The sequence below is a fragment of the Lactuca saligna genome, chromosome 6 (genome assembly GCF_052625555.1).
Source record: "Lactuca saligna cultivar CGN05327 chromosome 6, ASM5262555v1, whole genome shotgun sequence".
In the NCBI taxonomy this organism is placed as follows: Eukaryota; Viridiplantae; Streptophyta; class Magnoliopsida; order Asterales; family Asteraceae; genus Lactuca; species Lactuca saligna.
In genome coordinates this window covers 34,356,219-34,428,307 of record NC_136422.1, presented here as the reverse complement: position 1 = coordinate 34,428,307, position 72,089 = coordinate 34,356,219, and the positions used below count along the sequence as shown (strand labels likewise).

Here is a 72,089-nt window from a genome sequence, read left to right as displayed (position 1 = left end):
GACTTTGTTCACCTTGATCTATCTTCTAGAGGTAAAAATTTTGAATCTTGATGATACATTTGTTAGATCTAACTAGTTTTGGATGTTACGAGCTTTTGGTCATTTTAGTGCATAAAGTTTAGATCTTGAAATTTTGTGACCTTGTTATGGATAACGTTGGAAACTTTATCTATTTAAACATCATTTTGATTCAGATATGAAAGTTGGAGACTTATACTTAATGGATTAAGTTGAAAAAGATAAACTTTTGGGTCCCTTTGAGACTTAAAGACTAGATTTTGTTTGTTGGGACCATTATAATGGATAAAGTTGGAAACTTTATCGATTATAAAGCTATTATGAACTATAAAATGTGATCTTGGCCCTTCTATCCCTTCCATGCAAGAGTTGTGATGTTTTCTTGGGTTAAGAACTTAGGGTTTTGGACATTAAGAACTTTATAGCCATGCAAAGTCATAAAGTTGGAAACTTTATGACTTAGGAGATCATTTTGGGTTCGGATCTGAGTTTTGGATGTAAGAACTTAATGGAGTTTTGGGACTGGGCTGGGTACGCTGGTCGTACGCGGTCAACGCCCCTTTATTGATCAACGTCAGAGTAAGATGGGCGTACTGTCTTGGTACGCAGGATGTACTCCGCTTGGAAGAAATATTGACTTTTGGACCTTGACCATTGACTTTGACTTTGACCATGGTTGACCAAGTTTGACCTAAGGGTATTTTGGGTTATCAGGTTAATTATTGATTAAGATTGTATTTATTGTTAGTTGGTACAAGATTATCTGATTTGGCGGTCTGAAAAGTTATTTGATTATCAACGGATTGAGGTAAGTCTTCCTTACTGTACTTACTTTATCAGAAACCCTATTTTTGTGGTTTGAGCCCCATTTAAGCTCCTTAACTCCCCCAAACCCACTCCATTCTCATCCTCTACCCCTCTAACACCCCTTCCATGAAACCATAACCCTAGTTAACCCCTTTGTGATAAAAGAAGGTGTTTTTGAGTGCTTTGAAGTATTCATGGTGTACCTTGGAGAAGAAGGAAATTCTTGGAGAAGTGTTGGTTGCATTGGAGCTTGTAGATCTAGACTTTGTTCACCTTGATCTATCTTCTAGCGGTAAAAATTTTGAATCTTGATGATACATTTGTTAGATCTAACTAGTTTTGGATGTTACGAGATTTTGGTCATTTTAGTGCATAAAGTTTAGATCTTGAAATTTTGTGACCTTGTTATGGATAACGTTGGAAGCTTTATCTATTTAAACATCATTTTGATTCAGATATGAAAGTTGGAGACTTATACTTAATGGATTAAGTTGAAAAAGATAAATTTTTGGGTCCCTTTGAGACTTAAAGACTAGATTTTGTTTGTTGGGACCATTATAATGGATAAAGTTGGAAACTTTATCCATTATAAAGCTATTATGAACTATAAAATATGATCTTGGCCCTTCTATCCCTTCCATGCAAGAGTTGTGATGTTTTCTTGGGTTAAGAACTTAGGGTTTTGGACATTAAGAACTTTATAGCCATGCAAAGTCATAAAGTTGGAAACTTTATGACTTAGGAGATCATTTTGGGTTCGGATCTGAGTTTTGGATGTAAGAACTTAATGGAGTTTTGGGACTGGGCTGGGTACGCTGGTCGTACGCGGTCAACGCCCCATTATTGATCAACGTCAGAGTAAGATGGGCGTACTGTCTTGGTACGCAGGATGTACTCCACTTGGAAGAAATATTGACTTTTGGACCTTGACCATTGACTTTGACTTTGACCATGGTTGACCAAGTTTGACCTAAGGGTATTTTGGGTTATCAGGTTAATTATTGATTAAGATTGTATTTATTGTTAGTTGGTGCAAGATTATCTGATTTGGCGGTCTGAAAAGTTATTTGACTATCAGCGGATTGAGGTAAGTCTTCCTTACTGTACTTACGGGTCGAAGGCACTAAGGCCAACCCATTGGATTAGATATCCTGATATGTGATAGTATGATTCTATGCTTAGTGATATGTAGATCTACTTGATTGTCTGTTGATTGATTGTATGCTTATCTATATATGTGCACATATTTGGTTGGTGGTTGATGCTTTACTTCTTTGTACATGAGCCAACAAACCGAGGGTATTCCAACCTGATGGTTGATTGGACCCAAGTTATATATATTCGCATTCCAATCCAGGTTATTCCATCCCGAGGATGACTGGAACCTATGATTAACTGGGCTAGGGGTATTCCAACCCGATGGTTGATTATACCCGACATGATTATTATGGTATATGGTGAGACTGGACTGCTCTATGCATCAGCCAATAGGCTGGGGGTATACCAACCCGATGGTTGATTGGACCCGACACGTATGGTATTCCAACCCGATTAGGGTCTGGAAAACCCTAATTTCGTGATTGATTGGGGCCCGCATTGGGATTATTTATTAAACTTAAATTATTAATTAATAATCGTTGGCAAATTAATCTAAAGCAATATTGGACTTAATGGATTAAGTCCTTAATGAAATAAGTCCTTAATGGGTTAAGTAGGAACACTTAACCCTAATCATCATTTTATGTGAAACCCTAATGTCTCTTGGGCCTTGAGTTGAGCCTTTCCAATGGGCTTTGGTAATTGGATCATTAATGGGCCATCCAAGAATGATCGTATAGACTAGACTGTGTTGTTGGGCTTTAGGGTAAGACCCATTTGAAGGTCTGGGCCTAATTTGGAAAATTAGGCCATAGATGGGCCATAGTTTGGGCCTTAAGGATTATATTATAACGGGCCATTAGAGTGTCAAATGTTGGACCAGAATAAATGGTTGGGCCTTTGAATAAGACCATGTAAAGGCTTGGTCCCAATTTGGTGAATCAGGCCATATGTTGGGCTTTGATTCCTAGTTTGACTTTTGGGCCTATGGATTGGACCTTGGGCTGGTATAAAGCCAAGCTTGGGGTAATGTAGTAATTATCCAAAGTATGTATTTATGGTTATGTAGTGTAAACCAATTATTAATTGGGTGATGTTTTGATGTTGACAGTTCGGGAACCTGTCAGCCAACACTGGAGTTTTATCTGCAGGACTTCAGCAGTGTCAGGTGAGTCTCCTCACCATACCAATGGGTATAAGGCACCAAGGCCGGCCCATTTTATGATATGTGGTACACTATCTGATGTTGTATTATGTGGCATGTTAGCTGGTTATGTGCTAGGAAGTATGTTAGTGGTATATGTGGTATGCTTGTATAGAAGACCATGGGAGAGCCCATGGCACCTAGATGTAAGACCATGTGGAGAGCCCATGGATTTCCTATTATGTTGTAGTGTTTATTGTAGATTCACTACTAATATGTATATATATATATATATATATATATATATATATATATATATATATATATATATATGGTATGTTAGTCATTACATGGTATGTTAGTCATTACATGGTATGTTAGTCATCTTTGTGATATTTGCATGGAAGACCATGGGAGAGCCCATGACAATCGGATGTAAGACCATGTGGAGAGCCCATGGCTTTCCTATCAAAGACCATGGGAGAGCCCATGGCACTTAGGTGTAAGGCCATGAGGGGAGTCCATGGAATCTTGGAGTAAGACCCTGGGGGCGAGCCCACGGCATCCGTATATGTTGATATGCAAGGCTATGTGATTGATATGGATACATGATTGATATGGTTTATGTAGCCTTTATAGCTAATATGGATTATGTGGTTATGTGGACTGTGTGGGATATGCTCCGGGGAACTCACTAATCTTCGTGGTTACAATTTTGTTTATTGTTTCAGGTATCATCGGTTTGGAAAAAAAGGGCCAGGATTGATCGCAGTGCACACACCCATGTTTTCCGTATTAAATCATTTTGGCATGGACTCTGATAAATGTTTTAGTTAATAATGTTTTGGATGTTTGGAATAAATGATATCTATGTTTTGACTATATTAAAAATGAAAATTTTACCCTTGATTGTAACACCCAAAGTTTGGAAGGCCAAGAAAGGAAATAAAACCCTAATTTTAAGGACGACTCGGCGAGTCCAAGGATGAACTCGGCGAGCCTGAGCAGGATCCGGGTCGAGGAGTAAGTGACCGACTCAATGAGTCGGGAAAGGGGACTCGACGAGTCTGGTCTATGCGAGGAAAACCCTAAAATCGGGACTTGGAGCCTATTTAAACGCCTCATTCTCTCCCCTAAGGTTCCTTTACTACCTCTTTCAACCAAAACATCACACCCTAGCTGCCACATCCATTGATTAAGCCATTTGTTGCCTGGGAAGGTGCATTGAAGCTTGGAGAAGAAAGAAGGAACTTGGAGGAGCAAGAAAGGACTATAGATCTGGGATTGTGAGTTCATTCTGAGCATTTGGAGGTAATAAACTAGTTCTTGGACCCTTTTTGCACCTAGATCTATGTGTTGTTGTTGGGGCTTTTTAGCCATAATGTTATTCTTTCAAGTTAGAGGCCAGATCTGAAGTTGCTACTTCAGATCCACAGCACTTTCCATGTTTCTCAGCTACGGAAGTGCCTAGTGGACGATTCAGCGGTAGTACCTGTAACGACCCAATTTTTACGTCCAAAAATTTCATTTTAAAATATTACTTTAGAAAACATTAATAAATAAAAACATTGTTTGATCACACCATAACACATCGTAACCATGTTCTGAAAGGTCAAACCATACATCCCATCAAAATATCAGAGTACAATCCCAGTAAATCTCGTAAATGCGGAAACCGAAGAGTGTGTGTATGACGTGCCGCTACCGCGCCGGCTCCTTCCCCTTCGATGCAGAGGTACCTGAAAACAAAACTGTAAAACGTAAGCACAAAGCTTAGTGAGTTCCCCCAACGTACCACATACCATACAAACACATAACATACGTACTGCCAGGCTATTCTGGGGTGCCTGACTACCCGGTACGGCCATTCTGGGGTGCCGACCTACCCATACGGCCATTCTGGGGTGCCGTCTTACCCGTGTCAAGCCATTCTGGGGTGCTGACTACCCATGTCAAGCCATTCTGGGGTGCTGACTACCCATCGGTCCTAACAACCGATCCTCGGGGACTGGTCCCCTCCCGCTACCTTTATCGCATAACATAATAGACCAACATACAAGCATACCATCTCATACAGTCAGATAATTCTGGGGTGTCTGACTACCCAGCGGTCCTAACAACCGAACTCTACTACTATTGCATATAACGTATCGTGATAGCATGTAACATAACAGGTAATAGCAAACCTAGATGATATCACAAAGACAATCATCTATCATACATCTCCTACTGGTGGGCCGGCCGTGTGGCCTTAGACCCACCACTACTGGAAGGTAACTCACCTCAAAGTAGCTGCTGAACTGATCGGGAACTAACTAACTGCTGCTGCTCCGGGAGTCCTCCAGCTGCAATTCCCACAACATACTCAATCAAACACTGCTAACTGCTCCGGGAGTCCTCCAGCTGCTCCGGGAGTCCTCCAGCAGCAGTCAGTCAGTTCCCGATCAGTTCAGCAGCTACTTTGAGGTGAGTTACCTTCCAGTAGTGGTGGGTCTAAGGCCACAATACCGGCCCACCAGTAGGAGACGTATGATAGATGATTGTCTTTGTGATATCATCTAGGTTTGCTGTTACCTGATATGTTATATGCTAGCATGATATGTTATATGCGATAGTGGTAGAGTTCGGTTGTTAGGACCGCAGGGTAGTCAGACACCCCAGAAATGTCTGAAAGTATGTGATGATATGTTTGTATGTTGGCCTGTTATGTTATGCGATAGAGGTAGTAGGAGGGGACCAGTCCCCGAGGATCGGTTGTTAGGACCGATGGGTAGTCAGCACCCCAGAATGGCTTGACATGGGTAGTCAGCACCCCAGAATGGCTTGACACGGGTAGGACGGCACCCCAGAATGGCCGTATGGGTAGGTCGGCACCCCAGAATGACCGTACCGGGTAGTCAGGCACCCCAGAATAGCCTGGCAGTATGCATGTTATGTGTTTATATGGTATGTGGTACGTTGGGGGAACTCACTAAGCTTTGTGCTTACGTTTTACAGTTTTGTTTTCAGGTACCTCTTCACCGAAGGGGAAGGAGCTGGCGCGGTAGCGGCACATCATGCACACACTCTGGTTTCCGCATTTACGAGATTCACTGGGATTTGTACTCTGATATTTTGATGGGTTGTATGGTTTGGCTTTTAGACATGGTTTACATTATGATATGGTTTGATCAAACGATGTTTTTAATTGCTAATGTTTTTCTAAAGTAATGTTTTCGAACGAAATTTTCGGACGTGAAAATTGGGTCGTTACAAGTTGGTATCAGAGCCCTGGTTTGAGGGATTCGGACTCACCTTCGGAGGTGTATGAACTCAAATCTAGGGATTAAAAGATTTTTTTTTAAGAAAATGATTTCTAATAAGGAGAAAAGAGTTTAAGAAAGAACAAAAGTGTGTGTGATGTGCGCGACCGGCCGAGCTCAAGTAAGTATTCCCCAAAGTACCCATACCAGTTTATGTTATGTTTATCAGCTTTTGTACAACAACATGCTAGAATAGGACTTGGGATCTAGGAATGATGCCTTATGTGCCTGCCTTATGTGTTCCACCTATATGTGAATTGCATGCTTGTATAGTGTAGACAGCGGTAGGGTAGCCTGTTAGGGTATGCCTGGTAGTATGAGCTAACACGGTGTGCTAGTTCCGTTCCTCTCTATGAGAGCGGAATTGTTTGAAGTCGTTTCCCTTGTCCGAATGTTGCTTGCTTCGTTCTACGTAGGACTCCGAATAATGGGAATTAGCCATTAGGCGAATACGTCACACCACATGTGATCAGAGTTGAATAATCTTAGAGTACCGGATTTGATCCTACTGCACAGCTCTTGTTTTAGTCCAACCGTTGTAGGGACGAGTCGGGTAATCGAAGGATTATCTGAGACTCGTCGCATGTGATGGTGTTCGGGTGATGGCTAATTGGCATTACAAGGAAGCCTGCAGCAGCTGAGGATTGAATCGAGTAGAGCCGAAGATTTCCCTAGGGTGAGCCTGGGATGAGTATAGTAGTAACCAGCCTTAGTGTAAGGGATCTGGTGGAGTCGAGGCAGTCCTTGAAGAAGGTACGAATAGATGTGGAAGGTAGTATGGGCCCGTACTACTGAAAGCAGAGGATCCATACCCGAACCAAGGAAGGCCAAGACAAGACCATGGAACTTGTAAGTAGCTATGATCCCTCAGGGAGCATCAGTATATCTAATGATTGTTGTGATGTATTGCAGAATGGTGGTACTTCGATCGAGGCCGGTGGACGGCGGTTCTGGAGAGGGGTCAGGTTCGGGATCAGGTTCCGAGCCGGTAGATGAGGGACTACGTGAGTTCATCGCGTCAGAGATCACCAGGGGTATCCTTGAGTCGACTCCCATTATCTTCGGGTCGATCAAGGAAGGGATCATGGAGTTAATGGAGGATCGCCTGCGGGCATTCAGGAGTGATTTGGCATCTGGCCAGTCGGGGTCACGCACATTGTCCTTCAAGGACTTCAGGGGCAGTGGTGCGCCGGATTTCCATGGGGTAAAGGACCCCATTGCTGCTAGGCGATCGATTGCAGACATCAAGTCTGCACAGTTGACTAGCTTCTGCCCCAAGGGGTCGAAAGTGAGATATGCAGCGGGGTGTTTACGGGACCGAGCCCGGGATTGGTGGGAGTCAGTGGGTGACTCGTTGGGAGCCTCAGCTATCGAGGCTATGACCTGGTCGGACTTTCTGACCAGGTTCAGGGCAGAGTTTGCGCCGGCTGTCGAGCTTCAGCAGCTAGCCAGGGAGTTTCTGGATATGAGACAGACGACGGAGACTGTGGCGGAGATCACCGCCAAGTTCCGGGAGAGGGCTTTGTTGGTGCCCCAGTATGCTGGTGACGAGGATATGAGGAGAACTCGTTATCACGATATGCTTCGAGTTGACATCCGGGAGCATGTTAGCTTTTCGGCTTGCCCTACCTTGGACTCTATGATCGCCAGGGCGAGGGAGAGGGAGATAGATTTGGAGCACATCCGAAAATGGAAATTAGAGGAGGGACATGCAGGAGGGGCTTCGGGGAAGAAGCCCAAGGGATCAGATGGTAGGCCGAAAGGCAAGTCAGGACCGGGTCGCTGCAGGAAGTGCGGCAGGCCGCACGAGGGGGCATGCAGGATGGGATCATCAGGCTGCTACAAGTGCGGCAAGTTTGGGCACATCAGCAGGGATTACACTGCTCCTGCAGCAGTTATTCAGACATCGGAGTTGTTGTGTTTCCACTGCAACCAGAGGGGCCACAAGAAGGCCAATTGCCCCCTGTTGATAGTTTCAGCGCCGGTGAAGGCGCCAGCTCCAGCGACCCTGCGGATCACGGATGGCCGACAGGGCAAGGCAGAGGCTCCGGTGGTGAGGAGCCGAGCATTCCAGCTGACTACCGAGGAGGCACGCGCCGCGCCCGATGTGGTGACGGGTATGATTCTTTCCTTCTATCTTTTGTTTTATGATGTTATGATATTGATATGCGCTCCGTGTGTATATATATGCATTAGGATCGTTCCATGTGAACGACATCCCAGTTCAGGTATTGTTCGACTCGGGTGCATCCCGATCGTTCGTTTCTCTTGCACTTAGCAAGAGGTTTCATGAGACTTCAGGCGAGTTAGATTGTCCGTTAGAGGTAGAGATTGCTGATGATCGATCGGTGCAAGCATCGATGGTGTTTCGAGATTGCGTTCTGCGACTGTTTGAGGAGCGCTACCTGGTAGACTTGGTTCCCATTCCATTGCGTGGGAACAAGGTGATTATTGGCATGGATTGGTTGAGCCCTAAAGGGGCGGTGATAGACTGCGCGCGGCAGCTAGTGCGAGTCAGGACCCCAAGCGGGGGAGAGTTAGTGATTCATGGCGAAAGGCCGCAGTGTGGACCCACTGTATGTTCAGCAGCGAGGGCTAGGCGCTATCTTCAGCAGGGATGCGCGGGATATGTCGCGTATGTGATGGATACCCGGGAGGTGGGTAAGGCGACCGTGAGCGAGGTTCCGATGGTTCGAGATTTTGCAGATGTTTTCCCAGAGGAACTACCTGGGATACCTCCGGAGCGACAGGTGGAGTTCAGGATTGACCTTATTCCCGGTGCGGCTCCGATAGCCAAAGCACCATATCGGTTGGCTCCTCCCGAGATGCAGGAGTTGTCTACGCAGCTGCAGAAGCTGCTAGACAAGGGATTCATTCGTCCGAGCAGTTCGCCTTGGGGAGCCCCGATTCTATTTGTGAAGAAGAAGGATGGGTCGCATCGGAAGAGCGAGCGCGTGGTGGGTCAGGTGTCCTCCTTTGATTATGATAGCCAGGGTCTATTGACACTACACCATAGGGTGTGGGTGCCGTATCATGGGGGCATCCACCAGATTTTGATGGATGAGGCGCACAAGTCCCAATTCTCTATTCATCCCGGGGCGACGAAGATGTATAGGGATCTGCGTCTGAACTATTGGTGGCCCTGCATGAAGCGGGATGTGGCATGGTACGTTGAGCGGTGCTTGACCTGCAGGAAGGTCAAGGCCGAACATCAGAGACCGCATGGTAAGATGCAGCCGTTGGACATTCCACTGTGGAAATGGGAAGACATCACCATGGATTTTATTACAAAGCTTCCCAGAACCACGCGTGGAGTGGATTCGATTTGGGTCATCGTGGACCGACAGACCAAGAGTGCTCACTTTATTCCGATTCAGGAGAGCATATCGGCCGAGAAATTAGCCGATATCTATATCAGGGAGATCGTGGCGTGGCACGGGGTGCCGGTATCGGTGATCTCGGACAGGGATGTGCGTTTCACTTCCAGATTTTGGAAGAAGTTTCACGACGAGTTGGGCACTCGATTGCATTTTAGCACCGCCTTTCACCCGCAGACGGATGGTCAGAGTGAGCAGACCATCCAGACTTTGGAGGACATGTTGCGGGCGTGTGTGTTGGATTTCAGTGGTAGCTGGGATACCTATCTTCCCTTGGCTGAGTTCTCATACAACAACAGCTACCACGCGAGTATTGACCGACCACCATTCGAGATGTTGTACAGGCGGAGGTGCAGAACCCTGATATGCTGGGGTAAAGTTGGCCAGAGAGTCATGGGAAGCACCGAGGTGGTGCTCGAGATGACCGAGAGGATCCAGCAGGTTCGGAGCAGACTTCAGACTGCTCAAAGTCGGCAGAAAAGTTACGCCGACAAGCGTCGATCCGACTTGGAGTTCCAAGTCGGGGATATGGTTCTCCTGAAAGTGTTGCCTTGGAAAGGCGTCATTCGATTCAGGAATCGGGGCATGTTGGGCCCAAGATTCATCGGACTGTTCAGGGTTGTAGCCCGGGTGGGCAAGGTGGCGTACAGGCTGGATCTGCCAGCCGAGCTCAGTCAGATCCACAGCACTTTCCATGTTTCTCAGTTGCGGAAGTGCCTAGTGGACGATTCAGCGGTAGTACCATTGGAGGATATTCAAGTTGATGACAGCTTGAATTACATTGAGCGCCCAGTCGCAATACTCGACAGGAAGTCGAAGGATTTGAGGAACAAGAGGGTAGAACTAGTGAAGGTGCAATGGCAGCACCACAAGGGTTCAGAATGGGCTTGGGAGCCGATGGACGAGATGATGGAGCATTACCCCGAGCTGTTTCAGGATCGAGCAGCAGACTTCGAGGACGAAGTCTAAAATAAGTAGGGGAGATTTGTAGCACCTGGTTCCTGGTATGTAAATCTTATTTGAGTATTTCCCATTTTAGCCTTGGACTCGGCGAGTCATAGGTCCGACTCGCCGAGTAGGGACGAGACCCAGGACACGTTTAAGTTAGCGACTCGACGAGTCCATATCCTGGACTCGGCGAGTCACCGCTGCTGGATGAAACCCTAAATTTCAAGGGTTTGCACCCTATTTAAACCCTCATTTCCACCCCAAACTCGCCCCATTCACCCTCAGAGCTCCCAACATCATTTATACCCTTATTTCCTTGAGAGATTGAAGTGTTTTGGTGTGTTCTTGAAGATTTTGAGGAGAAAGAAGAGTAGATCAAGAAGAGGAGAAGGAGACCAAGCATCTTTGTGTCATCTCAACGTTTTCCTTGAGGTATAGCTCGTTTCCCCTCTGTTTTCAAGCTTGTAGTCTCTTTTAGCTTCATGGAAGTCCTTCTTGAGCCATTCCCCAAGCTTTTTTGTGCATTGTGGGTTGTAATAAGTTGTTAGCCTTTAGACCTAGGCATGATTTAGTCCCTGGAGCTTGGATCTAATGCCTTTATGGGGTCATATTGCATGAAAGCCCTAGATCTACCCCTTTTGGTGCACTTTGAGCCCAAAAAACCATATTGGTGAATATCTACACGTAAAGTTGGAAACTTTACGTGTGATTCGTGTCTTAGAAGCCTAGATCTATGAATGGCATGGACTGAAATCGAACAAATCGGTGTATTTAATGGATGCATGGCGATGACTCGGCGAGTCGTTCATGTGACTCGGCGAGTCTGCTCGCGAGTCACCGAATTGGTCCCTTTATGCTGTATCGAGTTTGAGCAGTGAGTCACAGGGGGTGACTCGGTGAGTTGGAAGCTGAACTCACCCATGGTAGGACTCGGCGAGTTATGGCCTGGCTCGGCGAGTCCAAGGCAATCTTCATAGATCAAGAACAGACTCAGCGAGTTGTTCATACAACTCGGCGAGTCTAAGCACGAGTGTGCATCGGATGAAGATGAACTCGTCGAGTTGTTCATACAACTCGACGAGTAAGATGAAGAACTTCAATGTCAGTTTAGAAGAAGAACTCGTCGAGTCATAGCCTAACTCGACGAGTAGAACTAGGGACTCAGGACAATCGTTTGGATAAGAACTCGGCGAGTTGGTGAGCCGACTCGACGAGTCGGGTCAACTGAAAGTTGACTCTGACTTGGACTCAGGGCTAGACCTGGGGTGAAATGGTCATTTTACCCAAATGACAGTTAGCAGTGTTTGATTGAGTATGTTGTGGGAATTGCAGCCGGAGGATTTCTGGAGCAGCAGCAGCAGCAGTCAGTTCCCGATCAGTTCAGCAACTACTTTGAGGTGAGTTACCTTCCAGTAGTGGTGGGTCTAAGGCCACAATGCCGGCCCACCAGTAGGAGACGTATGATAGATGATTGTCTTTGTGATATCATCTAGGTTTGCTGCTACCTGATATGTTATATGCTAGCATGATACGTTATATGCGATAGTGGTAGAGTTCGGTTGTTAGGACTGCAGGTTAGTCAGACACCCCAGAAATGTCTGACAGTATGTGATGATATGTTTGTATGTTGGCCTATTATGTTATGCGATAGAGGTAGTAGGAGGGGACCAGTCCCTGAGGATCGGTTGTTAGAACTGATGGGTAGTCAGCACCCCAGAATGGCTTGACATGGGTAGTCAGCACCCCAGAATGGCTTGACACGGGTAGGACGGCACCCCAGAATGGCCGTATGGGTAGGTCGGCACCCCAGAATGGCCGTACCGAGTAGTCAGGCACCCCAGAATAGCCTGGCAGTATGCATGTTATGTGTTTGTATGGTATGTGGTACGTTGGGGGAACTCACTAAGCTTTGTGCTTACGTTTTACAGTTTTGTTTTCAGGTACCTCTTCACCGAAGGGGAAGGAGCTGGCGCGGTAGCGGCACATCATGCACACACTCTGGTTTCCGCATTTACGAAATTCATTAGGATTTGTACTCTGATATTTTGATGGGTTGTATGGTTTGGCTTTTAGACATGGTTTACCTTATGTTATGGTTTGATCAAACGATGTTTTTAATTTCTAATGTTTTTCTAAAGTAATGTTTTCGAACGAAATTTTCAGACGTGAAAATTGGGTCGTTACAATAAAGTATCAGCCCTTTGAGTTGATATTGGAGGCTCCTTGCCTTAAACCCTAGTTTATGGTGTATTTTGCCTAGATCTGCTTCTCTACACGTAAAGTTTGGAAATTTACGTGAGGAATAGGCTTGGGAAGGGTAGATCTACAGTTTGGAGTCCATGCATGACTCAAAAGTCCTCTACATGTAAGGGGATACGAATGGACTCGGCGAGTCCTTTGAGTGGACTCGGCGAGTAGCATGAAGGTGAGGAGCAACTCGACGAGTGGGATGAACAGCTCGTCGAGTCAGATGAAGATTGCCTTGTACTCGGCGAGTCTGTTCTTGGACTCGACGAGTCAGGTTGCGAAACCCCAAACCCTTCGAGTTGAGACTCGAATCAGTGAGTCGGGTGGAGACTCGGTGAGTTGGACAGGTCAGGAGTCAAAAATCGGTAGACTAGGCGAGTCATGGACTGACTCGGCGAGTCAAGACGCGAATGGAAGGAATCTGAACATTTAAACTCGGCGAGTCAGTAAGGTGACTCGGCGAGTAGGGTTGACCTGGAAGGTTGACTTTGACCAGGACTTTGACTTTGTCCAAAGTTGACTTGGTTGTCTTTCGGGGGTCAGTTAGGCTCAGTGTTGCTTTGATATTGGTAGTTCAGGGAGCAAGGGGAGCAGGAGTTCAGTGAGTTGCCGGGCAGCAGCTAGTGAGATTATCAGCAAGTTCAGCCAGTGCAGGTGAGTTTCCCTTTGTGTGAATGGGTCTAAGGCCACAATGCCGACCCATATAGTTATGAGTAGAAGACCCGGGGGTTAGCCCTAGGCACAGTATGCTAGTATGATATTCAGGACGAGGTCCATTAGTAGCGGGCGGGTGCCCAAGGATTTGTTTATATGATAGTTTATACTTGTTGTCTGTGTGATACATGTATGTGCCTGGTAGGGAGGTGAGTGTGGGCGAGGTCCCGAATATCACCAATAGCAAAGTGTGGATGGGGTTCCATATCTCATTAGTAGCAGAACAGGGGCGAGGCCCAAGTTAGGGAAGGAGTGAGAGTGGGTTGGGCCTGTATCTCACTACCAGTAGGAGCGTGGACGGGGTTCCATGACTCATCAGTAGCAGGACATGGGCGAGGCCCAGGATAGGCGAGGCCTTAGGACAGAACCAGCTGTATGTGTTTAGTTATGTGTTGTGATATGTTTATGTGTTATTATTTGTTGGCGGGCGAAGCCCTGTGACAGGAGACGCCTAAGTGAAACAGATCTATATCCGAGCGGGGCTCGAAGCCAGGCGGGGCCTGGAGCGGTGGGGCTGTTGTAGCGGGCGAGGCCCGAGGTAAGGGGCGAGGCCCAAGATAGCGGGTGTAGCCCAGTATGTGCAGTATGTGGTTATGCATGGTATGTGGTAGGGTGGGGAACTCACTAAGCTTCGTGCTTACGGTTTTTAGTTTTGGTTTCAGGTACTTCCGGTAGCGGAGGGAAGAGCTCGGGGTGATCGCATGGCACACACCATAGATTAGACAGCCTGGGAATGTTTACTCTGATAATGAACATGTGTTTTGAAACTTAATACTCTGATTATGTTTTGGAATGATGACTTTGCTTAAAGTAACGTTTTATTAAAAGAAATTTTTGGTCTTAAATTTTGGGTCGTTACAAGTTGGTATCAGAGCCTTGGTTTTTGGGATTCGGACATGCTCTCGGGTGTATCTGAACTCAAACTGAGGAATTGGTATAGAAGTTTTCAAAATGAAAAGACAGTTTTGTAAAAAGAGAGTTTTAAGAAAGAAAACGGTTTTAGAAAAGCAAAAAGAATTCAGAAAGAAAAGAACTTGGAATAAAGAAAAGAGTGTGGTGCATGCAATCAACCGAGCTCAAGTAAGTACCCCAAAATACCTATACAAGTCCATGTTTTGATTATCAGTTAATAGAACAGCATGTTAGACTAGGACTAAGGATCTAGGGAGGATGCCTTATGTGCCTATTATATGTGCTTTTGAGCTGCATAATAGTGCTGAATAGATAGTAGTAGGATAGCCTGTTTAGGTTATGCCTGAGTTTATGAGTTGTGTTGCATGCTAGTTTAGATTCTTTCTATGTGGATATGATTTCTTGAGTATGTTATGGTTAGATTTTCCCTTTGTCTGAATGCTGCTTGCTTTGTGCATTGTAGGATTCTGAGTAATGGGAGTTAGCCATTAGGTGGATACGGTACGTCACATGTGATCAGGGTTGAATAATCTCATAGTGTTGGATTTGGTCCTATTGCGCAACTCTTGTTTGAGTCCAACCGTTGTAGGAACGAGTCCTTTACTTGAAGGATTATCTGAGCCTCGTCACATGTGATGGTATCCAGGTGATGGCTAATTGGCATCACAAGGAGACCTTCAGCAGCTAAGGGCTGGTTTGAGTTGAGTCAGAGGTTTCCCTACGGTAAGCCTAGGATGAGGTAGTGCTGTGAGCAGTAGTAGTAGAAAAGGGACCTGGTGGAGTCGAAGCAGTTCTTGAGGAAAGTACGGATAGATGTGGAAGGTAGTATGGGCCCGTACTACTGAAAGCATAGGATCCGTACTCGATTCGGGAAAGGCCGAGACAAGACCGGGAACCTGGTAGTGAGTATGTTTGGTCTCGCAGCAGTGAGGAGTATTCTGATAATAGTTATGTTATATGTTTCAGTATGGTGACATTGTGAGAGAGACCGTGGGTGAGGACCGTGAGTTTTAGCAGCACAGGTGGGACCTGGTAGGGATCTTAGTGTCTAGATAGGGGATCGGGGATCCTAGGAAATTGTAGTGCCAACATGGTAGAATAGATTGAGCAGTATAGGTGGTGGAAGTTTCTTTGAATGTCGCTGGGAGCGACTAGTGGTTGTGTTGGGTCAACGATCGGTGGGAGCCGGTAATGCAGATATTGATAGGTTAGTAGGGACCAGGGTGGTCTCAGTTCATCCAGAAGCCAAATATGGAATAACATAATTTTCAGTCAGTAGCAGTGCGAGTATGCAGCGTATGGTAGGGTGCAGTTATTTGATCGTGGGGTGCTCGACACCAAATGATAGTAGAAAGAATGCCCAGTGGATACTGGAGATAATGACTCGTACTGGGAGTAGCGGGAGTAATAGATTGGGTGAAGACAGGGTCTTCACAGTGGCAGAGGAGATAGATGGTTATGGAGTGTTGCCTTGGGAAGGCAACGAAATCACGCAAAGAAAGAAGGGGTGAACCCCTATGTTCCAGTACTTGGAGAGTATCAGAAGGATTGTCGGTTGGGTAAGTTGTGTTTCCAGAATGTTCAGGGTCAGGATGGACCCGAGATTTTTATCCGTAAGGAATGATGTCAGTCTGAATGACTAAGCGGAAGGCCAGCGAAGTTAGGCAGCTGGTGTTAGACTAATTGGTGGGGTACTGGAGGCAGATCGTAGGCGGTGGATCATAGCAAACTTCGAGGATGAAGTTTAGTTTAAGTGGGGGAGAGTTGTAACACCCAAAGTTTGGAAGGCCAAGAAAGGAAAGAAAACCGTAATTTTAAGGACAACTCGGCGAGTCCGAGCGGGATCCGGGTCGAGGAGTAAGTGACCGACTCAACGAGTCGGGAAAGGGGACTCGGCGAGTCTGGTCTGTGCGAGGAAAACCCTAAAATCGGGACTTAGAGCCTATTTAAACACCTTATTCTCTCCCCTAACGTTCCTTTACTGCCTCTTTCACCCATAACATCAAACCCTAGCTGCCACATCCATTGATTGAGCCATTTGTTGCCTTGGAACGTGCATTGAAGCTTGGAGAAGAAAGAAGGAACTTGGAGGAGCAAGAAAGGACTATAGATCTGGGATAGTGAGTTCATTCTGAGCATTTGGAGGTAATAAACTAGTTCTTAGACCCTTTTTGCACCTAGATCTATGTGTGGTTGTTGGGGCTTTTTAGCCATAATGTTATTCTTTCAAGTTAGAGGCCAGATCTGAAGTTGCTACTTCAGATCTAAGCATATTTTGGTCTTGAGAAGCATAAAGTATCAGCCCTTTGAGTGGATCTTGGAGCCTCCTTGCCTTAAACCCTATTTTATGGTGTATTTTGCCTAGATCTCCTTCTCTACACGTAAAGTTTGCAAATTTACGTGAGGAATAGGCTTGGGAAGGATAGATCTACAGTTTAGAGTCCATGCATGACTCAAAAGTCCTCTGCATGTAAGGGGATATGAATGGACTCGGCGAGTCCTTTGAGTGGACTCGGCGAGTAGCATGAAGGTGAGGAGCAACTCGACGAGTGGGACGAACAGCTCGTCGAGTCAGATGAAGATTACCTTGTACTCGGCGAGTCTGTTCTTGGACTCGGCGAGTCAGGTTGCGAAACCCCAAAACCTTCGAGTTGAGACTCAAATCAGTGAGTCAGGTGGAGACTCGGTGAGTTGGACAGGTCAGGACTCAAAAATCGGTAGACTCGGCGAGTCATGGACTGACTCGGCGAGTCAAGACGCGAATGGAAGGAATCTGAACATTTAAACTCGGCGAGTCAGTAAGGTGACTCGGCGAGTAGGGTTGACCTGGAAGGTTGACTTTGACCAGGACTTTGACTTTGTCCAGAGTTGAATTGGTTGTCTTTCAGGGGTCAGTTAGGCTCAGTGTTGCTTTGATATTGGTAGTTCGGGGAGCAAGGGGAGCAGGAGTTCAGTGAGTTGTCGGGCAGCATCTAGTGAGATTATCAGCAAATTCAGCCAGTGCAGGTGAGTTTCCCTTTGTGTGAATGGGTCTAAGGCTACAATACCGACCCATATAGTTATGAGCAGAAGACCCGAGGGTTAGCCCTAGGCACAGTATGCTAGTATGATATTCAGGACGAGGTCCATTAGTAGCGGGCGGGTGCCCAAGGATTTGTTTATATGATAGTTTATACTTGTTGTCTGTGTGATACATGTATGTGCCTGGTAGGGAGGTGAGTGTGGGCGAGGTCCCGAATATCACCAATAGTAGAGTGTGGATGGGGTTCCATATCTCATTAGTAGTCGAACAGGGGCAAGGCCCAAGTTAGGGAAGGAGTGAAAGTGGGTTGGGCCCGTATCTCACTACCAATAGGAGCGTGGACGGGGTTCCATGACTCATCAGTAGCAGGACATGGGCGAGGCCCAGGATAGGCAAGGCCTTAGGACAGAACTAGTTGTATGTGTTTAGTTATGTGTTGTGATATGTTTATGTGTTATTATTTGTTGGCGGGCGAGGCCCTGTGACAGGAGAGGCCTAAGTGAAACAGATCTGTATCCGAGCGGGGCTCGAAGCCAGGTGGGGCCTGGAGCGATGGGGCCATTGTAGCGGGCAAGGCCCGAGGTAAGGGGAGAGGCCCAAGATAGCGGGCGTGGCCTAGTATATGCAGTATGTTGTTATGCATGGTATGTGGTAGGGTGGGGAACTATCTAAGCTTCGTGCTTACGGTTTTCAGTTTTGGTTTCAGGTACTTCCGGTAGCGGAGGGAAGAGCTCGGGGTGATCGCATGGCACACACCATAGATTAGACAGCCTGGGAAGGTTTACTCTGATAATGAACATGTTTTTTGAAACTTAATACTCTGATTATGTTTTGGAATGATGACTTTGCTTAAAGTAACGTTTTATTAAAAGAAATTTTTGGTTTTAAATTTTGGGTCGTTACATTGATATTTTTGGTCGTTACAGTTTAAGTGACCTACTCGCCGAGTCCAAGTATGGACTCAACGAGTAGGGTCTAGAGGATGAAACCCTAAATTCTTGGGTTTTGCACCCTATTTAAAGGATCATTGGCTTCCTCAGCCTCCTCTTACAGCCTCTTGATACTCCATCAACCCTAATTTGGGTGAGTCTACTCCATTGGTGTGTTTTAAGCTTTGGAAGAGGATTTTTTGGTGAGAAAAGATTGGAGATCAAGTGACTAGGAGCTAGGAACGTGTGGAAATCATATATCTACCTCAGTTGGCATCCTTTGGAAGGTATTAAGCCGTTATCTTGACCTCATTTCATTCTAGACCTCTTTTGGGTGAATTTTAGGGCTTTTCTAGCATATTAGGAAGCCTTTCTTGTGGTTGAGCTAAGATCTGAAGTTGCAACTTTAGATCTAAACTCCCTTGGGTCTCCAAGTCCATAAAGCCTCGAACTTTTGCATGAATGAGACTCTCCTAAGGTGTAAAACTCAATTTCAAGCTTGGATGTGTCATTTAGAGTCTCTATAGCCTTGCATGCACGTAAAGTTTGCAACTTTATGCGATAAACATGCCTTAGGAAGCTGGATCTTCAATTTGGAGCCTTAACATGACTTAAAAAGCATCTGTATGGATGAAGGACTGGAGGGACTCGACGAGTCGCATGGACAACTCGGCGAGTCCGATGAAAGTTGTCGTTGGCTCGACGAGTCAGATAAGTGACTCGGCGAGTCGGCTAGGGTTTTCCCAACCTTTGGACATGTATGAACTTGCGAGTTGCAAAGGAAACTCGATGAGTTGACCAAAGAGTTTACAGCTGCAAACCTCAGGAACTCAATGAGTCATTCTAGTGACTCGACGAGTTGGCAAGTTGGTGAGTTATGCATGAAACTCGGTGAGTAGCGGAGGGTAATCGACGAGTTGAGGTCAACATGGACTGTTGACCTTGGCAGTTGACTTTTACCTTGACCAAGGGTTGACTATTGAATTTCTGGGGCATTTTGGGAATTTATGAGCATAGTTGTGCGGCGAATATAGGTGGTAGAGTTCAAGGAGGTAATCCGAGAGTCGAGTTTTCTTCCGAGTTAACAGTTGCAAGGTGAGTTATCCTCACTATACTAAGGGGTCTAAGGCACCAAGGTGGACTAATTGGATATAGTATCCTAGCAGTGATAGTATGTTGAGTATGAGTAGTGTTGCATGCTAGTTGTTATGTCAATTAGGTAGGTCTGTAGGATTACCTGTGTTGTTATGTGGTCATTTGTATGCACATTAGTTATGATGTATGTTGACATATTATGTGGGATGGGTTGAGGTGATACTGCTCCGTGCGGTGATCCAAAAAACCCTGGAGCATTCCAGTTACGGGCTGAGGGAGACTCGTACTGTGGGCTCGATGGCAATCCCGATTTGAGCTGTGGGCCCATAAGGAAATCCAGACTCACACTGTGGGCCCAGAGGGTAATCCAGTCTATAAGGTTGTGGACTCAATATATGTTGTTATTTATATATGTATTATGTGCAATGTATCGGTATTTTGGGGGAACTCACTAAGCTATCGGGCTTACAGTTTCAGTTTATCGTTTCAGGTACATCAGGGGATCGTGGCAAGGCGAAGGCAGGGTCGTATGACTACTCATGTTTTTTTATGTTTCTGGGAAAAACTCTGATATAGACTATTTTGAAAAACAAATCTGTAATAACTGTTGGTTTTAAATGTTTTGAAAAGTTTTAAATTGGCTTGAATTTTTTGGGTGTTACAAGTACAATCCGTGCCAAAGTGCCCAGTCTTGCCGCACTTGTAGCAGCCTGATCCTATCCCAGTGTAGAAAACTCCCTCATGTGACCTGACGCATTTCCCATAGCAGCTCCGGCCCTACTGGCCCTTCGACATAGAGTCGAATCCCTTGGGTTTCTTCCCTGAAACCCCTGTCTCCTGCCCCTCTTCTGCCTTCCTCTTCATGATGCGCTCCAAGTCAATCTCCCTCTCCCTGGAAATCATAGAATCCAGGGTCGGGCATGTCGAGTAGCTTACGTGCTCCCGAATATCAGCTCTCAACATGTCATGATAACGGGTCTTCCGCATCTCCTCATCTCCTGTATACTGAGGCACCAACAAGGCCCTCTCGTGGAACTTGTCGGTAATCTCCGCCACTATCTTTGTCGTCTACCTCATGTCAAGGAACTCCCTGGCCAGCTATTGGAGCTCCACAGCCGACACGAACTCTGCCCTAAACTAGGCCACAAAGTCTGCCCAAGTCATAGCCTCAATGGTTGAGGCTCCCAAAGAGTCACCAACCGACTCCTACCAATCTCTGGCTTTGTCTCTCAAACATCTCGCAACATACTGGACCTTCAAGCCCTCAGGACATAATCTCGTCAACTAGGCAGACTCCATGTCTTCAATCCATCTCCTGAAGTCCTTGAAGGAGAGTGTGTGTCCCTTGAAGTCCTTAAAAGAGAGTGTGCGTGTCCTTGAAGTCTGGCGCACCACATCCCCTGAAGTCCTTAAAGGAGAGTGTGTGTGTCCCTGTCTGGCTAGATGCCATATCGTTCCTGAATGACCTGAGGCGATTGTCCATCAACTCGACAATCCCCTTCTTTATCGACTCGAAAATCACCGGGGTCACCTCAAGGATGCCTCTCGTGATCTCTGACGCGATGAACTCATGCAGTCTCTTATCAACTGGTTCGGATCCCGAACCTGAACCTGATACTGATCCCGACCCTCCTGATCCATGTCGCGTAATCATCACCATTCTGAAACAAAACATATAATCTTCAGGTTCATACATAACCTCAAGAGGTCTCATTCATTCTACAAGTTCCTTGGTTCTATCTGTTGGGTTTTGACCATTCTAACACTCCTATGGTGTACATGCAACCCTATAAACCTTGGATCTATGTTTTCTCTATTATACATGCAAATATTAAATATTCCAAGGTTTCATCCTAACTAGCATATTATGAAACACCTATACTACAAAGTTCTAGTTAGATGACATACCTTTTGATGTAGCTTGATGTCTTCAAGCTTTAAGAGCTTAGCCCCAATAGTGTGGAAGCCTCAAGTGGAATCACAAATCACCAAAACACCTTGGAAGAACTTGAGAGAATATGTATGCACACTAAAATCAGCCCACTCTTATGTCCTCACACACTAGTGCCATTTTAGGTGCCAAGTACTCCTTTATATAGTATGGTGGATTAGGGTTACATCCATGTAAACCCTAATACCCATGTCTTTTCATTTCCATGAGATCCACGGGTTAAGCTCCATGGACTACCATGGTTTTACCATGCAAGCCTAACCCATTCAAAATAAGCATTAGCCCACACTATATAAATACTTGAGCCCATATTTAATTAGTCATACTTATCATCACTAAATTAATTCCAAATTAATTTAAGATCAATACTAACTAAATAATATGATTTCATATAATATATTAGAACTTATAATATATTAATAAATCATAACTTATACTATTCTTACAAGATTATCCATATAAATTGTTCGGGTGAAGTGCAACCTAAATGGACCATGTTGGGTCAGGTCAAGTACATACCAACTATAGATATGGACTTAGACATTAGTCCAACAGTCTCTCACTTGGATAAGTCTAAAACTATTATTGATTATGACTTCAAAACCTAACTGGCAATCGTAGCTCTTAAAGTTGTTGTCGAACTCTGACCTTGTCAACGAACTCTGAACTTTGTTAATGACTTGTCCATTAGATAAGGGATCATATATTCCTCCATTCTAGATATCATATGGATTGAGACATGGATTATCAATCATTCTCTCTGTCCATTTGTTGTTTCCCGATTTTCAATTTATGATGACTGACTGATTGAATAAATCAAATCAGTCCTGGCTTGGCCAAGCACTCACATGTGTCATCGCTAAATCATCGAGGGGCCCACAGATATCGCTTTTATCCTGATGGTAAAAGGAATAGATAAACTTCAACTCATATGGCTTGTTCTACTACTTGTTGAATCATACACAAAAGCACGTTTTATAACATCGAGTTACCGAATTCGTTTCCGTGCAATCAATGTACAACCAACTCATAGTAACAACTCATATCTCTAGGTTTGAAGAATATAAGATATTATCGTCTCATGATCACTCGTGATAGAATCCATGAAGTGATTAAAATGAGCGCGAGTTGAATCCAATACTCATAACTTATGAGCACTCATGAGTGTTGTAGCACAACTTTGTCCACCAACTTGGACCTCTACAAGCCAACCAATGACAGTCTTGATTCATTTCTACTTCCAACATACGACCGACTTTGGATGGTTTGAATAACTTAGCCATTCCGGAAGAATAAACTAGTTATTATGGAAGTCAAAACATGCAAAGTGAAACACAAGAATAAATGAATCTAATATGGTATCAAAACCTATGAATATAAATAAAACACTTTCTATTTATCACCATATTGATTACTCATTATTCATTGTTTCGATTTTTATCAACTTTATACTTGAATTAAAACAATAGGTGTCCCATGCTCCAAGCATGTACATTATGTTTTCTAAACAATAGCTTTGTCATACACCAAGTATGAACTCTATGTTTGTCTATGATCCTTTTCTTTGTGAACTTAGATCAATTGAACATAATTTCAATGATTCTCTTTTCACACTCCCAAATCCTTGTCTTAAATGTAAGAATTCCAAATTCCTATTGTTTATCGAAATCTGTTTAGATTTTAAACTTATATACACTGTTCCTCTTGTAATGATTATGCACAAAGCCACAAAGACTTGGCAACAATCATTACAGAGTATCGCAATGGAAAGCAATTCCACGGAAACGATATCTCAAATTCAAAGCTCATTGCTTTGAACATGCTTCTTGCATTAAGTTTCTTAAACCTTACACAGATTGTTTCCACCTATGAAGACAACTCTATATTCCCATTTTGACTATCATTTTTGAACAAGAGTTGCCTCTTTTCAGACTATGTCAATATGGTCCTTCCAATATTAACAGTATACTTCCAACTGTCCTTGAGCAACCAATCTTTGGTAAACCTTAGATTATCCTCGACAATTGCTTAATCACTTTAGTCATATCCAGCTCTAGACATTGTTCCCCTTAATTCCCCAAGGCATTTGGAGAATTCAGAAAGGATAAATATTATAGCACATATAATCGATCTTGTATCCAAAGTAAATGGGACACGATTCATGATGTTTCACATAAAGACGTGGTTCTAGACCAACCTTTTGCCATAATAATTTTTTTTGTTTGCTATATTCTCAAAATTTGACTATGAAAAGGGATGTTGTAATCATAATCAAATTTTGAGAACACAATATATAGAATTTTATTAAGTTGAACCAATCCAACAAGAAATTCATATATATATATATATATATATATATATATATATATATATATATATATATATATATATATATATATATTCTTGACTAAAGGTGATTAAAACCTCAATATAAGCTCCTATAAACTCAATCTAAGCTTTTTAGAATTAAAATGAAGTATAATTTCCTCTCCCTTAATTATAGCAAAACAACTTTTTCAACCCCTACAACCTCACATATTGAAACCTTTTGTTTTCTATAATTAACATTGTTAACTTGCAATACTTATCATAATTATCATGCTCCTACTAACATGATGATTATTAGACATTAGTCCAACACTATCTTAGCCCTCCTTGACTCGAGTACGGATCCTCTATTTTCAGTAGTACGGGCCCATACTACTTTCCACGTCTATCCGTACTTTTCTTAAGGACTGCTACGACTTCACCAAGTCCCTTCTACTACTGCTTTATTCTTTGTTAATCTCATCTTAAGCTTACCCTAGGGTAACTCACCGATCTACTCTCTGCCATTAGCTGCATAAGAAATTCCTGTCATCTCTCCCTAACTAGCTCGCAAATACCATTACATATTACTAAGACCATATAATTCTTCGAATGAGAGATCTCTCCTTACAACGGTTATTCTCAAACGAGAGGTACGAAGTAAGGCTAAACCTAACCCTCGAAAATTTTTCAGACTTCGTTATATGTGACTTAGTGTATTCGTTTACTAGTTAGTTAAAGATAAGTAGAACTCCTAATAGCACAAATCAAGAAGCATTCGAGCATTGAGTAACCCAAACCAAGCATATGCTACTCATACTATCATATCACTGACTAATCAGTGTATCGTGCAGCTCAAAAAGCACATGCAACAGGCATATCAGGCATCTTCCTAGATCCTTAGCCCTATTCTAGCATGCAGTTCTCATACACATACAATAGGCATAAAGGCATCCTTCATAGATCCTTAGCCCTAATCTAGCATGTAGTTCTCATAATCATATCATATCATAACATAAAATGTATGGGTATCTTAGGGAAAACTTACTTGAGCTCGGTCGGTTGCACGCATCACAATCCTTGTTCTTTCTCAAAACGCTTTATTTTTAACTTTTGGAAAAACTATTTCCTTTGTAAAAATATTTCAAACCCTCAATTTGAGTTCAGAAACCCCCAAAGGTGTGTTTGAATCCCTCAAACCAAGGCTCTGATACCAACTTGTAACATCCCAAAAATCATGACCAAAAATTTTATTTTTAATTATATTACTTATAAAACTGTTTACTTAAAAACATCATTGATATCACACCAAACCATAATCCCATAAGTCAAATATCGTGAAACATGTCATAGAATAATAATAATTTCAGATTACAATCCCAAGAACATCATAGTGCGTAAATCATGTGTGCAATGCGCTGCTACAATGTCGGCTCCTTTCCCTTCGAAGAGGAAGTACCTGAAACCAAAACTGAAAACTATAAGCACGAAGCTTAGTGAGTTCCCCATCATACCACATACACATAAGGCCAGTCCCTCGGTATCTTGCAACCGATATCTAGTTGGAATGACTGGGAGCTGGGCTCCCCTTTGGTATCTTTCAACCGGTAGTCGGGAGCTAACCTCCCCTTCGGTATCTTACAACCGGTAACCAGAAGCTAACCTCCCTTCAGTATCTTTCAACCGGTAGCCAGGAGCTAACCTCCCCTTTGGTATCTTTCAACTGGTAACTAGGGACTATTTCACCCCTACTACTACCACATAATAACATATCATGAACATATAGCTAGGCATGCATGGGTGCTGCCTACCCCTTCGGTATCTTTCAACCGGTAACTGGGGGCTGTTCCGCCCCTACTACTACTATTACATATATCATCCTAGCACATAATCATAATAGATAGCAACATACCAAATAATTATCACAAATATAATCATCTCTAATATAATCTCTTACTAGTGGGCCGACCTTAGTGCCTTAGACCCACTTCTACTGGAAGGTAACTCACCTCAGCATCGTGAAGTTTGAAATGTCCTCATTGTCGAGATCAACTCCTCTCAACTCCTACACATAACAACCTTCCTTAATTTAGCATTACATACTCTTAACCCTTTCCAGGGTTACTCAGGTCAAAGTCAAAGTCAAAGTCCAGGTCAACACCTTGGTCAAAGTCAATTGTGGGTCAAAGTCAACATCTGGTTGACTCAACTCGCCGAGTTGACCCAACAACTCACCAAGTTCCATAATCCTTAAAATGCTAAAACTTTGAACCTACTCACCAAGTCTTGCAAGAGCTAGTCGAGTAAAGTTGGGACCTTCTACAACTGACTTGCTGAGTTCATCCTTGAACTCGTCGAGTTCATCTTCATCCGAGTTAAAGTGTTTAGTCCTTGACTCGTTGAGTTCTCCTTGAACTCGTCGAGTTCTTATTCATATAATTGGGATAATGCCTTGAACTCACTGAGTTCATCCTTGAACTCGTCGAGTACGTTGTTCTTCAGGTCCATAATCACGTTCATCTTGTTGAGTCCCCTCCTAGACTCAACCAGATTCCTCAGGAACAGAAAAGGTTGGGGAACCAATACCCGACTCACCGAGTCCTATGAACAACTCGGAGAGTCCCCCAAGGTCCATGTCCTTACAGTCGGTTTATGTTGAGCTCATTGCATCCAAAGTGTAGATCTGACCTCTTAGGGTCGATTTAACACATAAATTTACGAACTTTACATCCATGCATGGGTCTTCAAGCCTAAAACGTCCAAAAATGGAGTCTACAAAATGCATGGGGTTCTTATGGCAATAAAGTTGGCACCTTTATGCCATGAGAACCCTCCTAGGTTCAAGATCTGAATTCATCACTCTATATTACGCTCTAAACCTGAAGGTGACTTAGAAATGACCCAAAAATGAGAAGAACTAAGCCCTAAAAAGGATCTATCAAATGGAAAGTCAAGGTTGAAGCTTTTTACCTTGAATGAGCTGGAAATGAAGCAAAACCTCTGGATCTACTTGCTTCTTCTGGAACCCTCAAGCTTCCACTTCTTTCTTCAAGCTTCAAACAACTAAAAACACACAAAAATGGCTTAAGGATACTCCAAATGCTTTAGGGTTTCGAGTTAGTGCTTTCCCAGACTATAAGAGATGATGAAGGCTGAAATGGGACAAGTTAAGGCGTTTAAATAGGGTGCAAACCCTAAATATTAGTGTTTAATCCACGCAGTCCTACTCGTCCATTCGGGATCCCGACTCATCGGGTAGGTTACTTAAAACCCGCATCAAAAATCCAGTCTACTCGACAAGTTAGGCCTCCAACTCGTCGAGTCCCAGTATAAAACATGCAATTACTTAAACTTAAAATACGTACCGGGAACCAGGTTTTACGAATTGTTTGGGATGAGTATGTATGGGTGAAATGTTTTATAGATACCTAAGTTAAGGATATATCAGTATTGTTTAGTAATAGTTGGTTTTGCAAGTTTGATAATTATAAGTTATTATCATAATAATATTGTGGGGTTGAAAACCCTATATGTCTCACCAGGATTTCCAACCTCACCTACTCAATTTATATGCATAACAGGTTACAAGGATAAAGCTTCTGGAACTTGTTTAGGATGCCGAGTGGTTTAAGAGACAATCTACATTAGTGTCAAGACCATTACGTCTTTTACGTTGTAACAATGTTGTGTATTAATTATGACATCCTAGAGTATTTGTATTTTGAAACATCTTTACTCAAAGATATATTTATAAAACCGAACAAGATTTTAAAGCGTGAAGAAAAGTTTTTATTTTATTTTATTTTATTTTTATTTATTTATTGTTATGAAAAATAGAGAATGTCACACGAACCAACATGTTAAGCTTTCAATTCAAAACCCTATAATCCTTCCTCGTCATTGACAATGACTCAGTCTCCTTATCTTATTTACTTTTATCATCTAAAGGCAAAGGAGCCAAGATAGGAATAACAAAATCATCAAAATTAGTAGCACCAAAATTTGTATTCATCCCATCATCTACCACAAACCCTCTATCATGATTCTGAACTTGAGTATCTAGCTTATTAACCAATTAAAGGGTCAACTATCGGCCTCATGATAGTGGTTGTAGAGATGACAAGAGGTGTATGAATGCAAGAATGAATATGGACAATGGGTAGTGGGAGCTTGGAAAGCATCTAATTAGAATCAAAAAGCTTTTTAAGTTTTCAGATGGCGTAAAGAAAGGTAGTGATTTTTTTGGGAGCGATTCAGCCTTTTAGGGACTGATCTCGGAACGGTTAGTTCTTTTTGGGACCCCGTCTTTTTTTGGTTTGGTCTCGTTTGGTTTGGTTTTGATTTTTTTACTAGTTTGAGATGGATCTTTTTGTTTATCTCTAATTGCACCCGCATATTCTCTCAGCCGTGGTTGTTAAAACCTCGATCTTGATCTTAAAATTTTACGATTTTAATATCCTACAAGTGAAAAACGATCCCCATTACACTATGATACCGATCTCACCATTGTAGTTTTATTATCTAGTCGAGTATGAAAAGTTCGTCTAGCAAACTATAATTGAGTATCGCACGTTGCAAGTAGTTTCGTAAAGCATCGTCATTTCATCAAATCATTCTGAATTAGACAGAAAACACTCATAATAATCCCTTTGATATCTTAAGTCTTTACAATATTTTTTTTAGTAAAATGTTTTCTTCTTAATTTTTACGATTTCTAACAACAAAAAGTATAGTTAACGCTTAAGATGTTACAGCTAATTATACTATCAAAGTCTTAATTAACATTAAGAAATAATAACTTCACACCTAAGACAGGGAGCAAATTTGGAAATGAGTTTATTTTTAATTATAGGATCTTCTATTTTACAAAACATAAATAATTCTTAAGTAAAATCTAAATCTTTGACAACTACTGCTCCCTAGTCGCATCCAACAAATGTCTCGATGGACTCTTACTACGCAAAGAAAGGAGCAATACTTGGGGGGCTAAAGGTCGATGTTTTGAAAGTAGAGGGGTGTTAATGCAATTAACAGATATAATAAATTATCTAAGCACTGTGGCATAACAGTAATTTCCGTCATTCATGTAAACAGTGGACGGTTAACGGGATGAATCGGGCATTTCTATCATTCCATCCATGGCGCCCCTGGTTTTCCCTCCCATCCCACTTTTTCAACTCCATGTTTTGCGCACATGAAATTTCCACGCGATGACTATAGATCAACAGTTGTCTTCCTTACTACTTATAAGCAACCAGTTCTTATTATTATATATGGCATAGGATCGAAGGATCGAAGCCTGTTGATTGATTTTGAGAAGTTTTGAATCGTGTTTTTGATCGAACGATGACGAGTGATAAGGTGAAGCAATCAAATCGAAAGCGAAGAATTACTAAGGCTGATGATACGAGTAAGAGAAGAAGAAGGAAGAGATGCTGCCGCGAAACCAGTATGAAGATGATACGATCGCCGCCGGTAATGTTTCCGTTGCAGAGACTTTACATGTCTTGTTTAGATGTTTTCAAAGGCGTTGGCACCGTTCCCTCGCCTTCCGACGACCAGAAGCTCCGCCGTATTCTCGGTGGGTGATCTCTTCTTATCCTTTAGTTAAGTGTCCCTCATTATTATTATTATATAATTACTTAAGTATGAACAGATTATATAGAATTGGTAAACTGATAATTTATATATCAGTTCATATATGTATCATTCTTTTATAACTAATTAACCTGATAATCTTTCAATACAGCAAACTTATAGTTGTTTACATTTTATGTAACGTTTACATAAAATAGTAAATATATTACAAGTTTAATTTGGAGAACCTATGCAATTAAAGTTTTGAAGAAGATGAAAATCAACTCAATGAGACTTTGAAAGTAAGTTAATATGAACTCTTGAATATCAAAAATTCAAAATTAACTTTAGTTAAATTAGCCAGGTTGAAACATATATATTAATCTTGATAGAGATACACTAAAATTTGCTTATGATCATTTCACATCAAAATATGGTACACTTTTCTTGAGAAAGCTATTAAAACCCTAATTTTGCTGAAAGATGCATTGGTTACCAGTTATAGAATAAACTAAAATACCAATAGTATGTGCTTACATACATCTATATCCATTCATTTAATTATAGGACAACATTAGTAGACTAATATCATTCTTATAACTTATCACTTATAATATCATCATCAAATGACTTAAAATACTTCAATTCTTTACATACACTTGACTTCAATATTGTGTTATACACACATGTATATACATACATACACACATATGATACTTATCAAAGGTTTTATCATATCATATTGCAGATGGTATGATGCCAGAAGACTTTGGATTACCAAGGAATTTGCAATTTTTTGATCCCGAAAACAGCGTAGTAGTATACACCTCCATTTACCAGTGCCATAACTTCTCGGTAATTATCACAAGAAATTAACTAGTTATATAATCTTCTTATATTTGTATATAATTATAAACCTACTAATAATTTCCATAACTGCTTTGGTTTATTTCATTATTGAATTAGCCCGATGTTAATTTTGGCCTTTTGGGCTTACAGTATCAAAACACCCACTGAATTTCAATTCTATTTTTAATCGAGATCTCATGCATTTTTGCAGTTATATATTTTATTTTTACCGGAAAATGCAGTCATACCTCTCCATAATCATCCAGGAATGACGGTTTTTAGCAAGCTTTTGGTTGGCAAAGTGCACATTAAAGCATACGATTTAATTAATCCTCCATCTTTATCTCAACGTAATTTGTCCTCGATCTTTAAACAAACACACATATACATCGTATACAATGCAGAAAGTTGTTTGTTCATTATAATTATGTGTCTTTAATTTGTGGGTGTATTATGTAGAAAAATTAGCATGCTTGAAAGTAGATAACGTGTTTACAGCTCCATGCAACACGTGTGTATTGTACCCAACATCAGGAGGCAACATACATGCCTTCACAGCTGTTACGCCATGCATGATTCTGGATGTGGTCGGACCTTCGTACTCAAAAAAAGATGGTCGAGACTGCTCTTACTATAAAGAAATCCCGTACATTGTATCATCTTCATGTAAGTAATCAATTACTCCAAAATGTAACTGCATTTTAATTCCAATGTTATTCAAAAAAAAAAAATCTTGATATAGTTAATTTATTAATTGGGTGATTTTTTAGGTGAAGAAACGACGATTCCAGAAGAAGAAGGAAAGTGCTACCAATGGTTAGAGGAGATCGAGAAGCCTAAAGAGTCGGAAATGGATAGAATCGAGTATCTTGGTCCTCAGATCATTGAGGTTGAAGCATAGATTGTGTGTGTTCATCAAGCGTTTTCTTTTTCCCTTGTTTCTTTAGCATTTTGTGTGTTTGGAAGATCAATCGTATAGTTATAGAAAATATCTTGTGACATTTATTTGGAGTTTTGTTGTTGGTTTGTGTTATGTATATTGTATCTTTTCGTATAAAGGAGATGATTTTTAGACAACAAAATTATGGTGATCACATATATAGTATAAGACACTCCAAAATAAAGTTTACTCATGTTGGAATGTTACATCTTGTGGTTCAAAACAAAACCAACATCAAAACATTATGTTAATTAAAGTCATATCATATTTGAATATCGAGTATTCATGATGTGGGACCTCTGAAGGATTACTTCAGGTTAACATTATATAAATTAATTCTTACATATTTGTCACTATACATACATAGGTCCACTATTTTAACGGTAGAATACATTATATTAAAAAACTAGTTAGATTAAAAAATTAGGTGTAAGACCTATGTATTACATGGGTTTATTTAAAAAAAATTAAATATAAAATTTTAATAATTTGAAAAGTTTGAATTTATAAGAAAAATAAGAAATTTTTTGAATTATTAAAATTAATGAGATTTTAATGTATTGGATACATTACATATATAAACCATTTTCTAATAAATACCTTACATATATATTACCTTATATATTAAATGTGGAATTTTAATTTAATAAAATGAAAAATACAATAAAATGACAAGTGGAAAATAGAAAATTTAAAATTTTTAGAAAATGTCATGTGTCCAAATGAAGGAGAATAGGACATGTGGCAAAAAAACCTTCATTTATTAGAGTAGACTAATTAGATCAAAAGACATTAAAAAAAGACCGCTGAATTGGTTTTGAAATCACCCAACCTAATTAAATTTAAGTTTTTTTTTTCCTATTATAACCAAAAATTCGATTGTTTTACATTTCTTTCTATATTAATAAAAGAATAATTGTTTTGTCATGTATCATTCTATTAAACATTCTAATTAATATTTAATTAATATTTGTCAAGTATCAATCTATTGATTTTTTACTTTAAACTTAAATTTTCCATATCTATAACATAGCTAATTACATTAAGATATAATATTAAAATACAATTAAAACAAATTATAAAATGATATAATTACATATAGGAATAACATAAAAGAAAATGTCTTTTGCCTTTCATTTATGAAACCCTACAAATTAGGCATTAATTTTGTTAACATATAAACAATATCTAGTCTTTACATACTTGAATTTCAAAAAATTGAAAGATATACCTCATCTTTCTAAATAACTAAACAATATTAACTAATTCAAAAAGATGTAAAGATAATAAATTCAAAAGCTTTTGACGAAGTTAAATATAATATATTATTTAGTTCTAAATTTTTTAAATTTCTAAATACTGTAATATTATCCTTTAATAATTAATTATTAATGACGTTATATTAAGAAATATTAATTGGATTCCATTTTAACATCACCTTACATTAGGAATTATTAATTAGAATTATATTTTTAAAATTATATATTGAAATTTTTTCCATTATTCACCTTAATTCCTTTTAGTAACTAGTGTTATATAAATAATGAGAACCGGAACCATTCTAATACCTTTGATATTCTTCCTCTAAATTTGTTTTCTCCTACAACAATTAATAATATAAAGGTATAACTTTGTATTATGAATTGAAACATCTTCTATCCAAAATTCATTGTTTTTTCAGTTTCATAAGAGTTCAAAGTTAACAAAAAAAAAACTATACATTTTTATGAATGAGAAGAGTTATAATACAACTTGTGTTTATAAGTTAACCAAAATTATCAACAAAAACTGTTTTTGTTTTCTATATATAAAAAATTGTTTTCCTTTTTTGTTTTCGTTTTCTAGTATACAAAAATAGTTTTCGTTTTCTATAGTACGACATGTATTTACGTTTATATATAGATATCAGTTTATGTATGCCTCCAAAATGTATTGTGTCATTAAGGATGTTATTATCTGGATGCATGTTATGCTTTAGGTCTTTTAGACGGTGCATGTTATGCTCTAGGCATCTTAGATGATGATAAAGAATACATCGAAGTCATTAAGGAAGTAAGTCAATCTGGATCCGGTTATTATCTAAGGTTCATATTCGCTATGATGTTATTATCTAACAAATTGTCTATATTGGATGTTGTGTGGAAAATACATGGGAGTACTTGTCGGATGGAGTTCTTTACACTCAACAACAAAGATTAAAATCTCCAGGTATTATAATATTGTCTATTTATTTTAAAATACGAATTTTTTCAATATATAATATTATTTTATAATACAAACAACTCTATTTTTAGATTTATTTTAATTATTATACCATTTTTTCGGGTTTATCACTTAATGAATATCAAATTAAGAACCTGGTTTTGTTTGATATTGAACAAATTTTACTTCGTAACAATTCAAGTCTCAAAAAATTTACAAGGATGCCTTACCCTGATGTTGATTCTGTATCTTCTTCAAACAATCGTCTTATCACTGAAAAGCTAGATTATGACATACCAAATTTAAAGAATGGGTTCGATCAACTTTCTATTGCATTAATATCTGAGCAACGAAGTACTTTTGATGATATCATGATTGCAATTAAGAATAATGAAGGAAGTGTTTTCTTTGCCTACAACTATGGCGGAACAAGTAAAACCTATATTTGGAAAACATTTTATGTTGCAGTTAGATGTAATCCTCAAATTGTTTTAAAAGTTGCTTCAAATGAGATTGTTTCTTTATTATTAACCAGTGGCAAGATAGCACATTCACAGTTTATAATTCCTTTGGCTCTTACTGACGATTTTGTTTGTTCCATAACACCAGATAGTGAACTCGTCAATTTATTAAAAAAAAATACTTCATTGATCATTTGGGATTAAGCACCCATGATTCATAAGCATGTGTTTGAAGCTTTAGATCGAACTTTGAAAGATATATTCAAGTGTCATAATCCTAGAAACTCAAATTTCAATTTGGAGGGAAAGTGATTGTTTTTGGAGGAGATTTTAAACAAATTCCTCCTGTTATCCCAAGTGGCAGTAGACAAGACATTGAAAATGCTTCTTTAAGTTCATCATATTTATAGCAACAATGCAAAGTGCATCAATTATATAACACCCCATTTGATAGAAGACTATTTAGGATAAATAGTCTTGATGAAAGTCGTAGTAATCACAAAACCGAAAAGCATGCATATAAGATGACGTCTAAATCTAACTTCATATGAGGAAGTTATAACTTTTAGAAGTTTTAGTGTAGCAGTTTACAACAGAGAAACTGAAATAGAGATCTATCCATTGTTAGGAAAAACAATCTAAACAAGAGTCAAAGATCTCGTCCATACGATTCCATCGATATAAAGAGAGTTGAGAATGAAATTCATATGAGAGAGTTATGATTTTTATATGGAATTTAACAGTATTAACCTATTAAAAATATAACTTTAAAAATAAATTGAGAATTAGCCAATGGTGTCTAGATGAAAGTTATAGATCTCGTTGATAGTTACGTGTGGATATAAAGAACGTCGAAAATGGAGCTCATATGAAGAAGATATAGACTTTACAAAATCCACGCTTTGCATGACGCGTACCTTTTAGAAGGTGCAACGTGGACCACAGGTGTTTTGACAGATGGCAGGCAGCGGATGGATCGACGTTACCCTAGTGTGTGGCGCGCATCCTTACTATAAATAGAGTGCTCCATATTCATTTGTTTCTCACTCCTTTTTTCACTCCAACTCTCTCTAGAAACCCTCACACCTCGAGTCCGACCTTTCTGGGTTTTTGGAGTACTTTAGATAAGATATGAGGCATTAGGGCAGAGCAAATAGAAGTGCTCGGTATCGAAGCCCCTAGGATCCCTACAAGTTAAGTTACGCTTTAAGTGTAACTTATATTTATATTCATATTCGTTGTTATGGATATATAAATAAGATTTATCAGTAACTCCAACTATAATGCTGATTGATCTACTTACGGGAGAGGTATCTAGAATGGTCGCGTTGGCTTGGTTGTTGGATTTCAGAAAGGCTATACGCTGAAATGGTCCTGCCTCCCAGCTATCCGACCTGACTGATCCTTATTTCATGGAACTCTCGGTATTCATTGGGATTAGTGATGGATATAACTTTCACTATCAGGTTGTTGTAGGAATTGATAATCTATAGTATTCTAGGTTAATATATGTTACATGCATTACACGTTACACCGGAGGGATATCTATCAATCGTTTAAAAAGTTGTCCATGTGAGTTACCTCACTATACTGTGTACGAATATATATATATATATATATATATATATATATATATATATATATATATATATATATATATATATACACACACACACATATTACCTCATAATAATACCAATCGTCTAAGAAATTGCCTAGGTGAGTTACCTCACAAACATATCCTACTGGTTCTTATATCCTAACATATATATATATATATATATATATATATATATATATATATATATATATATATATATATATATATATATCCATGTATGTTAGGATATAAGAACCAGTAGGATATGTTGGTAGTATGCTATTATGCTTAAGTTAGTTGGAGGTGGTTTCAGTATGCTATTAAGCAATCGGATTAGTTTAGTTAGTTGTCTGTTTGTGGATTGTTTATTTGTTTGCTATATATATGTTGAAATGTTATTTGGAGAGTTGAGGTAGCGCGCCAGCTTTATGTTGAAGGCAAAAGGGTGAGTTGATGGCAATATTGACTTAAGCGATTGTGAGCCTAGATACTCAAAAGACAAGGTAATGGTAGTAACAACTTAAGCGATTGTCAACCTAGAAAATGGAAATAGCAACTTAAGCGATTGTGAGCCTAGATACTTGATATATGCATGTATATTATTGTGATATATGGTATTTTGGGGAACTCACTAAGCGTAGCTACTACCCAGTTGTTATAAATGTTTTTCAGGCACTTCATTGGTTCGTGAGAAAGGCAATGTTCGACTGTACACACACGCGTTCACAACATGTTTCCGCTAAATGTAATTATACTCTGATATATTAATAAATAAAAAAATAAAACAATTTTGGGTAGAAAATCGGGACGTAACAAGTTAACCAAAAACATGAGGATAATTGTTAGAAGTGATACATATGTTATCCAACAAACAATGGATTTTGCAAAATGGCTTTTGGATATAGTAGATGGGAAACTTGGTGGTTCCAATGATGGTGAAGCAATTATTGATATGCCAAAATATATTCTAATTTATGATACGTGTGATCCTATAGGTTCATTAATCGAGTTTGTATATCTTTCTATTCTTGAAGATTCTAACATTCCAAAATATTTTCAAGAAAGAGCAATACTTACTCTAAAAAAATAAAGTTGTCAGAAAAATAAATGATTGTTTTCTATCATTATTTCCATGAGATGAAGTCGAATATCGAAGTTCAGATAAACTATGCCTATTTGAATTTATCCATGATCAATTTGATGTCAATTTATACTACCCTGATGTTTTAAATGATAAAGTCTGAGGTTTGCCTAATCATAAGTTAGTTTTGAAAGTCGGGGTTCGAGTTATGTTATTGAGAAATATTGATCAAAAAATGGTTTATGTAATGACACTAGACTACATGTGGTATCTTTGATCAAACGTGTTATTGAGGTTGTTATCATATCATGAAGTAATATTGGAAATCGTACATTTATTCCAAGAATGACCTTCACACCATCTGAAAAAAAAATCTCATTCAAATTCCAAATAAGACAACTTCCATTAGCTGTTTGTTTTGCAATGACAATTAACAAGAGTCAATGACAGTCTTTATCTAAGGTTGGTGTTTCTGAAAGATCTTATTTTTACATATGACCAATTGTATGTTGTTTTATCTAAAGTTCAAAGTTAAAAATGATTAAAATTATTAATTTTATATAAGGATGATAGACTTACAAATAAATGGAAGGGCTTCGTATATAACATTTTTTTTCATATACAACAGTTTATGTTTTACAGAGCTGTATAATACAATATTTTTTAATACAAATTGTTGTGAATGGAGAAAAACTGTTGTTTACGAATAAACTTTCCAAATAAAACTTCTAATATTGTTTATAAAGAAGTTTTTAGAAATTTGTAAATAGTTTGTAGAATATTATTTCTTATCATCTTTTATTATTAGTGTTAATTTTTATTGTAATTTGTTATTTTTCATATATGTTTATTTGAACAACTTAATTATCTGATTTATATACAAATTTTAATTTACTTTACTTATTGTGGTTGTTTTATTTTTATAATAAATTTAATATTTCATTATATATTATTATTATTTCTTTCATTACTTCATAAATAAAAACTATCTAATATATCTTCAAAATTAATTTCACGTATTTATTTGAATCAATTATTATAATTTTACATAACTAAAAAAATATATCTCTTAATTAATAATTTATTTAAAATAATTAATTAATAATTATGAATTTTATTATGAAAGTTTAATTAATTTTTAACTTTGATTCCCAGATATATAAACTAGATTCTCCAATAAAAAAGTTCTTCTTTGATGTATAAGACTGTAACAATTTAGCATTACAAAATATCCAAGGAAACTAGATAGTCGTTAGAATTGTTAACTCCAAATTAACCTTTTCTAGCATCATTACGGACATTATCAGTGTGGGAATTTTTGACCACAACAAAATATCGGACATAACAATAGATGTAAATGCTTTGTGTTTTCCATATCCAATTCACAGAAAGGTCATATGAGAGAATCAATATCTCGCTTCTTCTTTGTATATTATCTATGGTAAGCAATTATTTCAAGAGACCCAACCAAATTAAAATGTTAACCTCAAAAAGAAGAAGAGTGTTCCACTTAGTGACAACATTAGTAACCTCTAAAGAACCATTATAACTAAATCCTCGTGGAAGAAACTGAATAATCCAGTGAGGGTCAGAACACAAGTACTAAAACTCAAGTGCAAAATCAAAATCTCAAAACAAAACCATATAAACTCGATCTACACCATAACAAATTTCCTACTACATACTTAGTTTAGTCCTCAATTGATACTTTAGTTGAATCTCTCGTCCCAACAATTTCTTATTCTAATTACAATGGTAACTACGTATTGAATATCTCCGTTATTATCGATAATAACTCTAGACAAACAATTTGTATAAAATCAAGGCTATATGATTGATCAAATCATCACATACAGATCCAAATCCAGTATTTCTATGTCCGCTATTGGTCTTGAAATGACGGTGAAAAATGAAATGACTTATTTATAAATAGGATCGAAATAATGAGACTTTTTTTTTTCAATAACACATGTTTTGTTTTATATTGCTAAATTGTTTATTATTTAGAATGCTAATATTTTTTTATAGAATTATGTACATGTAAGCGTATGGGCTGTTAAGATGATGGGCCTTAAGCGAGTTATTAAAATATGGCCCAACTTCTCCAGGTGTATACAATATAACTATACATAATCATACTGTCGGTTTAGGATTAAAACAAAGATGCCAAATTCCCAAATTGCAACGATCTTTAACCAATACCATTTTATTAGTTTCTAAAACATACAGTCGGGGAAAACAATTTTTTAAAACCCAAACATGTTCAAAAAAACGTGTTAAGCCTCCCATACCCACCTTCTCTTTACAAAGAAACTACCAAGATTAAAACCCATATCACATAAATAATCAATCTACTAGGATAAATAAATATAAATATCCTCTCTAACAAATAAGAATCTTATTGACACATGAGATTCTCTCATTTAATTTGTCAAATGAGAGATATTTGTTTTCCACTTATCATTACTTTCATTTTTTATTTTCCTTTACATTATTAATTTAGTTTCTATAAATTAAATATACCATAATAACTATATTAATTACAAATTTTAAATTTGAATTTCAAATTCTAATAAATACAATTTAAATCTTTGTATTTAACATTTTGTTATAATTAACCCGTTTATTACACGGTCAGAAAACTAAACATGTAATTTAATTTATTTACTTTTTGCATTTTTTTTAAAAAAAATTTCTCATACTTTTCACTTATTTCAAATTTCAAATACAAAATAAGCTTCCTGTTTACTCCTTCGTGTTTAACATTTTGTTTTAATCAATCCGTATAATATACAAGTTTTCACACTAGTATTATAATAAATGAAGATAATTCTAACACATGTCAATCTCTAATAAATTTTAACACTTATCATTTTGTAATATTTTTTAAATAAATAATATACATATGTTTTACACGTAGTCAATCTAATAATATTTGACTAAGAGCCGCAACCTCCAACTCCCAAATCGTGACCCATAAAACCTCATCTAAACCATAAAATAATGTAATACCAAGATCCCACACAACATTTAGTTGTGTTAGAAAACTCAATTTCCATTGAAAAAGTTCCCAATAGAAACAATAAAGACTATCAATCCCTAGCCATTAACTTTTTCTACTTCACCCACACAATCTTTGGCACGCCCAAGTATCAACCCCAAAAGAATTTGCTACAAAGAGACTCAAGGCAAGTAGTGACATAATTTGGGGCTATGAAAGGCGACATAAAGAAGATATGAAGGCTACTTAAAGTTGACTTAAGTAAATTCACACAAGCTCCCAAAAAAATAGTACTAGTATTAACTTTCCGCCTTGAAAAGTTTTTATGAACTTATCAAATACAGTTTTCTAATTGTTCACTTTAGACATATTGAAACTAATCGTCAAACAAAATCCTTGAACATAATATTTCTAGACACACACCAAATCAAATTGGTCACAATAGCACTCTCGTCAGATTCAAAATGCTTGTAAGTTTGTTTGTGAAACTGGAGGTAAATAAAGATAAAGTATATTATGTACCAAATTCCTTGCGTACTCTTGAGACCATTCACCCAATAAAATAGTGTCAATGTGTCATTTGCACAAAAAAAAATAGCGAAATCATCATATCAAATTCTCGCCCTACTAAAAGAATAATGGTCAATTACATCTGTCATGGCAATATGAAACCCTTCGATTAAAAAAGAAAGACAACAAAAGATCTCCCTAACAAATCCCATTTTGGATTAGGAATTCAAAAGTCGGGAACCAATTAATGATATAGGAGTAGTCGCTAAATCCAAACAAGCCTGAATCCATTTTCTCTGCTCATCATTAAACTCATTTGTTATAGCATGTAATCTAAATATCCATGATTCCAAAAGTAGTAAACTTTTTCAAAATCTACTTTGAACAACATTAACTTTTATTTCTTGGATTTGTACCCGTTTATAATTTCATTCATTAAAGTTATGTCGAGAATTCGACGATCTTTAATAAACGTTGTTTGCTTCCCAATCATAAAATCATTAATCACATTAGAAAGTCTGTTAGCCAAAAGTTTATAAATAATGTAATATTGACACCCATTTAGGCTTATAGGTAGTGGCGGCCCTGGGGTGGTGGCAGCGGTGCAGTCGCACTGGGCCTCCGATCTTAAGGGTCTACGATTTTTGGGATAGTTTATAGTTATAGAATTAATATTTTTGTAAAATATATTTTTATGTTTTATCAATAAATAAAATTAGCCTAGTAACATTTGGTTCCAATTTTAGATGCAACAAAAAATCAAAATCTAATCATAAATTTAAAAATTATCAACAATTTACAGAAAATATCTATATCTAAAATAAATGCAAATTTGTTTTCTTTATAAATTTTAGATAACGTTTTTATATTTTAAAAGCTCACCAAAAAGCAAAAATAAAAATCCCATAAATGAAAGTCTCATAGATGAATTTTCTTCTAAAAATGCTAGAAGGTCGACGTTTCGAAAATAGTAATTCGTTGTTTTTTTTTTTTTTTTGAAACGTTGTTTATAGCAGTTTTACAGTTTTATTTGATTACCAATGAGTAAAGATATTATTTTGTGGTAGTGAATTTATGAGATGCTTTTTAGCAACTTTATGTTTTGAATTAGTGGTACAAATGTTGTAAATAATATTGGGTAAATATCACAAAAAACACTTTTTTTACACAGAAATTTGATTTTGACACCGTGTTTTTTTTTGTGTTAATTTTGACATTGTGTTTTTCAATTTCTTACAATTCTGACCACTTGACCGGTTAACCAGGTTACATGCTGACGTGTCAGTTTTGATGACGTGGCATGCTAACATGATATGCTGACGTGTCAAAATTGATTTTTTTTCCATAAAAAACACTAAGTTTTCACTTTTTTTCGATTTTGACACTAAGTTTAACTTTTTATTTCAATTTTGAAACTATGTTTTTTTTTTATTCCAATCGAACATCTTTTATCAAATTTTGTTCAATTTTATCTATTTTCTATTTGAGACCGTATAAATATATTTTTTTTATTACATTTCAAATTGTATAAACATATTTTTTTCGTTTAAAAACCACATTTTTATTTAAATACAATGTGTTTTTTTTCCATACATTCAAAGCATTAGTTATATCATGAGAATCACACTAACCATAAGCTTCTAATAAGATATAAAAATTGATGGGTTGCAAACTTGATATCTGAGTTTTGATCGACTACACGCCTCCAAACCTTAAAATACTATGGTTTTTAAATGAAAAAAACATATTTATACGGTTTTAATGTATTAAAAAAATATTTATACGGTTTCAAATAGAAAATTATCAACATTGAACAAAATTGGAAAAAATGATGTTCGATTTGGAACAATAAAACATAGTGTCAAAGTTGAAAGAAAAAATTAAACTTAGTGTCAAAATCGAAAAAAATTAAAAACTTTAATGTTTTTTGTGAGAAAAAAATTTAATTTTGACACGTCAGCATATAATGTCAGCATGCCACGTCATCATGCCACATCAGCATGTAACCTAATTAACCGGTCAAGTGGTCAGAATTGTAACAAATTGGAAAACATAGTGTCAAAATTGACAAAAAAAAAAAACACACAGTGTCAAAATCGAATTTCTGTGTAAAAAAAGTGTTTTTTGTATCATTTACCCAATAATATTTACAATAATTTTTTTATGGAGCCTCACTTTAGTTTTTGCACAATTTCTCCGAAATATCAGGATCGAACCTACTTATAGCCTAAAATCCTTCACATGCATTAGGTTAACAAGTTTTGGAATCAAAACTATAAAGGATGTATTGCAACCTTCAGAAATAAAACTAGAACTGAAAATTTATGACATGACATTGTCGAACTTTTTTTAGATCCCCAAACTTTTTGATAAAAACCAACATCACAATCTCAAATAGCTTGTCTAATCCCCTCCATCAAAAAAGGCACATCCAAAATGAAAATTAATAGATCAAAATCTTCTTCAACCTAAATGTGTTTTGCAAGGTAATCAACTCTCTAATTTGAAGCTTTATTCAACCTGTTTGTTTTAAGGATTTTGTTCTTGCATTCTTCACCAAATCCTACATCTTTCAAAATTTTCAAAAACTGAAAGTAGTAGGCCGTAATCTTTTACCATTTCTATTAACAAAAGAGGAGACGCCGATCCATCTACTCATTTATTTAACACATATTTTGAAACAATCACAAAATTATATAAATAAAAAATAATAATAATAATAATTAAAAACAAATAAGAGTAAAACCTATATATTCATTTCTTTTACAAAACTTATCATTCAAATGTTTTTATAAAAATGTATAAACGAGATTATTTTAAATAAAAAGTATATTACGACAAGATTTTTTTAGAAAAAAATAAATAAAAACTATAGACTAAATTTATTTAAATAACGAGATCTTTTTTATCTATCATTTTACGGTTTAATTCATTGTAAACCAGACGTTTCTTTAAATTCGTATCTTAAATAAATTAGAGGTCAGAAGGAACGATGTAAATATGTTTCAAGAGATGAGAAAATATATAAATCAAATGACACTACAAATTAAAAAAAAAAAAAAAAAAAAGTTTGTTAAACGCTTTGATTAGGTTCAAATTATTTTTTTTTATCAAAAGTAAACTAAAGTTCAGGGATATTGTTAAAAATTTTAAAACAAATTAAAAGTTATATTTTTTTAGTTAGTGGCTTATTTTCAACGTTTTACAAACTCTTATATTTTTATACAATAAAAGTGTCAATGGGCCAATCTGATCCGTTAGGTCGCCCATTCTAAAAAGACTATTCATGATTCATAGTTCATTTTATAAATTTGTTTTGAATCATTTCTCTTTCAATTTGTCACTTTAGGTTGTAGTCAAATGTTTAAATCATTTTGTCATAAAAATATAAGTACAATGAACACTAATTTAACAATTTATCGGTGTTTATATTAATTCTATATTTAAATAATTATAATAATTGATTTACAAGAAGCCCATAAATATAATGATTAATTGGTGATAAAATCATTTAATGTTTTTAAAAGTCAGACTTGGAAATTTAGGATCGCCATCAAACCTAACTTGTTTTGTGACCATTCTTTTAGGTAATATCTCATTGTAAAGTAGTTGGACAATATATATCATTAAATCAAAAGAAATATAGTAATTAATAGAATGTGTGGATAAAAATAGGATTTTTTTAGAGAATGTGTTGGACAAAAGTGGCCAAAGAAACGAAGAAAATAAGCAATGTTGAACTATGAAAAACAGCAAATATAAATTATAATTCTATATTTTGAAAAATATAAATTTGGAACTGATAGGATTTTTAAAATCTTGGGTATAAGGAAGATTTCTACAATCATTTGAATAACGTATTTGGAAAAACTCATTGAATTGAATTCCTTTTGTACTAAAAAAAGGTTTATATAGAATTTTAATTTCAAATCCATCAAAAACGAAAAGATTATATATCTTAGGTCTGTTTGATACGTTTTTTACTAAGTCTGATAATATGTTGAGTCTGATTCGATTCAGACTATTTTATATTATAATTAAAAATTTCTAATTCGTCTTATAATCTTTGATATGTTTCTACTGGATCTGAAAAAATATCATAATTCAATTAGATTTTTCAATCAACAACTTCTTATTAGAAAAATTGAGGGGTTTGAATAAATATATACATTTTAACATTTGATACGGTTGAATGGCATATCAAAATCCCCGAATCATATTCAAAATATCAAATAAATAGATTAAAAAAAAAAAACTTTATATGTGTATAATGTTGTCCTCATAGCACCACAAAGGCACAAACCCATTGGAATTGTCACGTGGGACCCACTAATCCCACAAAAGCCCATCTAGCGGCCCACCTCCTTTTATTTTGAACCAGTGCCTACTTTTCTTGTACCCCACTACGTGATGCAACGTGATGTTTTCTTTTCAATTTCTATTATTAAACAAAGATTATTAATGTCTTCTTTTCGTGAAACTAGTTATGCATTGAAAATAAAGAATATAATTTACTATTGTCTGGTTAAAATATCGTTAACATCTTATAATGATAAGTGATAAAATCAAATGAAAACAAACCAATAAGATCAGAGCGGTTTACAATAGTTATATAATAGCAAGAAAACGATTATATCCTAAAATTATCGAATAATCGTTTATGCATTATCTACATCTACAAAAAGTAATATATAATTGTTTATGCATTATATAACTGTAACAATTGGAATATGAAATGCGTAATACGCCTTGCTAATTATTTATAGGTTTATTTTCGTAATATATATATATATATCTTCAAATGTTTCTAGCTACTATTGTGTACCTAAATGCACTAATAAAAATTCAAAAAACAATAAATAATTAAATTAATCATTTAAGGGTATTTTGGATCTTTTAGATTTTTAATTAAGGAAATCATTTAATTCAAATCATGCAATTAAGGATATATATATATATATATATATATATATATATATATATATATATATATATATATATATATATATATATATATATATATATATATATATATATATATATATATATATAAAGAGAGAGAGAGTCAAGATCAAATAAAAAGAAATTTTTTTGTAGGAATGTAAGAAGTTTTTTTCTACATATTGTTTTAGCGAACATACAAAATGAATTATTAGATGATTCAAAGGTAAGATGATTCACAAAAAAAAAATCCCAAAAAAACATCTTCATGATTCATTTTTAAGTAAATTAAGAAAAAATTTATTTTTATGATAATTTTAGTGAATAACAACGAAATCATTGTATAAATGAATCATCAGTGTGTTTTTTTGAGATTTTTTTGGTGAATCATATTATTTTTTATTCATTTAGTGATTCATTTCTTTTGTTCGTCAGAAAAGTATGTAGAAAAAAAAACTTTTTACCTTCCTAACAAAAATATTTCTTACCGGATCTATATCCTCTATATATATATATATATATATATATATATATATATATATATATATATATATATATATATATATATATATATATATATATATATATATATATATTTGACCTAGTCATGTGTGTGGTCGAACACGTTCATCATCGGCATCAACACCATCACCAAGTTCAGTTTATCATTGCTCGTCTGATCTTAATTCATCACTTGTGGCGTTCTTCATAGATTCACTGATAATCGATTTTTGAAGCCAAAATCGCTATTTGGGTAATTGATTCAAGCCTCTTATGAGTCGCGATTCTTATGTTGTCGACTGTTGACTAGATTTATTCTTTATTCAATTGACTTTATGTTCTTCAATCGAATCTCGTTTCTTCAAAATTATTTTGTGATTTGTGGATCTGTTCAGGCTTGTCGTTCAATGAGATTGTTGATTTCATCATAAATCATTGATATGAGAAATTGATATTTATCGATTTTCTATTTGAAAGTGAGTTATGTTGTTGAACTTAAATCAATGATTGTTCTCTGATAAATTGATGAAATTGTATGCTGTATTTGACCAAATCAAGATTGATATGTAATTCGATTTGGGAAAAACAATCGTTGTTTGTCAATTGTCCGCAACAATTACTCATTGGAACTGTAATATTTGAAGAACATCTTCTCTTTACCTGAGTAAGTTTTCCTTCTTTCATGTATATTATTCTTAAACATACAATTTAACACTTCTGGTTATTCTTTGTAACCGATAAGTTAAATTTACTCTAGATTGGTGCAATTTTTGTTGTTAAACTTCACACTTCTAGGTAAACTTTTATTAGTAGATTGTATTTTTGCATTCATATGGGTGTCTAATAAGGTGAAACAGAAGTATATGTCTACATTTACTCATTCATGGATTTTCTTGTGAATACATGTGGATAATTTTTCTGTTTCACTCTACAAATCCTTCTTGAGGTGTGAATGAAATTGTGTGTATTCTGTCAGAATTTAGAAGAAAAATAGTTTGTTATGATGTGAAAGTTGAGTATGATGTGTGAATGGAATTGTGTGTATTCTGTCAGAATTTATTTATACAAATCCATTCTTTTATAATGTTTGTATTCTAGCAGAATGTGGTTTATGTATTATGCCAAAATTTATAAATCAAATCTTATCAATAATATTATTTTAGAATAGATTAGTGTTTTTTGTTAGATTTTAATGGTTTTTCAACTCGGTGAGTTGGTAGCTGGGAAGGAAACCCTAATTTGTAGGGTGTTGCACCCTATTTAAAGGCCTTAAGTTCCTTTGGTTGGCCTCCTTATCAGCCTCCATTGTTATCAAAACCCTAAAACGAATTGTAGCCTCCATTGTCAAGAATTCACTACTAAAAAAATAGCCTTTTACGACGCTCATTGCGCGTCGTAAAAGGCTCAGACGACGCGCAAATGCGCGTCAAGGAAGGACTTGTCATAAAGAGAGACGACACGTTTTTGCGCATCGTCTATAGACGACGCGCATTTACGACGTGTGTTTACGACACCCAATGCGTATCAAGGAAGGTCCTATCATAAAGGAAGACGACACGCATTCGTGCGTCGTAACCTTACGACGCGCGTGTCAATGACGCGTAGTGCGTATCAAAAAAGCCCCTATCAAGAAAGGCCATATCATAAATGAAGATGACACATTTTTGCGTATCATAATTTGATATGTTTAACAAAAATATTATTTATAGATTTACTTATTTTCAAATTAAATTTGTATTTAATGTTTCATAATAGAAAATAAATATCATATACAAAAAATAGAATCCATTGCATAAATTTAATATCATACAAATAATCGTTCTATGGAAAGATAAAACAAATCAATAGAAATTGTAACAAAAATTTACAAACGAATTAGATACAAAAAATACAATCCATTGCCCCTTTGCTTATTCAAGATCAACCTGCAAGTAGGTGGGCTGGGCTTAGGCTAAGCAAGGAGATGGGAACGAATTAGGAGGGGATAGGTGACACAACTTCCAGTGCTCCATATCTGCATTGCATTACATAATTACAAACATTATGAATTAATTATTTATGATTTATTTTAATAGCAGGTTGAGTTTGAGTGGCTAAATTCATAAAATGGGTGCTAGAAATACAATACTTACAACCGATAACAGGGCCCTGTTTGTACTTGTCATGGAATGAAAGGCTTCGGGTCCTCTTCAGGGAATCTACTTCTTTCATGAATGGTTATAATTTTATCCTACAAACACAGTACCCTCTTTCCCATGGCATTCAAGGTCACTCCCTGTTGGAGCAACAAGATGTGGACCCTGCAATCTAGAAAAATATAATTCAAACATCAACAAATTGGGGTAGCTCTTGGATTGTTAGATAACATGCCCCGTAAAATCAAACTAGAGTATGATAAGTACGAAACAAAGTTTGGTAAGGATAAGTGAAAATTAACGAATATTACTTTTCTATGACCTTAACCATTTACTTATGTGTCACATGTCCAAGATAAAAAGTGACCTCAGTGGAACCAATTGCTGCCATTTCAGCAACAGCTTGAGGAAATTGAATTTTGAATTATATCCTGTAATATTAGAAATTATGATGCAAAATCACTTCACCTCTATAGCAGATATCATTTTGGAACCACAAGAATCCATGGTCTCTTTCCATTCGAGGAAACCTCCAGGTATAACCAACTCCGAGTTCAGTTCCTACATCAACAAAAGTCAAATCCATGCAAAGTTTGATGATTATTCTGTAGTATACAATACAATCCCTTTTTTGCCTAAAGTTATTTGGACACATCCATCTCATCTTGCAAAAGGATTTCATATACATCAGTCCTCACATTCATCTCTTTCTCACGCATAACTTCCAACAAATCCGATAACCAAATATTTTGAATTTTGAATTTTGAAATTTGAAATTGTAAAAGATGAAGATGTTATATTACCATGAACATGAGTGAATGGCATGAAAGTAAATTCTTCTAGCTGCTGACATGTCATGTGTGACATGGATTTCATACAACAAATATAATCGCCATAAAAGTACACAGCTTTTCAACATGTTGTCACCCGATTCCCTTTCAAATATTCTATGTACTCTATGATGAGAGCTTCCTTTTCTAATCTCATATGATATTGCAAATAGACAAACACTCACTGATTGTTTCCTGTAAACACCACAACATGATTCAGTTTCAAAGATTCATACTAATGACACAATCACCCCTATGAGGACAGATTAAAATTTTGATCTTACTTGTGTAAGTAATCATCAATGATCCATCGAAGCTTACTAGGGGAAGTATGAAGATGTCCAATTTGAATAATTGTATTATAGAGTTTGGGACTGAAGGGGTATATCTGTAATTCTTGCACCAAAATTTTCCAAATATTTGCAAGCTCTATTTCTGAATGATGCTTCCATAGCATTTGTATATAATAGTTGAATAGTAATTCAAGTTGATGGATTTGTCTTCTCCTTTCTGTATTTATAAAGATTATGTTATCCATAATAACTAAACATATTCTACAATCTAACAAAATTAAATATGATAAAAAATGACTGGTTTAAAATGATCATGAAATCACCTGGAAGCACCATGGAAAGAGATTGATTTAAAATTTCTATTCCAGATTCCAATCCAGAAGTTAACTCTTCAAATAATGAAGCACAACAAATAGAAGCAACAGAATTTTCATTAATACTCCCATGTATCCATGTTTCCTGAATTACCCTTATTTGTTCTTTAAATCCCTGACGTGCCCTTAACAGTTGTAAACTTGATGGTTGACTTTTGAATTGACTAAATTTTACCCGACATCCCAAGCAACAATGTGTAATGTTCGTGATAATGATGATTCTGAGCTTCTAGAAGAATTGTTGTTTGAAAGTTCAAGTTCAAGTTCAGCATACCAAAAGAATAAAAGTGAGGCGTTTGATTTGGGATCCTATGAGTCGTATAAAATAAAATTAAATGATAATATATATATATATATATATATATATATATATATATCAAGTTTTTGTAATTTGTAAAGTAAAGATAATCTTGATTTTTATTTCTTACCCATGGAAGCCCTTCAATGGATAATAATGCCATGTCAAATACTTTTCTTGCATATTCTATATTCCTAAATGCAACTTCTCTTCTTGCATAAACACCACATAAATGTACATCCTGTATGTATTTAGTTATTTACTATTCAGTTATATAAAACATATTTTTATATCGAATAAATAATTAAATATAAACAAAATAAACATACCTGATGATTGCTTTTCAAGAGGCTTTTTGCCAATGTCCTACATGGAGTAATAGCAACACTAGAGGAGTTCATTTTTGTGTTTGAAATCTCTTCATCAACAAGTGTAGCCTCTTTTAAAATATGGTCATGTGGAAATACATTTAAACATTGTAAACTAATATTTCTAACAAATTTCATCATTTCACTTCTCATGTTTATGTTATCAGAGCTGTTTAAAACATGTTCTAAACTGTAACCACTTTGAGTTTGATTCTCATCTATTTTTCTTAATATCTCCTCAACTTTTCTCAAGTCATTTAATATAGAATCTGGTAATGAGTCCATAACTAGGGTTTTTTCAGCCGAACTTGAACTATTAGTTGAACACCTACAGAAAAATGAAAAAAAGAGAACTTTTTTAGAATATATTGTGATCAGATTATATTAGTTGAACTCCTACAGATTATATATTAATGAATATGAGAGAAAACATGATGACTGATGAATATGAGTTCAGTTCCTACATCTTCCTCTATCTATTTTTTTTTCTGGGATTGTGATAGCTTTCTTCTATCTATGCCTTTTCAAGAAAACATGATGACTGATGAATATAAGAGAATGCATGATAGCTTAGGTAATTATCCTTTGTTCAACATCTGATTGAAGACGAAGGAAGTCCTTTAATGTCTAATATTTGGAGAATGGAGGAAGATGAAAATATACAACAGGAGACGGATGATTGAGAAATTCGAATGGATGTTACTGATTACCTGCTACATATGGTATTTATTCTTCTTTCTTCACCTCTACATTTTTGTTTTGTTTTTCTTTCTACTATTTGTGGATGGCTGGTTTTATACAACTTTTGGTCCCAAAAAGTTTTTTCTAACAACTTTGGTCCTTATTTCAAAATCTTATAACATTTTTGGTCCCGTGTTCCAAATAAAATGAATATTTTTTGGTCCCTGGATATAGCTGTTAGAAAAAAAAATTGGACAGAGAGAGAGAGAGAGAGATAGAGAGAGAGAGAGAGAGAGAGAGACAGAGAGAGAGAGAGAGAGAGAGAGAGAGAGGAATACGAGTCTCTCCAACAGCTCTGTTAGCTATCCCACTCTGCATTACCAAGGTTAAGAAGTAAAAGATAATTGAATATTTAGTTTTCTTAAATAGAATTTTTGAATTAGGAAAACTTAAGGTAAAATTCTGATCTTACACATAGGACTTTTAATGCTTCTTCACCATCTAGTATTGGGATCTGTACAAGCTTAATTATCTTTCAAGCTGATAGGGAAATGAAACAAATTAGAAGATTCCATATGAAAGATATTGAAACTTACTTCTGTTACTCCAGATAACAATATCCCATGTGATTTATGCTCCTTATTCTTTATGTTGTCCTTGGATAAATCAAAAGGTCCCACAAGAAACACTCCCAGTTGCAATTATAAAACAGAGTTGAGGGATCTCTTTAAAAGCTATTTGAACAATAGAGATAGCTAATGGAAAAGCATATAACTAGCAAAGAGGCTTCAATGTAGTTCTTATTTAGCTTCTTTAACAGTGATACAATCACATAACAGATTACGGGAGCTGATTGAATCGGTAATAGCAATAACCAGATAACACATTAACACTCACTACACAGTTATCACAAAGTTCAACTTCAAACTATTGATAAAAATAAGATTTAAGATTTAAGTTAAAATAATATATATATATATATATATATATTATAATAAAATATATGTTGCAAAATAGAAATACAGAATACCTTCAATAATGCTTGTCTGGCTGCTAACCTTTCCAGGTCTCTTTTCCGTTTTGCTTCTGCAGCAACTTCCGCCTCCACTCGCCTCCGAGCATCTTCAACTGCCTTGGCTTCTCCAGGTCTCTTTTTCTAAGATTATATATATATATATATATATATATATATATATATATATATATATATATATATATATATATATATATATATAAAACCAGCCATAAAGATTCCACCCAAGACAAAAAAAAAACATATCTTGCAATTTCCAGATAATTCATATAATATACTACAAAGGATAACTTTAGATATACCTTTGCCCTAGTAAACTAAGTAGAAGCTTTAACATCTTTTACCTCCTTTTCAGAAGCACTGCTAGAATCAGAATCTGCAGTCAACAAACACTCAAGTCTCATCAAACAACCCAAACTACAATTTACATCCAAACAGTACTTTGATAAAAGGGTTTAAGTTTAACATAACAAAAAATACCCTTAGATTTGTGCTCAAAGAAGCATAGGTGCTCAAGAACCCAATATTTAACTGAAAAATGAAAATAAGTCTGCTTTAATATCAATGTCCATTAAACAATGTCCACAATAAATCACCATTAAACAGGAGAGCAAGAAAAATTCCAAAAAATCCATAAGTATAAATTATTATCTAATAAGTTGCAATCTTTAGAATTTAGGTGATATATCTAATCTAACACATGGAAATGGAATTTGTTGCAGTTTTGACGATACCAGACAGAAAGTGTAGTTATTCAGCAAAAGGACTCTCCCTTTCAAACCAAGACCATTGACCATTGACCATTGCATATCAATTAATCAGCATTCACCAACCGACAAGTAAGAGCTTGAGCAAAGCCATTCTAATGTAGAGTCCATTTTTAGCTTGTCTAAAATAAGCAGCCCTTGGGTCCCCATCTACATCCACTGTTATCTACAATTCACAAACAAAACTCTACTTAATTATATTATATTATATATAAAACTAAAAACAAAAACAAGACAAGAATTTGTACCTCATCAAGCCTAGGGAGAGGATGCATGACAATGGCATGTTTCTGCATGACACCTAATACATCTCTACTAATAATGTATTTCCCACGAGCTTCCTCATAAAGATCGTTTCTCTCTCCAAAATGTTCCTTCTGGATGCGAGTCTGATACACCACATCACATTTCGATGCCACTTCCTTCAAATCAGCACTTTCTTCCCATTCAACTCCCTTTAATGTTAAGTACTCTTTGATGTCCTCCTAAATTAATCCATCAAGACATTCACACCTTCTTTTCAGATACATATAATATAATATATAATATATAATAACTGCATACTGTAACGACCCAATTTTCATGTCCGAAAATTTCATTTTAAAATATTACTTTAGAAAACATTAATACATAAAAACATTGTTTGATCACACCATAACACATCGCAAACCATGTTTTAAAAAGTCAAACCATACATCCCATCAAAATATCAGAGTACAATCCCAGTGAATCTCGTAAATGCGGAAACCAGAGTGTGTGCATGATGTGCCACTACCGCGCCGGCTCCTTCCCCTTCGGTGAAGAGGTACCTGAAAACAAAATTGTAAACGTAAGCACAAAGCTTAGTGAGTTCCCCCAACGTACCACATACCATACAAACACATAACATACGTACTGTCAGGCTATTCCGGGGTGCCTGACTACCCGGTATGGCCATTCTGGGGTGCCGACCTACCCATACGGCCATTCTGGGGTGCCGTTCTACCCGTGTCAAGCCATTCTGGGGTGCTGACTACCCATGTCAAGCCATTCTGGGGTGCTGACTACCCATCGGTCCTAACAACCGATCCGTATGGGTAGGACGGCACACCATACGGCCATTCTGGGGTAGGACGGCACCCCAAAATTGCGACTGGGCGCTCAATGTAATTCACTAGTTCTACCCTCTTGTTCCTCAAAGCCTTTGACTTCCTGTCGAGAATTGCAACTGGGCGCTCAATGTAATTCAAGCTGTCATCAACCTGAATATCCTCCAATGGTACTACCGCTGAATTGTCCACTAGGCACTTCCGCAGCTGCGAAACATGGAAAGTGCTGTGGATCTGACTGAGCTCGGCTGGCAGATCCAGCCTATACGCCACCTTGCGCACCCGGGCTACAACCCTGAATGGCCCGATGAATCTTGGGCCCAACTTGCTCCGCTTCCTGAATCGAATGACGCCTTTCCAAGGTGATACTTTCAGGAGAACCATATCCCCGACTTGGAACTCCAAGTCGGATCGACGCTTATCGGCGTAACTTTTCTGCCGACTCTGAGCAGTCTGAAGTCTGCTCCGAACCTGCTGGATCCTCTCGGTCGTCTCTAGCACCACCTCGGTGCTTCCCATGACTCTCTGGCCAACTTCACCCCAACATATCGGTGTTCTGCACCTCCGCCCGTACAACATCTCGAACGGTGGTCGGTCAATACTCGCGTGATAGCTGTTGTTGTAGGAGAACTCAGCCAAGGGAAGATAGGTATCCCAGCTACCACCGAAATCCAACACACACGCCCGCAACATGTCCTCCAAAGTCTGGATGGTCCGCTCACTCTGACCATCTGTCTGCGGGTGAAAGGCGGTGCTAAAATGCAATCGAGTGCCCAACTCGTTATGAAACTTCTTCCAAAATTTGGAAGTGAAACGTACATCCCTATCCGAGATCACCAATACCGGCACCCCGTGCCGCGCCACGATTTCCCTGATATAGATATCGGCCAACTTCTCGGCCGATATGCTCTCCTGAATCGGAATAAAGTGAGCACTCTTGGTCAGTCGGTCTACGATGACCCAAATCAAATCCACTCCACGCGCGGTTCTGGGAAGCTTTGTAATAAAATCCATGGTGATATCTGATGGGTTTTGGTCATAAGACATCCTATGTGCTCATACAAACCCTAATGCTTGGATCTAGGTTTCTCTATTGTACATGCTTTGAATCCAAGACTATAAACCCTAATTCTAGCATTCAAGTAATCATATTAATATGTAATTAGGTTTAAGATCATACCTTGATTGTTATGTAGCAATAACAATCCCAAATCTCCTTGTAATGACTTTGGAAGGCTTAGAGTCACAAGTGTCACTCCTCTAATGGTTTACAAACACCATAAGCAAATGGAGAAGGTATAAAGAGAGAGGTGAGAGGTTAGAATTCGTATCTAGGACCTCTTGGGAAGGGATACACGAATTCATGACCCTAGGGGTGTTTATATAGGTGTAGAGATAGGGTTTCAGTCATTATCCTTATCTAGTTGATTATCCATTAAGCAACCAATAAGATAATCCTTGAATCCTTATCATACTCGAATTCTAAGGCTTTCCAACCTTAAATTCGTCCACCATATAAATAAGATAATCCTTACCTTATTTTGTAACTATCACATAATTACAAATCAGCCCCTCTAGTTTAATTAATTACATTTGATCACAAAACTAATTCTTAATTAATTATTGACCAATATTAATTAAACAAATATGATTTCTCCTTTAATATATTATTCTTATAACATATTAATAAATCATATTATCCTCTCTCTCTTTATTCATTTCTCCAATCAAGTTGCTTTGGTGAAGGCAACCCAAAAAGACCATGCACCATCGGGTCAAGTACATACCAAAATAGTTATGGACTTAGACACTAATCCAACAGTCTCCCACTTGGATAAGTCTAACAACTATTATGCGTATGACTTCAGATCCTGATCTACAATCGTAGCTTTCCAAAGCCGCTGTCAACTCTGATCATATCAGATACGCGTGTCCTTAGATAAGGGATCATATATTCCTCCATTCTAGATATCGTATGAGATATGATTTCTAATCATTCTCTTTGTACTATATCTCAATTTCCGATTTATGACGACAGACTAATTGAACAAATCAAATTAGCCCTAGCCCGGCCGAGCATTTACGTATGTCATCACTAAACCATCGAGGGGCCCAAAGATATCGCTTTTATCCTACCTTGGATAAAAGGAACGGATAAACTTTGATACAATGCTTGCTTGCACTTACTAACCAAATCACCCACAACAATATGTTTTATAACACCAAGTTACTAGCGCGTTTACATATTATCAATGTGCAACCAATTAGCAAGATACAACTCACACATCTCGGTTTCAAGAATATAAGATGTTATCGTCTCACTAATCACTCGAGATAGTGATCCAAGTGAGCGTGGGTTTAATCCAATGCTCAAATCATATTCATAAGCACTCATGAACGTTGCAGCAAACATTTGCTTATGTCTAATACTCTTCTAGACAATCCACACACCAATTCACGACAGTCTTCATTCATATCTACTTCCAACATATGAACGACTGTGGCCCGTTTGAATAATTCGATTATTCTTAATAAACTCAATTATTCTGGAAGTCAAAACATGCAAGGTGAAACACAAGAATAATACTAATCCCATATGGCCTCAAACCTTTGAGTATAAACAAAACACATTTTATTTATCACCATATCGATTACTCATTATTTGTCGTTTCAGGTAATCAACTTTATACTTGAATTATTACACTTGTCCCATGCTCCTAGCATGCACACAATGTTTACCTATGGTTCTTACTTTTGTGAAATAGACAAATTGAACACGTTTCCAATCATTCTCATTTTACACTCCAAATCCATTTTCTTAAGTGTAAGAATATCAAATTCTTGTTACTTGTAGAATATACTAGATTCTAACACTTTATGCAACGATCCTTTTGTAATGTCACTGCACCAAAGTCTCAAAGACTATTGCCAATGATATTACAAAGTCCTCTATCGGAGATTGTTACAAGACAATTCCTTAGATATGATGTCTCTCTCTCAAAGTACATTCCTTTGAACATCCTTTTGCATAAAAGTTTCTAATCTAGACATAGATTTTCAGTATTTACTTCCTAATATGAACACGCTTCCATATTTTCCTCATGACAAATCATTCATAATAGAATCTTTTCTATTTGTAATGATGTCGATATTGTCCATCCAATATGGAAACATTTCCATATTTTCCAATACTATACTTCCAACTACTCACAAGCGACCAATCCTCGTCGAACTTTGGATTGTTCTTTGATAGTTGTTTAATTATTTTTAGTCAAATCCAATTCTTGTCCCTTTTCCCTCTGAATGCACTAGACATTTGGAAAATTTTAGAATGGTCAAACATTAAAGCATTTGCAATCGATCCTATACCCGAAGCGTATGAGACACGACGCACAATGTTTTATTTGCTATGTTCTCAAAATTCGAATTGTGAAGAGGAATGCCGTAATCATAATCGAAACTTTAAGAACACACTATGTACCCTTGACTAAGTTTATTAACATTTCTCAACCTAATCCTTTAGATTTGAAATGAAGCATAATATTCTCTCCCTTAATTATAGCAAAACAACTTTATAACTCTTACAACTTTGCAAAGTATGACTCTTGTTTTCTATAATTAATATTGCCAACTATGCAATACGTGCCTTAATAATCATACAATCATAACATTTATTCTCCCACTATCATGATGATTATTATAAAACATAACACTTATGCTCCCACTAGCTTCGATATGTATTCATAAACATCTTAACTTTCAGAAAAACAATACCTATTGAATTTCTTAAGTCCATGTTTCTAATACTTAGTGCTTTGATAATCTTTTATCAAGGCTTCTTGAACTTATACACCTTTGCCTTAGATAGTTCATATGTGTGTCTTAACAATTAAGACTAATTGCCAAACCTCACAATTCAAATTATGGAAAGGGATGTCGTAACCATGATCAAATTCGAGAATGCAATTTTACAATCACTATCTTCTTAAAATCTTTCTTAGTGAAAGCATTTTCTCACAATCATTTTCATGAAGGAGGAAATCTTATGACACTTAGATTTAAATGGTGTATTTGTTCCTATCCATGTGAATTTGTTAAAACAAATTTTACAACAAATTCAGACTCATATGGACCGAACTTTCTTAATCTTGATTTCTTGCCTTATGGTAGCACAGCTGCCCACCACGTCTTCCAAGTAGTTGAGCATCTCACCTTTTTCCTATCAATGTACCTTTCATTGATCAAGGTCCTTGCCTTTTATGCATTCAAATGAGAACTCATAGGACTCACATGCATGATTAACTTGATTGGATTGGCACAGAAACAAAATAATGTCTTCACGATAGGTTGTAAACCTCAACTTGTGTGCTAGTGATGATCGATAAGGTTTATCTGATTTGTTCTTGAAACCTTTCAAGACCATTAAGACTCCCACTGACTCCTTGAGATATAAGATTCTCTTCTCAATAAACATTTGTTGACAACCAAATATTCAAGAGTTAGTGTAGCTTTTATCAAAACACTTCATAAATTGGTCTTAGTTGGTCTCTGTCTTATCCACGACATCACAACTTTCCACAATTGATGAATGTTATACTATTCACTCAATGTCACAATCTTGACTTTAAGACTTGTTTTGGAACGAAGTATGATTGACTTCTTGATTTGACCATTTCTTCAATCTTTGATTCCTCTTCTTGGACATACAATTGTACCAAGACTCACTTAGAGGATCAATTGAGATATGGTTCTCAATCATTAAGACCTATCATAAAGCATAAAAGGTACTCTCCCTTCTTCTTAGAATGGAGAAACTTTTATCTCTCTGCCTACTTGATTCTTCTTATTCGTTTTGCTATTGATCTAAACCCTTTAATCAATTCAAAATTACACTTAATCTTGTAAGTGTAATCATATTTACTAAGCCTTTAGTAAATCATGACGAATATCTTTGTTACTGTTATGGTAAACTCGATCAACACACAACTTTGTGTACTCGATCTCCTAGTCCTTCACTTGACACTTTGTCAATGAATTAGTCTAATTTCCAAATATGAAATTTCTCATTCATCGTACAACCAAGTTGCGTGATTCCAAGTTTCTGTCCAATTGAAACTTGGGCGATGAGAAACTCTCCCTATTTGGTAAATTCTTGACATTTCCATAACTAAGAATCATATCCATTCGTTGTAGAAATATGCAAACATCAATTTTCATAACGATTTCATTGCAAGGAAGTAAACAAATAAATAAGTCAAACAAAATTTATTTTATTTATAAAAGCAGCGGAAAAACATTTGTCCTTACAATGCAAAATCTATTGAAAACTATGTAAAAAGAAAATTTCTAACAACTCTATCATAACTATCTAAGCTCAAAATCCAATCTTCAAGTCCATGAGATCGAGATCCATCTCTTGTGATTAGATTCATCTTGCTCTCTTATCAAGCTTCCTTTCTTTTCACCGATCCTTCAAAACATTCAAATGCAATCTTATCACATCATGTATTAAGAATCAATGAATAGGAACTTAATGGAGTTAGATAGTGGATTCTTACCTAAAGCGTAGTCATACTTTTGACTCTCCCATCTCTTAGATCTCTTAGGTAAGTAGGGCAACTTCGTCTCCAATGCCCCTTCTCTTGGCAATAAAAGCAAATTGACTCCTTTGGAACAACACATGGAACTACTTCAGACATCGCCTTTCTCTTATGATCAAACTTTTTGATCATTGCATGTCTTTCATTGCCATTGTCTATATCCACAGAGGTCTTGAAGGCAGATTCACCAATCAACTTTGCTTTTCTATTGCGCCAAACCATTGTTGATTCAGCAGCAATAAGCATGTAGGTGAGATCTATAAGTGTCACGTCGTGGTTCATCATATAGTACTCTCTTACGAACTCACTATACGAGTTAGGAAGTGACTGAAGAACCCAATCAATAGCCATCTCTTTACCGACAACGGATCCCATCATTCTTAACCTATCAATGTGTGACTTCATCCCTAAGACGTGTGCACACACCGACTTGCCCTCTTTATGTTTACTTGCCAAAAGGGCTTGAGTGATATTGAACTTTTCAATTTTACAATCTTGTGGGTTTGGGAGAATAATTGGAGGAGGAGGAGGAAGTGAAGCATGATTTCTTGTTCCTCGATCGAATCGTGGAATATCATCTTCATGTGGAATGCTTGTTCCACGGGATTGAGAAGACCATAGTTGTTGAACTTTGACATCGGGAGAAAAATGAATTCAAGTTAGTTGATTGATTGAGTCCTTGGTAAATCACCCAAATGAAATTTCAAGGCTAGGACCCAACACAATATCCTACAACTCGGGAGAGGGATGCCGTAACCCAAATCGCAGAACATTTGAAGGTAAGTGAATGATGATTCACTAATTTCCACCATGAAAAACGAAAAAGAAATTTAAGTTTTAAATCTATGAAAACTCCTAGATCCTTTGAGATTCATTGAACATTTCAATGGCATGTTTAAATCTCGATATTCCCCTTTAGTTTGTGACTGGGATGCCGAGGATCACAAAGCGGGTGTGAATAACCATGCAAACTACATGGTGCCCTCACATGTTACAATCACCTATTCGATGTGCCGGTAAACCACACACGCTCCACCGAACTATGACAAACATTTAGTCACCCTTTGCTACCTTTGCTTAGAACCATTTAGTGTGCCGGTAAACCACACACGCTCCACTAACGTCTTCGCAAGGGCACAAAGTGTAATTTCATGGAATTGCATCAATTCACTTTGCCTAAGTAACTAAGATTGGGAATTTGAAAAACATTTAGTTACTTGGTATTTCATTATACTTATAATGGAAGGTTTCATCCTATCCTACCCGTTCGGCTAACGACCCTCCACTAGTCAAGAGTGCGGTGGGTAAGAGTGGATACCCATTCAATCGCCATTTTATAGGCAATTTCCTTAAACACCCCTTATAGACCAGCTTCGTGAATGAGGCCTACTAACGGTAAGACTGACTTTTACTCATACATATATATAATGTTAGACTTTTAATGTTATATATAGTATAGGGTGTATTTTATACTTTTAAAATACTATATGGTTAACTTTAACAATTACACTTTTAATTCAATTAAAAGGTTAACCTAAACCTTTATGGATTTATTAAATCTATTTTAATTATACTCCTTAATTAATTAATAAAACCATAAGGGTGTGATTTGAACTTTTCAAAACATTACTAGGGTTTTAGAATTTAACATTTCTAATTAAACTTTTAATCAACTTTTAAATTCCAAAACTTGATGGCAAGTTTTGAAACATTTCAAAACATTAGGGTTTTAACTATTTAAATTTCAAAACTTTAAAACTTTTGGGTTCAAATTTAAACTACAAAACCTAAAGGGGAAAATATGAAACTTTTCATAACAACAAGGATCAAATAACAAATAATCTAAACTAACATTTAGTTACATAATTATCCATATTTGATTTGTTTAATGATTTCTTGCAAAACAATTTATCAATTTACTCAAAATAATTAATCAATTATCTTATAAGGAAACAATTATCTTGTTAATTGATAATTATCTTTAATTAGATCAAGAATATAGTCATATATATCATAAAATCAGATTTATATTGATCTAACATGATAAGGTAACTATCCAAATGCAAAAACAGCAAGAAATCCCGAGATAAGCATTATCTGACGCTCGAACTCGCCGAGTACCACACTGTACTCGCCGAGTTGAGGTCTACTCGCCGAGTTCCTCAGCCATAAAGCCCAAAAAACGATTTTTCAGTTATACAATGCATCAATACAATTGAAACCAAGCTAGGCTCTGATACCACTGATGGGTTTTGGTCATAAGACATCCTATGTGCTCATACAAACCCTAATGCTTGGATCTAGGTTTCTCTATTGTACATGCTTTGAATCCAAGACTATAAACCCTAATTCTAGCATTCAAGTAATCATATTAATATGTAATTAGGTTTAAGATCATACCTTGATTGTTATGTAGCAATAACAATCCCAAATCTCCTTGTAATGACTTTGGAAGGCTTAGAGTCACAAGTGTCACTCCTCTAATGGTTTACAAACACCATAAGCAAATGGAGAAGGTATAAAGAGCGAGGTGAGAGGTTAGAATTCGTATCTAGGACCTCTTGGGAAGGGATACACGAATTCATGACCCTAGGGGTGTTTATATAGGTGTAGAGATAGGGTTTCAGTCATTATCCTTATCTAGTTGATTATCCATTAAGCAACCAATAAGATAATCCTTGAATCCTTATCATACTCGAATTCTAAAGCTTTCCAACCTTAAATTCGTCCACCATATAAATAAGATAATCCTTACCTTATTTTGTAACTATCACATAATTACAAATCAGCCCCTCTAGTTTAATTAATTACATTTGATCACAAAACTAATTCTTAATTAATTATTGACCAATATTAATTAAACAAATATGATTTCTCCTTTAATATATTATTCTTATAACATATTAATAAATCATATTATCCTCTCTCTCTTTATTCATTTCTCCAATCAAGTTGCTTTGGTGAAGGCAACCCAAAAGGACCATGCACCATCGGGTCAAGTACATACCAAAATAGTTATGGACTTAGACACTAATCCAACAATATCTTCCCATTTCCACAGTGGAATGTCCAACGGCTGCATCTTACCATGCGGTCTCTGATGTTCGGCCTTGACCTTCCTGCAGGTCAAGCACCGCTCTACGTACCATGCCACATCCCGCTTCATGCAGGGCCACCAATAGTTCAGACGAAGATCCCTATACATCTTCGTCGCCCCGGGATGGATAGAGAATATGGACTTGTGTGCCTCATCCATCAAAATCTGGCGGACGCCCCTGTGATACGGCACCCACACCTTATGGTGTAGTGTCAATAGACCCCGGCTATCATAATCAAAAGAGGATACCTGACCCACCACGCGCTCGCTCTTCCGATGCTCCTCCTTGATAGCCTCCTGTTGAGCCTCCCGAATTTGCTCCAATAGGGGAGTCACTACGGTCATCCTCAGGCATACGTCCTTGATCGGTTCCGCCTTGCGGCTAAGCGCATCGGCCAACACGTTGGCCTTCCCCGGGTGGTAAAGGATCTCGCAATCATAATCCTTCACCACATCCAACCACCGACGCTGCCTCATGTTCAGATTCGGCTGGTCCATGAGATACCTCAGACTCTTGTGGTCCGTGTAGATGGTACAACGAACCCCGTAGAGGTAATGTCGCCAAATCTTAAGGGCGAAGACCACGACCCCCAACTCCAAATCGTGCGTTGGGTAGTTCGCCTCGTGGGGCTTGAGTTGCCTCGAAGAGTAGGCAATAACATGCCCCCTCTACATCAGAACTGCGCCCAACCCCGAAATGGACGCATCACAATAAACCACAAAATCCTCTACGCCCTCAGGCAGGGCTAGGATCGGCGCCTCACACAATTTCTGTCTCAACATCTCAAACGCAGCCTGCTGCTCGGGTCCCCACCGAAAGACCACGGCTTTCTTCGTCAGTCGCGTCAGGGGTACGGCTATCTTGGAGAAATCTTGGATAAATCTCCGATAGTAGCCCGCTAATCCTAGGAAACTCCGAATCTCAGATGGAGACTTCGGAACCTCCCATCTCATCACGGCCTCAACCTTGGCCGGATCGACCAGAATCCCGTTCTGGTTGACGAGGTGCCCAAGAAACTGCACCTCACGCAGCCAGAACTCGCACTTGGAGAACTTGGCATACAAGCTCTCCCTCCTCAGGGTCTCTAACACCTCCCTCAGATGCTCCTCATGCTCCTCCTGGGTCTTGGAATAAACCAGGATGTCATCGATAAAGACTATCACAGACCGATCCAGCATCGGTCTGCAAACGCGGTTCATGAGATCCATGAATGCGGCAGGAGCATTAGTGAGCCCAAACGGCATCACCACAAACTCATAGTGGCCATAACGTGTCCGAAACGCGGTCTTCTGCGTATCCTCCTCCCTGACCCTCATCTGATGATAACCGGAACGCAGGTCAATCTTGGAGAACCAAGATGCTCCTTGGAGCTGGTCAAAGAGGTCATCAATCCTCGGGAGTGGGTAACGGTTCTTCACCGTCACCTTATTCAACTTCCGGTAATCTATACACATCCGATGCGACCCATTGATGTGCACAAAAGTACCCATTAATTTTAATATTTATAACCTAACAATCTTAGACTAACTATGCACTTATAGGCAGTGTACCTAGTCAGATTACAGTATAGCTTAGGTAAGTCGGGTGTCGATCACAGGGAACGGTGGATCAATTTAATATATCTGATTATAGGTCACACGAAAAGAATAAAAGACATAATTTAATAAACCTCAAACTAATAATTAATTACCCATCCTCGATAAACTAACAGGAAAACAAATCTCTTTAGGTACTTTGGTTTAGACTAATTCCACCTTGAAAACATAAACAATTGCATACACAAATTCATTTATTCATGTTCACCGATTCCTAAATTGATTAGATTCATGTTCACTATAACTAATACTTTAGCAAACAAGTTAATTCAAACAGTGATCAATTGATTAAACTAACATGCTTCCTAGTGTTCAGTTCGTATCAAGCAAGACTTGTAAATTTAGTTAATTTAAACATTTAATTAACCTCTTGTTGATGGTCATCAAACAAGGCTCACACATTAACTTACTTATTCCCAAGTTAATCCTAGTTTCACATTCGTTATTTCTAGTCTTATAATCTCAATGGTCATCAAAAATCATAAGAGACAAGCAAATCAAGCAGGTTTTCATACAACTTAATTCACTTAACAATTAACAGCAAATAATCATCATTAACACATGAGGATCTTTGAACAAGCTTGGCAAGATAAATTAAACACAAATAAATTATTTAACATAACAATTAGTCTAAGAATCAAAACTTCATTCAACCATAAACACAAAGTAAAAGGTTTTTACACCCAAATCAGAAACTAAATACAAAAAGTACCATAAGGAAGTGCTAAACATAGTCACGTTAGCAATCCATATGATTACCGACATGTATCCGCTCTCCAATCCTTCAGATCTCTGCTCCCGTTAGCTTAACGGCCTTCCGGCCGCCTTCTAGACCCTCAAAACGGCTTAACAAAAGTTAATTGTCGACTAAATTAGGTTAGAAGTCGAATCCCCCCTCCTGGTTAGCTAAAAATCGACATTTATAATCTTTGTGGCCGACCTAAGTACGCTGGGCGTACTTAGGATTACGCAGCACGTACTCTGGATAATCACGCGATCCAGTCTATCCGGTGCAAGCATGTATGCGGGGCGTAACCTTAAGGTACGCGGGGCGTACTCGCTACCTCAGCATTCTTTTCTTTCTTTCAGCTTCTAAGCCCGGTTTCCGCTTCAATCTTTTCTTTTGTGCTTTATCGACAACAAATAGCTGCAAAACATAATTCAAAGTATTATGAGTACTCTTTAGTTCTAAAATAGAATAAATAAGGCCAAAATATTAAGATAAAGTGCATAAAAATATATATAAAAATACACATATCACCCATCCTTCTTCTTCACAAATAGAATCGGGGCTCCCCAAGGCGAACTGCTCGGACGAATAAATCCCTTGTCCAGCAGCTCTTGCAGCTACGTAGACAACTCCTGCATCTCGGGAGGGGCCAACCGATACGGTGCTTTGGCTATCGGAGCCGCACCGGGAATAAGATCAATCCTGAACTCTACCTGTCGCTCCGGAGGTATCCCAGGTAGTTTCTCCAGGAAAACATCTGCAAAATCTCGAACCACCGGGATCTCGCTCACGGTCGCCTTACCCGCCTCCCGGGTATCCATCACATACGCGATATATCCCGCGCATCCCTGCTGAAGATAACGCCTAGCCCTCGCTGCTGAACATACAGTGGGTCCACACTGTGGCCGTTCGCCATGAATCACTAACTCTCCCCCGCTTAGGGTCCTGACTCACACTAGCTGCTGCGCGCAATCTATCACTGCCCCATTAGGGCTCAACCAATCCATGTCAATAATCACCTTGTTCCCACGTAATGGAATGGGAACCAAGTCTACCAGGTAACGCTCCTCAAACAGTCGCAGAACGCAATCTCGAAACACCATCGATGCTTGCACCGATCGATCGTCAGCAATCTCTACCTCTAACGGGCAATCTAACTCGCCTGAAGTCTCATGAAACCTCTTGCTAAGCGCAAGAGAAACGAACGATCGGGATGCACCCGAGTCGAACAATACCTGAACTGGGATGCCATTCACATGGAACGATCCTAATACATATATATATACACGGAGCACATATCAATATCATAACAACATAAAACATAAGATAGAAGGAAAGAATGATACCCGTCACCACATCGGGCGCGGCGCGTGCCTCCTCTGTAGTCAGCTGGAATGCTCGGCTCCTCACCACCAGAGCCTCTTCCTTGCCCTGACGGCCATCTGTGATCCGCAGGGTTGCTGGAGTTGGCGCCTTCACTGGCGCTGAAACTGTCAACATGGGGAAATTGGCCTTCTTGTGGCCCCTCTGGTTGCAGTGGAAACACAGCAACTCCGATGTCTGAATAATTGTCGCAGGAGCAGTGCAATCCCTGCTGATGTGCCCAAACTTGCCGCACTTGTAGCAGCCTGACGATCCCATCCTGCACGCCCCCTCGTGCGGCCTGCCGCACTTCCTGCAGCGGCTCGGTCCTGACTGGCCTTTCGGCCTCCCATCTGATCCCTTGGGCTTCTTCCCCGAAGCCCCTCCTGCCTGTCCCTCCTCAGATTTCCATTTCCGGATGTGCTCCAAATCTATCTCTCTCTCCCTTGCCCTGGCGATCATAAAGTCCAAGGTAGGGCAAGCCAAAAAGCTAACATGCTCCCGGATGTCAGCTCGAAGCATATCGTGATAACAAGTCCTCCTCATATCCTCGTCACCAGCATACTGGGGAACCAAAAAAGCCCTCTCTCGGAACTTGGCGGTGATCTCCGCCACAGTCTCCGTCGTCTGTCTCATATCCAGAAACTCCCTGGCTAGCTGCTGAAGCTCGACAGCTGGCGCAAACTCTGCCCTGAACCTGGTCACAAAGTCCGACCAGGTCATAGCCTCGATAGCTGAGGCTCCCAACGAGTCACCCACTGACTCCCACCAATCCCGGGCTCGGTCCCGTAAACACCCCACTGCGTATCTCACCTTCGACCCCTCGGGGCAGAAGCTAGTCAGCTGTGCAGACTCGATGTCTGCAATCCATCGCCTGGCAGCAATGGGGTCCTTTACCCCATGGAAGTCCGGCGCACCACTGCCCCTGAAGTCCTTGAAGGACAGTGTGCGTGACCCCGACTGGCCAGATGCCAAATCGCTCCTGAATGCCCGCAGGCGATCCTCCATCAACTCCATGATCCCTTCCTTGATCGACCCGAAGATAATGGGAGTCGACTCAAGGATGCCCCTGGTGATCTCTGACGCGATGAACTCGCGTAGTCCCTCATCTATCGGCTCGGACCCTGATCCCGAACCTGACCCCTCTCCAGAACCGCCGTCCACCGGCCTCGATCGAAGCACCACCATTCTGCAATACATCACAACAATCATTAGATATACTGGTGCTCCCTGAGGAATCATAGCTACTTACAAGTTCCCTGGTCTTGTCTTGGCCTTCCTTGGTTCGGGTACGGATCCTCTACTTTCAGTAGTACGGGCCCATACTACCTTCCACATCTATCCGTACCTTCTTCAAGGACTGCCTCGACTCCACCAGATCCCTTACACTAAGGCTAGTTACTACTATACTCATTCCCGGCTCGCCCTAGGGAAACCTCCGGCTCTACTCGATTCAATCCTCAGCTGCTGCAGGCCTCCTTGTAATGCCAATTAACCATCACCCGAACACCATCACATGCGGCGAGACTCAGATAATCCTTCGAGTACCCGACTCATCCCTACAACCGTTGGACTCAAACAAGAGCTGCGCAGTAGGATCAAATATGGTACTTTAAGATCATTCAACTCTGATCACATGTGGTGTGACGTATTCACCTAATGGCTAATTCCCATTATTCGGAGTCCCACGTAGCACGAAGCAAGCAGCATTCGGACAAGGGAAAACGACTTCAAACAATTCCGCTCTCATAGAGAGGATCTGAACTAGCACACCATGTTATCTTATACTACCAGGCAAACCCTAACAAGCTACCCTACTGTTGTCTACACTATACAAGCATGCAATTCACATATAGGTGGAACACATAAGGCAGGCACATAAGGCATCATTCCTAGATCCTTAGCCCTATTCTAGCATGCTGCTCTACAAAAGCTGATAAACATAACATAAACTGGTATGGGTACTTTGGGGAGTACTTACTTGAGCTCGGCCGGTCGCGCACATCACACACACTTTTGTTCTTTCTTAAACTCTTTTCTCGTTGTTCGAAATCATTTTCTAAAAAAAATTCTTTAAATCCCTAGATTTGAGTTCAGACACCCCCGAAGGTGAGTCCGAATCCCTCAAACCAGGGCTCTGATACTAACTTGTAACGACCCAATTTTCATGTCCGAAAATTTCATTTTAAAATATTACTTTAGAAAACATTAATAAATAAAAACATTGTTTGATCACACCATAACACATCGCAAACCATGTTTTAAAAAGTCAAACCATACATCCCATCAAAATATCAGAGTACAATCCCAGTGAATCTCGTAAATGCGGAAACCAGAGTGTGTGCATGATGTGCCACTACCGCGCCGGCTCCTTCCCCTTCGGTGAAGAGGTACCTGAAAACAAAACTGTAAACGTAAGCACAAAGCTTAGTGAGTTCCCCCAACGTACAACATACCATACAAACACATAACATACGTACTGTCAGGCTATTCTGGGGTGCCTGACTACCCGGTACGGCCATTCTGGGGTACCGACCTACCCATACGGCCATTCTGGGGTGCCGTCCTACCCGTGTCAAGCCATTCTGGGGTGCTGACTACCCATGTCAAGCCATTCTGGGGTGCTGACTACCCATCGGTCCTAACAACCGATCCTCGGGGACTGGTCCCCTCCCGCTACCTCTATCGCATAACATAACAGGCCAAGATACAAACATATCATCACATACTATCAGATGTTTCTGGGGTGTCTAGCTACCCTGCGGTCCTAACAACCGAACTCTACTACTATCGCATATAACGTATCATGATAGCATATAACATATCAGGTAATAGCAAACCTAGATGATATCACAAAGACAATCATCTATCATACGTCTCCTACTGGTGGGCCGGCATTGTGGCCTTAGACCCACCACTACTGGAAGGTAACTCACCTCAAAGTAGCTGCTGAACTGATCGGGAACTAACTGACTGCTGCTGCTCCGGAAATCCTCCGGCTGCAATTCCCACAACATACTCAATCAAACACTGCTAACTGTCCTTTGGGTAAAATGATCATTTTACCCCTGGTCTAGTTCTAAGTCAAGGTTAGAGTCAACTTTCAGTTGACCCGACTCACCGAGTTGGCTCTCCAACTCGTCGAGTCCCTATCAGACGATTGTCCTGAGTCCCTGTTTCTACTTGTCGAGTTAGGCTATGACTCGACGAGTTCATCTTCTAGACTGACGTTCAACCTCTTCATCCTACTCGCCGAGTTGTATGAACAACTCGTCGAGTTCATCTTCATCCGAATAACACTTATGCTAAGACTCGCCGAGTTGTATGAACAACTCGCCGAGTCTGTTCTTGATCTATGAAGATTGCCTTGGACTCGCCGAGTCAGGGCATTGACTCGCCGAGTCCTATCATGGGTGAGTTCAGCTTCCAACTCACCGAGTCACCCCCTGTGACTCACGGCTCAACTCGATACATCATAAAGGGACCAATTCAGTGACTCGCGACCAGACTCGTCGAGTCACATATACGACTCGCCGAGTCGCAGCCATGCATCCATCAGATACACCGATTTGCTCGATTCCAGTCCATGCCATTCACAGATCTGGGCTTCTAGGACACAAATCACACGTAAAGTTTCCAACTTTACGTGTAGATATTCACCAATATGGATTTTAAGGCTCAAAGTGCACCAAAAGATGTAGATTTAGGGCTGTCATGCATTATGACCCCATAAAGGCATTAGATCCAAGCTCCAAGGACTAAATCATGCCTAGATCTAAAGGCTAACAACTTATTACAACCCACAAAGCACAAACAAGCTTGGGGAAGAGCCCAAGAAGGACTCCTATGAAGCTAAAAGAGATTACAAGCTTGAAAACAGAGGGGAAACGAGCTATACCTCAAGGAAAACGTTGAGATGACACAAAGATGCCTGGTCTCCTTCTCCTCTTCTTAATCTACTCTTCTTTCTCCTCAAAATCGGAAACCAGGTGCTACACATACCTTCATCTTTACAACTTCCAGAGAGACAAAGTAGATCTTGACATCATTGTATTTGGCTAAAAGATATGCAAGAGAGCGAACTTTTCGCCCATTTGCAAGATCCCCAATAAGTGCGACTTTGATTCCATCCAACTTTCCTATCTCTCTTTCAATGGTGTACACATCAAGAAGAGCCTGAGAAGGATGCTGACCTGGACCATCTCCAGTATTGATAACAGGAATGTTAGCTGTCATCGCTGCTCTTCTGGTAGCACCACTTTCAAAATGCCTCATTACAATTATATCCAAATACCCTTCGACAGTTCTAATAGAATCTGAATCAAAATAAATAAATAAATAAATAAACTCAGAATGGGAGAAAGAAGATGAAAGAAGGCACTACCTTCAAGTGTTTCTCCTTTTGCAGTAGAAGAGAATTCGCGTGCATTTTCTGTTGTTAAAACTTCGCCACCTAAGCGCTTCATTACTGACTCAAATGAAAGCCTGGTTCTTGTTGAAGGCTCGTAAAAGAGAGTAGCTATTCTAAAAGGGTTTAAGTTTAAGCTTGGAACGAGATTCAAGTAAGCCAAATTCAAGATTCATGAAATTCTAGGGCACACGAGGCTACATGTCGCCTGAATTTTAGTCTACCGGAGTTTCGACACATAAGTCCGACTTTTACGCTTTCGGAGTTGTACTTCTTGAGATATTTTCAGGCGAAGAAGGCAAGTGAGGAACGAAGGAAGGAGTGTCGATAACTAGGCAAGGCGGCAGTCGAATCTATGGAGGGGGAAGAAAGGATCGTAATTAGGGCAAGAAGGAAACAAAAGTGGAGGATAAAAAAGAAGGCGGGTGTTCAAAATTTTAGGGTTTTCATTTTCCCCCTATCTACTAAACGCGCTTTTCATTAAAATTATAATGCAACACTCATAAAGGACGCCCATTTAAGATACAGCGCCCTCCGTGTTTTTAATTTTTTCTCGTATGACGTTATTTTAAGGGCACACAATAATGCGTGACCTAAATCCTTAATTTTTTTGAAGAGATGACACTTTTTTAACGTCACTCTCCTTTACGTAACATAAATCAATGAGTGTCGTGGTTTGCGCGTCGTAAAAGGCTATTTTTCTTGTAGTGATTTGAGCCTTAGAAGGAAGTTTGGTGTCCATTTTGTACATTATGAAGGAGTTAGAAGATCTTGAAGTTTCTAAGCTTGGAGTAGAGGTCTTGGATCCAGAATCATTATCCATTTTGCAAGAGTTTGAGGTATCAAGTTCTTATCTTGATGGCTAAATGTTTAGATCTTTCTTTTTGGGTTAATTGTTATATTTGAGTCATGGGTTGGATGGATGTTGGGATTAGGACGTCCCAAAGCCTTATTCTTTTATATTTGGGGTTTTCATGGACCCTTTTGGTATAAAGGTGCCAACTTTATGGATTTAAGGGCTTAATGCATTCTTTAAGTCCTTTATTAAGCCCTTTTTGAGCATTTAAGCCTCTCTTAGTCATGCATGAGCGTAAAGTTGGAAACTTTACGTTGTCTTCTAGTTGTAGGGTATCAGATCTGCAATTTGGGGCTTTGTCTTTGAATACTAAGTGTTTAATGGTTAATCCCTCTTTCTTTTAAGACTAGGGTTTGGGCTTGGATCCATTTCGGTGGTTCTTATGGGTAAAGTTGGAAACTTTACCCTTCTAGATCTCATATTGGTCGATATCTGAGTGGTGAAGCCCTTGAAGTCATCAATGTCGACTTAATGTATTAAGATGTCGGTTTTTGGTGAACTCGACGATTTTATGGATAAACTCGAAGAGTTGGCTCGGTTTTTCCCCGAATTTACAAATGATGGAGGAACACGGAAAGTTAAAGGATAACTCGGCGAGGTAGATCAACTCGGGCCGTTGACTTTAGTCTTTGACCAAGTTTGCAATTAAGAAAATTATGGGCTTAGGATAAGACCCATATGGGGTGGGCCCCAAATTGGAAAATTAGGCTATTAGTGGGCCTTTGTGGATCTTTTGGATTTGGGCCTCAGTTTTGTTTTGTGTTGGGTCAGGGGTAAAATGGTCATTTTACCATTGTTGTAAAACTCGTCGAGTTAGCTGATTACTCCTCCGAGTACTCGCTATTCGGCCCCTTACCGAGGCGAGTTACAGATTCTCGAGTACTCCCCGCTCGACCTCTTACTGAACTGAGATGTGTTATAAAAATCGGTCAACTCGGTGATTAATATATATAATATACTTAATGATTTATTATTTAACACACACACATATGATTATTACTACATATATATCATTTACTTTCAGTAATTATTCACGAAG

The 72,089-nt window shown here is 38.1% G+C and overlaps 2 protein-coding genes and 1 pseudogene across 2 annotated transcripts; 1 reads left to right on the top strand and 2 right to left on the bottom strand.

Annotated features, from left to right (window-relative positions):
* Positions 1-28,988: 28,988 nt before the first annotated feature.
* On the top strand, positions 28,989-31,353 carry LOC145001690 (plant cysteine oxidase 2-like). The gene is made up of 5 exons (XM_078961036.1): positions 28,989-29,452; positions 30,197-30,303; positions 30,509-30,647; positions 30,757-30,963; positions 31,068-31,353. Exons 1-5 carry the CDS (start codon positions 29,218-29,220, stop codon positions 31,196-31,198), a joined length of 819 nt encoding a protein of 272 aa, XP_078817162.1. The 5' UTR covers positions 28,989-29,217; the 3' UTR covers positions 31,199-31,353.
* Positions 31,354-47,508: 16,155 nt separating this feature from the next.
* On the bottom strand, positions 47,509-52,350 carry LOC145002440 (uncharacterized; annotated as a pseudogene).
* Positions 52,351-52,371: 21 nt separating this feature from the next.
* Positions 52,372-71,017, bottom strand: LOC145002439 (aspartate carbamoyltransferase 1, chloroplastic-like). The gene is made up of 5 exons (XM_078961716.1): positions 70,944-71,017; positions 70,171-70,310; positions 69,789-70,102; positions 52,562-52,798; positions 52,372-52,479 (listed from the first exon to the last, which is right to left on the bottom strand). Exons 1-5 carry the CDS (start codon positions 71,015-71,017, stop codon positions 52,372-52,374), a joined length of 873 nt encoding a protein of 290 aa, XP_078817842.1.
* Positions 71,018-72,089: the final 1,072 nt, after the last annotated feature.

Coding starts and splice junctions, on each gene's coding strand:
- LOC145001690 (XM_078961036.1), top strand. CDS start 29,218: ATGACGAGTGATAAGGTGAAGCAATCAAATCGAAAGCGAAGAATTACT. Junction 30,304..30,508: donor ACCAGTGCCATAACTTCTCG/GTAATTATCACA, acceptor GCATTTTTGCAG/TTATATATTTTATTTTTACC. Junction 30,964..31,067: donor GTACATTGTATCATCTTCAT/GTAAGTAATCAA, acceptor GTGATTTTTTAG/GTGAAGAAACGACGATTCCA.
- LOC145002439 (XM_078961716.1), bottom strand. CDS start 71,017: ATGGATAATGATTCTGGATCCAAGACCTCTACTCCAAGCTTAGAAACT. Junction 70,311..70,943: donor TCTTCTAACTCCTTCATAAT/GTACAAAATGGA, acceptor AAACCCTTTTAG/AATAGCTACTCTCTTTTACG. Junction 52,799..69,788: donor TGGAAGTTGTAAAGATGAAG/GTATGTGTAGCA, acceptor GGATTAATTTAG/GAGGACATCAAAGAGTACTT.